At 35.0% G+C, this 72,089-nt stretch overlaps 1 pseudogene; it reads left to right on the top strand.

Moving 5' to 3' along the window:
- The first annotated feature begins 25,891 nt into the window (after positions 1-25,891).
- LOC149157937 (cytochrome P450 86B1 pseudogene) lies at positions 25,892-27,744 on the top strand (annotated as a pseudogene).
- The last annotated feature ends 44,345 nt before the right edge of the window (positions 27,745-72,089 follow it).

Below are 72,089 nucleotides of genomic sequence, written 5' to 3'. Positions count from 1 at the left end.
GAAAAAATATAATCTTAGGAGGAATCTTGGTGAGGTACTAGTAGCAGGAACAAAGACTTTCTATGAGAGAAGGCTTGGTTTCATCTCACAGTGGGCATGGAGAAGCTAACAGAAGAGAACATGAAGATGACTACAAATCATCAAAAAAAAAAATTCACGTGGAAGAAAAAATAAGAAGAAAGAGGATGCCATGATAGTTGGCAAGAAAGAGAAGAAAATGAGTGATGTAGAGTTTGAAAAGAATATGGTGTAGATAAAGGTAGAAATTAACAACCTAAAGAAGCTTATACATAAAAGAATCAGAGAAAGATTGAGATAAGGATTGTATGTAGGGAAAAATGTCAAGTGGCGTGTCAAGGAGTTATTTGTTGACAAGTTAACGCAAAATATGAGGATAGAGAAAGCACTTAGGGTAGTTGAGTACAAGATGACAGAATCCATTTTTGAACTAGAGAAAGGACCAATTCATGGAGAAGAAGATGGTGATGATGAAATAACGAGAAGGGTGCTAGAGTCATCTTCAAGGAATCAAAGGTCCCACGATTTTAATTTCAATTATTTGTGTGAGTGTGTATTTGAAAATACTAAATATGATGGAGTTAAGAAAATGTCAAAGATGGTGGAAAGAATTTCCACGAAGGCATAATTGTGCTTATGGAGAACAACCAGAGTTAGCAGAGTTTGAAGATGAACAACCTCGAAGAATAATATATGGAGACAGTATTGAAGAGTCATGGATAATTTCAGGATGGAATTCTTCAAGCTTGTAAAGGGAAACTCAGAGGTATACTTAACTGGTTTCATTTTCTTTTTCTAAGTGTATATTTAATCATTTTTTAGGGAGTTTTGTCAATTTTTGGAAACAATTGGAGATTGGGAAGAGAGGAGAAGACATATGTTTTACAAAATTATGAATCAGGACAATGGAAAGATAAAAGAGGAGATAGTAAGAAGACGTTAGCTCAAGGTATTTCAAAAATCTCAAAGGAAGCTATAATAAGTCAAAGACGAGAAGTTAGTCAAGAAGTTGTTATGGAAGAAGAGGCAGCAGTGTCTCGTACAAACCAAGAAAAAAGGAGGATAACTTGTGAAGACAATTACGAAGAAAGCATAATATACCAAAGTGGTGATGATAATAATGTAGAACATGAATTTGTTTTGTGGAATAATAGTGATGATGTCCAACATAGCAAAAAAAATACATAAGATGGAGAAGGAACTCATGTGTATGAAGAAACAGGGAATTGTGCATTTCTTGAGAATGATCGGAAAAGAGAATAAGACATACTTGAAGTTGAGGAAACAATGACTAAGGACAAGAAGTTGTACTCAGATGCACTGTTCAAGGATTTTAATGAAGAACAAGATTTTATAGAATGTTTGTTTCCACAATCTAAAGATGGAATTAAAGGAATTGAGGTAATGGATTTACCTTTTGAAAATTCCATTTTTTTAAATGAATGTGAATATGTGTTAACATAAGGTAGGAAAAATATTATTTTTTAAGACAACAATAATGTTTTAAGGGAGGATACTTTCCAAAAGAACAAATGGAAACTAAATTTTCAGGATTGGTTGATTTTGGAGAAACATTAAATCAGCGTAAGTATTTTGTAAACATAGGATGGAGTAATCCTTTGAAGAAAATATAACAGTAGATAGACCCTTGTGGTGGAGTTTTCTAGTAGTCACATAACTTGAATATTTGTAAGAGGGAGTGGAGAGGACTCTTGTAACTCTCGCACATCCTGAATTGACAATTGAATGGAATAAATTGCTTCAATGTGACAAGAGGTGTGATAATCAATATAATTTATAGTTTGATGAAGAAAAAAATATTTTATCAAGTGAAAAATATCAAACGAGCATGTTGAAGGTAGTAGAGGGGCAAGGATAAAATGTTGAAGACACCCATACGAAATCTAACAAAAGTTAAATCATGGAGGAAGTCATTTGGCTTGAAAATGACTTAGATTGCATAAATATGAGGTGGCTAATAGAGGAGTGCACCAATGCAATTATGGAGGAAAATATATAAGTGGAAGGACATGACAATTTTATTGTGTCATGTGCATATCAGTAACATAAACATATAAAGAACTTGAAGGAGGAGATAAATGCAAAGTACAATTTGATTCAGAATTTAAAAATTTAAATTTTTTTTTGGAGATGTGTTTACTTGTGCAGATGAAGACAATCCAAGAGGTCTTAGAGATGCAGACAATCCAAAATATGAGGCTTGGAATGGAAGAATAATAATTCCTACAACTCTTACATTTGTTGTTGTTGAAGGAGAGAAATATTACCAAAAAGGTAAAATTGCAATGTGCATACAAGACTTGTTGTCGAGTTCAAAAGGAAGTGAAAGCCAAAGAATTGCTTGGGGAAGTGTAACTAAAGACAACCCAAATGTAATAAATTATTGGAAAATTTTAGAGATTTAGGAGAAAATTTTTGCAACATCGAGGTAACATATGAGAGATTTCTTTTATCATTTTAATTGTGAAGACAAAAGGAGTCCAATTGAGATAGTGGATATGTGGATAGTGGAAGCAACAAAGGTGTGTTGTAATATAACTTCTATAAACCAACAAGATAAGGAGATATGTATTGTTGCACCTAAAGAACTAAAGGAAGCATTTTGGAGACAACAGATGATAATGATGGAATAACCACAAGAAAGAACAACTAATAGAGGATGCATGGAGGAGGATTTTAAATATTTTAGAATCTTAAGAAACCATTGGTGTAGGTTCCAAATGTTTTGTTAAGGAGTGATGTGTCCAATTCAAAGAGGTAGAAGTCAAAAACAAGCACAAGTGAAAGGAATGGGATTGAGATAAAGACTCTCGAGTGGATGAGAAGCAACAACCACTAAAGTTATAGGCAGATGATTGATAATGAAAGATGGAGCAGAGAGACAACACAAAGATACTAGATGGTTGTAGGAAGTAACAAAGCAACAATAGAATAGTAAAACAAATGGAAACCTATAACATAAAATTTTGGATCCTGGAGGACTTCAACAACAAAAGATTCATGACCAAGACATCATGAAAATTTTGTTCCTTGTGAGTATGATGGAGGAGCATTATAAAACTCAATTGACCTAGAAGGTCAACCTTTGTTTATCAGAGGATTTGGTTCCTCAAAGTGTGGATTTATTTATTTTAGGAGAATTCTTTGTTTTCCGTGTAAATTATTTATTATTAGATATTTGTTAAGAGAGGTTCAGAAGGTTTTGTTTGAAGCCAATTTGGGCTATTCAATCCATTATTCATGGATCTGTAAGGATTACCACTCATGTATTTATTTATGCTTTGAATCTAATAAAATAAGTACTATGAAGAAAGTGGAATTGAATTAATTGATGCCAAACCAGTGCTTCTCCAATCTCATATATACATTTTTTTGAATGCATGACTATGTATTATAAATATTGCTAAGTATTGTGTGACTCTCAATATTTATCTGTATCAAAATTGAATACATTATTTCAATAGAGGATGAACATGAAAGTTGTGACTCAACATCCTACTAAGTAGGTAAATACATGCCAATGAATAAGACCTCAAAAATCCATTACAATTTCGATAAAAAAATTCCTCTTACAAAATCAGCCTAGATCCATCTTAACCTCTGATCTATCAAGTGTTGAGAGGGATCAAATCGCTCGAGGTGCAAACCTCCTTTTTGAGTGCAAAACTTGAGGAAAGGTTTGCACCTAGAGAGATTTTATCCCTCTTGACACTTTATAGATCTAGGTTTAAGATGGATCTAGGTTGATTATAGTTATGTGCGGGGATGGAAAATTTGTTGAACATCTAATTATTATGATAGTTTTAAATATGCTAAATATGTCTCAGATTAATCTGGTCATTTTAATTTTAAGTTTTCTCCATTACCTCATTTTGTTGAGATGATAATTAATGTTAATAACTTGAAAGATGAAAAATGATGAAATAAAAGTTTTGAATGCAAAGTGATGATGTAATAGTGTTGAATGACAGAAAATGTGAATAATAAGAATGTAATCACTTACAAATAGTCTTCATTTTGATCAATCTCAGTTTATTTTATTTAACTGTTCTTATTTTCATAACTATTAATTTTGCATCTTTTAATATAGATCATATGAAAATGGTGGTTGAAATCCAATACAACTCAAATCTTTAACTCGAGCTATTGCAGTAAACATCATACCTTGTCTCTCTTGATTTCCAATATTAATAGAAGCTTTCTCCAAAGTCTATCATTGTGACTTATGGAGTGTTAAATCCCAAGTAAGTTTCAATGGTAGTTGTTTTCTACTACCTCATTTGAATTCAAAGTGACTAACAATGTCGAATGATGGAAAATGGGAATAATAAGAATGTATTCAATTACAAATAGTTTACAGTTTCAGGAAGCAAACATTTCGAGTAAATGAAAATTTTATTTAAGATGAAAATTCAAGTATTTTATTTATGGTCGAATTAATATAACAAAAAAAATCAATACACATCATAATTTTTTTTGCTTACACTAAAATCAATGCACACTCTTAATCTAATTACTTTAAAATTAATGTACATCATACATAGAGTTACATTAAATCAAGAATCAACATCTACACTTAAATCAATGCATCTAGTGCATGCATTCAAATAGAAGTAGAAATCAATATCTACATTGAAATCAATGCATCTAGTGCAGGCAATCAAATAGGATAAGGAATCAACATCTACATTGAAATCAATGCATCTAATGCAAGTAATCAAATAGGATTAGGAATCAACAACTACATTGAAATCAATGCACACTATTAATCTAATTACTTTGAAACTAATGTACATCATACATATAATTACATCAAATCAGGATCAACATCTACACTTAAATCAATGCATCTACTGCAAGCATTCAAATAGGATTAGAAATCAATATCTATAACAAAATCAATGCATCTAATGCAGGAAATCAAATAGGATTAGGAATCAACAACTAGACTGGAATTAATGCATTGAGTGCAATCAATCAAATAGGATTAGGAATCAACATCTACATTGATATCAATGCATCTAGTGTAATCAATCACACAGAATTAGGAATCAATATATACACTAAAATTAATGCATTTATTTCAATTAATAACATTTTATCTCCCCCTCCCTCTCTCCCCCATCTCTCTAGCCCCTCCTTCCTCTCTCCCCCATCTCTCTCTCTCTCTCTCTCTCTCTCTCTCTCTCTCTCTCTCTCTCTCACACACACACACACACACACGCACACACACACACACATCTATGTCTATATCTCCTTCTTTGTCTCTCTATCTCACCCCCCCCCCCAAACAAATGCACACATTATATATATATGTATGTATGTATGTATCACTCTCTCTTTGTCTTATATCCCCCCCTCTCTTTGTATCTCTCTTCTTCCATATCTCCCCCTCCATCTATATATATGTCTCCTTCTTTCTCTCCTTTGTCTCTCTATCCCACTCCCCAAATGTACACACTCTCTCTCCATATCTATATATCTCTCTCTCCCTCTCTCTACCTCTTCTCTTCCGCTTCTCTCCCCCTCTCTCTTTCCTCCTCTCTCTATGCCCTCCAACTCTCCTTTCTCCTACACTCTTTCCTTATCTCTCTCTTCCCTCCCGCTCTCTTTTCTCCTTCACACTCTCTCAACATCACCCTTTTCATTCCCTCTCTCTCTCTCCCTCCTTCTCTGCTTCTATCTCTCTCTTCTTTCCTCTCTTTATATTTATATTTATATAAATATTAATTTTATTAATATAATATAATATTTAATATTAACATTCTATCATATATTAATAAATATTTAATATAAATATAAATATATATTTTTAATGTGGTTCACAGAGACTGAGTGGTTGCTACATCCATGAGAAAATCTAGGTATATCAACCCGAAGGGATCTACCCACCGACCAAACTAGTAGGGCCTAACCCCAAGGGCATCAAGGAGATTTGACCCCGTGACCTTCCGATTGGCGAGGTACTTAGCAACGGGAACTTGACCAACTGAGTTATCCCTTGGGGCTAATATTAATATAAATATAAATATTATTAGTATAAATTTAATATTGATATTATATTATATACTAATTAATATTTAATATTAAAATAAATATTAATATAATATAATATAATATAACATTTAGTATTAACATAATTATTATTAATGTCTCATCATTAATGAGTATTAATATTCTTTTTCTCTGGAAAAAAATATTAATATTAATGGACTTTAAAGATTGAAATAGATCTATTAATTTTTGTATATAACCTAAGTTGTGAAATAGGGAAATTCAAAGACATTCTAGTTGAATAACTTTAAAGCATTGCAATTGAATAACCTTAAATATTTGTAATATCATAATGATATTATAAGCCATGTTAAGCTTGACTTTAATAGAACAAAGAGAAAAGGAAATCAATTGTACATACTATAACCATGAAATTTAAATTGTCTGTAATAGCCCCAGGTTGATTTTCTATGCAAATAAAATAAAACCAAGGTCATGGGTCGCGTATTCCAAGTTGAATGGTGGGTAAACATTGTAGTGGTAATCACTTGTGGTTCATTAATGGCTATGGAAATTGGAAAATGAATTGGAAAAGGCAAAGAGACAATAAATGGCATTTAATTATGGAAATAAAGGAAAATAAGAGAAAAGGAAGATGAAGAGACACAAATGTGCATGCAAGGGAAATTAGTGAGAAATTAGAGGAAAATGAAGAAATTGAAAAAGGAAAGGAAGAGACTAGACATCAATGATAAAAATGCATCATAATAACAATTCACAACTTTTTTAATTCAGTTTTTGGTTGAGCCCTTGTTCATTCTATCTATTTTACACTTTTGCACACTTAGAGCATTCTTGGAGCATCCTAGAATTCACTTGGACTTGGCGAGAAGCAAGAAAAGGATGAACAAAGGAATTGTGGGTAGTGGAAAAGAAGGTTGGATCAACAGCTACAGTTTGAGTCCATTGCAGGAAACAGGTTGCATGTGTGATTTCCTTGTTGAGATTTGGATGCATGGTATATGCATGTGGTTCTTTGGTTATTTTGTTGTCATTGGCATGGTATTTTCCTATATTGACAATGGTTCCAGCCTTGCCTTGTCATTTCCTTGATATCCATGATGATACTAGTGGGTTCACTATTTTGATTAAGATTTGGATGGTTGATAGGATTGGATCCTGATTAAGATGATCTCAGGAAAACTCCCAAGGGTCAAGGGTGGAGATGTGATTTCTCCTAGAACTCTTGACGGATGGTTGGAGACAAGAAAATTCCTCTGGAACTGGTGAAGGAAGTTGGAGGCATCCAAACCTGTTTTTAGGTTAGTGATTTTTGGAGCAATTTAGGTTAAATCATTGTGGTTGAGGGTTGAGGTAGTTTGGCCTCTAGAAGCCCTAGATGCTTCTATTTTGCTTCAACACATATGATCCCAAAATCTTGCTTGGAATATGGCACAGGGGTGATTGTTTGAAAGAGATATTTGGTTCAGGAGGATGGTACATGGAATTCCCTGACTTGGTTGGATTTTTCTTGTGTTAATATGAGTTATTTTACTATTGTGATTAATGAACACATGTATTGGTTATTATGTTGACTTTATGACTGATTTTTCATGGACTCATTCGAGTCATATTCTGGTTATAGGCATGGTTAAATGGTGTACTCTTGTTATGGATCTTGTTCATGATTTGATAAGTTATTGAATGCTTATGTGAATTCATTCGCTAACTAGTGTTGTTGTAGTTAGCTTGACAAGGAATTGAGCCTTCTTGATGATTCTTTGATGAAGTTAAGCAGATCAAGATCATATATGCATCCATGACCTGTAGCTACTATGCTTACCACATGTTTGACGAAATGTTTATCATGTGACTGGCATGTTTGAGCAAGTTATACCCTTGATATTCATTGTAAACACTTGTTTCCATTCTATAATGAGTTCTACAAAGTTATGGGTGGTATTGGCCAATGCCATGTAGGAAAGAACTGAAAAAGTGGCACAGATCTCACAATTGCATCCTTTGAACTAGATAATTTTGGTTATAACCACATGCAAGAAGGCTAATGAGTGCGGTTAGGGCCTTCCAACTGCATGCGCAACATGTCAAGCTTGCAATTAGGGTGTAAAATCTAAGAAGTGAAGGTTCTAGCTCATAGATTGATAACCAGTGGTTGTTGTGAGTCATGTGGGTGATCTAGTGTCCCTAAGGGATGACAGTAGGTTTCCTATTAGTAGACCCCACTTCCATGACTAGAAATTGGAGGTTGGAACATGTCATAGTAATACTCAACTCATGTTTACCCTAGAGAGCTTGTAAAATAGGGTAAATGTGGGATGAGATGATTACAGGGTGGTATCATACCAAGGTTGCAACACTGGACCTCGGGGTAAATACAAATTGTTATGCACACATGTTAGTTGTTTATATGTTTACCATACATGCATGTTAGCTACTTATTATTATGGTTATGATATCCATGTAGTATCTAGTATGCTTGTGATGTTGTATCATGCTAATCTGGATTGGTTTGTGCAGATGCAATAGCCTCCCCTGAGATACATTGAGGTATGATTTTGATTATGTCTTCTATTTGGTTTATCTAACATGGTATGCTTTAGGACAATAGAAGACTAGAGATGAAGAGAAAAATAGTTGAGTACAATTCATATGACTCTTTGTATAGGCTGGAAGAGACATTGTTTGGATGAGAGAGACCAGTTGAGTAGCAAGGAGAGGGATATTCTCCTAGTTTAGCAGATACATTGAGAAGTTTGAAGGTTGAAATTGTGGGTTGCAAGGAAGATAATAACTGGTTGATTGAAGCACAAGAAAGGCTTGTGAAATCTCATGAAAAGAAATTCAAGGATAATGCAAAGTCTTTCAAATTTGTAGAAGCATGGATAGCTAGGGATGAGTTATGGACAAGAAGAAAAGACTAATGGTGCATATGGAATCAAGTCTTGGAAAAGGCACAGGTTGGATAGGGATGATATAGTGAGAGGTGGCATATCCTTGGATACACTTGATAGGAGAGATAGCACTCATGGACATTTTTCTAGCTATGGTTCCAATAGACATCATCTCCAACATCCTTACAGGAGTTGTGAGAAGTGATATTTCCCAAAAGAGTTCGAGAAAGCCAAGCCTCCTACTTTTGATGGTGAGATGACCAAATTAGAAGATGTAGAAGCATGGCTACTTGGGAAAAATACATTCTTCAGATTGCATGATTATTCACAGAATATGAAAGCTAAGATAACTACTTTTAGTCTTAAGGGAAAAGCAAATATCTGGTGGGAAGATGTTAAGCATCTCAGGGGAATCAAGAAGAGAAGTTGACATGGGATGAGTTGAAAGACTCTTCAGGAAGAAGTACATGTCTGATAGATATTATGATGGAAATATTAGATTGAGTTTGATTAGACTTAGTCATGGGAGGAAGCCATTAGGAAGTTGAAGCATTGTTATGAACATAAAAGAACAAGCCTCAGTGCAGGTGTGACTGGAAGGGTAATGAGAAGAATAAAGGAAAATGTGGCACCTTATAAGAAGTTCAATGCAGCTAAGAAATGACAAGGGTCTCAGCCTGTGGAGCAACAGAATAAAGGAAATGGTAGAGAACCATTGCGGTGTTGAACTTGTGGTGGAGATCATCACAAGAAGGATTGTCCTTTATATCAGAATAGTGTTGTGGAAGCATGGTAGGAGGCGTGGACAATTGGGGATGTAGGCAGAGCATTCCCCGAATCTATGTAGCAGTGGATAACAGGAAAGAAGATCATCAAACATTCATTATCGAGATGGAAGGTGGAACTAGAGGGATATTTCTAGGCAGAGCCTCAATGCATTTTGCAGCGGAAGGATATCATGCTCTGAGACTGAGAAATAGAGCAAGTTAAAGTGCATGGAAGAAGTTTGGGGCTAAGGAACCTACATGGAAGATGATTGATAAATGCAGGCATAGTATCTAGTTTCCAATGATAGTTGAATTCATCAAGGGAATTGGAATCCCTTTGGAGATGATATGTGCAGATGTTTAGTTGTGGGGCAACGTGTTGGGTACAATAATGTAAGGCAATTGGTATATTTTTATATTTATTTATGCACTAACATTTGTGTGTTTATAACAATATGATGCAGGGAATTATATGGCAAAAGAGAATGTCATAGATCTTGAAGAAGGCTCCAGCTAAGATTTCACTGATGAATCCTTGCAAGAACTAGGAACCATGGGGGTTGAGTCATGGTGTTCGTTGAAATTTTTGTGCTTTCGACGCTTTGTGATTTGTTTGTGCTTGATTTTTGGTTTTGACTATGACCGGTGCATGGCCATGCCATTTTGTTTGTGGTGTTGTACTTTTTTTTATTTTCTATGTTTTCTTTATCCTTTCTTCTCATTCTTTCCTTTTATGTTTTGATGGTCTTGGAATTTGGTTGAGTGTTACGCCCCTATAATACTAGTGATTCCCCCATTACTATTGTCACTGTATCCCTTATGGTTATTATTGTGCCCATATTGTCCCCATATTGTTATTAGTATGCCCCATAGAAACCCACTATTGTTACTTTTTTGCCCTTATGATATTACTGTTATGTCGGCTTGATTATATTGTGACCCCTTAGACTCCTATATATAGAAGGGAGATTTAGTCATTTGTATGATCCAAGAATTGTTCATTTGTGTAATTTAAAGGAGGTTTCCCCCTCAAAGAGGCTAAATTCTAAGGCGTTGATCTATCTTTTCTATCTTTTTGTGAGCTGGTTTCCTAACATTTGGTATCAGAGCTTTGGATTCTAGGGTTTCGCTACTCTAAACAGGGCATCAGAGCTTTGGATTCTAGGGTTTCGCTACTCCAAACAGGTATCAGAGCTTTGGATTCTAGGGTTTCGCTGCTTTGGATTCTAGGGTATCGTGGAATTTTCGCTATAACTATTTTTTGCGACGTTTTAGAATCTAAAAAAAACCCATTTGAGCCGAAATCATTCTGAACTTCGGGTCCAAAGTTCAAAGCTTGTCTCGCTATATTTGCGGAGATAGGATCTGTGGAAGTTAGGGTTTTTGTAGACTCCCGAATTACATTCCAAACAGGTGACCTGGGGAAAATCTCCATAACTTTTGTTTTGAGCATCAAATTGAAATTTCATAAGAAGTTTCAAAAATAGGACAACCTGTAGTTTTCTGCGTATCAGTTTCGGGTACTAAGGTTGAAACAGTGACACGTGGCATGTCGTACAAATTCGCTCTATTGAAGTAGTTTATAATCATGTCAACGTGGGAGATTTGGCATAACTCTTCCTTGGAGAATCCAATATTGATCAGAATTGCAGGGTTAGAAAGAGGACTCAAAGGGCTACCGCAGGACGATATTTCAAATATTCGAGATCCGCAGTTATAGAGATACAACATATTCAATATCGAGCTCTTACAAAGTGAAAAAAAAGGTGTGTAGTTTTTTTAACTTTTGCATAAGATTGGTTTGAAAAAATAGTTTGAAGGAATTCAAAGGGAATAGTGAAGAACTATTAGCATTAATTAATTCCTCGAAGAAAGAAAATGGAAACACCTAGTAAGCAACCTGAAAGCTCTAGCATGACTCGTGAAGAAGAGGAAGAAATGCAACATGATATATCAAAATTACAAGACCAAGTACAACAAATTTCACTCTCACTAAATGTAAATGAAGCCAAGATGAATGGCGGGGAAGCTAATATGAATGTCATGCAAGTTAATATGGATGGAGTGGAAGCTAAGATGAATGGCATGGACGCTAAGATGAATGGAATGGATGATAAGATGGAAGAATTGAAGATAAATTTGAATAATTTGCTACACGAAATTGTCACTAATGGTGAAAGGGTAGTAAAGGAAACTCATGATGAGAAAAAAAGAAATGTTAATCATGATTTCATAGACTCTAATATTGGATTGAAGACCCACCATGTTCCAAAATTTGATATGAGGAAGTTTGATGGCAAGGATCCCGGAACATGGATACTACAGATGGAGCAATTATTCGATCTCCATAATGTGCAAAACATACAAAAGGTACATATTGTAACTTTATATTTGGAACCAAATCAGTTTGTATGGTATCAATGGCTTTGATCTCGTAAACAAATTGTCACTTGGGAAATTTTTATGGAAGAAATGATAACACATTATGAGGATACAAAAAGCAACACCTTTTTTAGTCAATTGATAAATCTCAAACAAAACGGTTCAATGATGGAGCACATTGAGGACTTCCAAAAATTGAACATAAGGGTAAAAGATATTCCAGAGGAGGATAGGATTGATGTGTTGATAGGGAATTTAAAGGATAATATCCAACATGAGGTTCGACTTTGGGAACCTAATTCATTAGAGAAGGCATCCAGGTTAGCAAGAAAAATGGAAAGCAAAATTATGGCAATCAGGAAGCCTACCACTCACAACTATAAAGATGGAAGTGTTGTTGCCCCTAGACTTCCACAACCTACAAGGTTTACACCACAACAATTGGAAGAAAAAACAGCAAAAGGGCTTTGTTACAGTTGTGATAACAAATACACTAAAGGTCATAAGTTTGCTGAGAAGAAATTATTCTACATAAATTGTGAAGAGGAGGAAGAAAAGGAACAAGAAATGTCAAAAGAAGAGGATATACTCCAGGAACAAACCCTAGATAAAGAAGAAATGAATCCAACCATATCTTGTAATGCATTGGCTGGAATTGCCACTCCTCAAACTATCAAGATAGAAGGACATGTCAAGAAGAAAAAGGTAATAGTGTTGATTGATTCGGGAAGTACCCATAATTTTATTCATTGTAATATAGAAAAGGAATTGAATTGCTTCCTATATCCAGCATCAGAGTGTCAAGTGATGGTTGCAAGTGGAGGAACCATAAATTTACTCTGGAGAGTGCCATAATATCAAGCTATCCATGGGAGAATATGTATTGAATAGCCCAATGCTTTCCATTCCAATGGGTGGTGTTGATGTTGTACTAGGAGTTCAATGGCTATAATCCTTGGGTACGATAGCTTTTAATTTTCAAGAACTTTTCATGAAATTTTGTGCGGAAGGAAAGGAAGTTGAATTAAGGGGGTATTGTAGGGAAACCAAGAAAGATAATCATCTCTAACGATATGGCAAAGCTTCTAAGGAAGGAACAATGAGGTGTAATTGCACAATTATGTTCGCTAGAGGTTCCCACATCAAAATCAGCTATTTCTCCAGATCTCCAAAAAGCCTTGGACAATCATTCCAAGGTATTTGAGACTCCCAAAGGTCTCCCACCTATTCGTGATCATGATCATGCTATTCATTTGATTCCATGAAGTGTTCCTCCAAACATCAGGCCATACAGATATCCCTATACCCAAAAGAGTGAAATTGAACGTATGGTTGCAGAAATGCTAGAGGTTGGTATAATTCAACCTAGTCAAAGTTCCTTCTTTGCTCCAGTAGTACTGGTGCACAAAAAGGATGGATCATGGTGCATGTGTCCAAATTATAGGGAGCTCAACAAGCTCACTATTAAAGATAAATTTCCCATTCCTGTCATTGATGAATTACATGGATCAATTAACTTCACCAAGTTATATCTTTGTTTAGGATATCATCAAATCAGAATGAAGACTGAAGACATTCCGAAAACAACATTTAGAACTCATGAGGGTCATTATGAATTTTTGGTCATGCCTTTTGGCCTTACCAATGCACCTTCTACATTTCAAGGTTCGATGAATTCCATTTTCAAACCCTTCCTTAGAAGATTTGTGTTAGTATTTTTGATGATATTCTAATCTACAACAAGTCTTGGAAGGATCATGTTGAACATGTTGACAAGGTGCTCAAACTATTGGAGGAGAAACAATTATATGCAAAAAGATCCAAACGTTTCTTTGGAGTACAAGAGGTGGAATATCTGGGTCATATTGTATCTCATGAAGGTGTTAAGGTAGACCCTAGCAAAATTAAAGCCATTAAGGAATGGTAAATCCCCACATCCATAAAGCATCTGCGAAAAGTTCTCGGGTTGACAGAATATTATCGCAATTTTGTTAAGAATTATGGGAGAATAGCAGCACCTCTAACAACATTATTGAAGAAAGATGCATTTTCATGGACTCTAGAAGCAACAAAGGCCTTCGAACATCTTAAAGAGGCAATGTGCCAAGCATCGGTCTTAGCTACGCTGGACTTCACAAAAACCTTTATTGTGGAATGTGATGCTTCAGGAAATGGAATTGGTGTTTTTTTAATGCAAGATGAAAGACCCATTACTTTCGAAAGTCGTCCAATCAAGGGAAAGTATTTACACAAAGCTATTTATGAGAAGGAAATTTTGGCAATACTACATGCACTTAAGAAATGGCGACCCTACCTAATGGGAATACACTTCAAGGTAAAAACAGATCATGATAGTCTTAAATACTTTTTAGAACAAAGATTATCCTATGAAGAGCAACAAAAGTGGGTCACAAGGATGTTGGGTTATGACTTTGAAATCATCTACAAAAAAGGGAAGAAAAATGTTGTGGCAAATGCACTCTCAAGAAAGGATGAGGATGTGGAAGCATTGTTGTGCGCCATTTCTATTATCCAACCAGTTTGGATAAACGAAGCAAGGGAGGAATGGAAGAATGACGAAGAAGTGTGGGCACTCATTCGAAAGTTACAACACGATCCCAGTACATCTGACACATTTAGCTGGAAAAATGATTCATTATGGTACAAATATTGCTTATACCTATGTAAGAATTCCCAACTCAAACAAAATATTCTTATGGAATTGCACACTTCTCCCTTAGGAGGGCACTCAGGATTTTTAAAAACTTACCACATGGTTAAGAAGGAACTTTTTTGGGATGGCCTTAAATCAGATATTCAAAAGTTTGTGGTGGAATGTTTGGTTTTCCAACAAAATAAAGTTGAAACAATTAATACCCCAGGTCTATTACGACCTTTATCCATTCCAAACCAACGTTGGGAGGAGGTTTCAATGGATTTTATCATAGGTTTACCCAAGTCCGAAGGAAAGAGTGTCATCATGGTGGTAATTGACAAACTTACCAAGTATGCACACTTTTGTGCATTATCACATCCATTTAAAGCCAGTACAGTTTCTACTTCATTTATGGAAACAATTCAAAAGCTACATGGAAACCCAAATATTATTGTAAGCGATAGAGATCCCATTTTCACTGGTAATTGTTGGACAAAATTATTTTCTTGTCTTGGTACTCAGTTAGCTCATAAATCATCTTATCATCCTCAATGTAATGGGCGAACTGAGATAGTAAACAAATGTTTGGAAGGATATCTTCGTTACTTTGTATTTGATAAACAAACACAAGGGGTCAAATGGTTGCCTCTGGCTGAATGCTGGTATAAAACTTCCTTCCATACTGCAACAAAAATGACCCCATTTATGGCACTTTATGAATATCATCCACCATCCATCACATCATATTTAAGAGAAAAATCTAAGGTTCAAGCAATGGAACATCACATCGAGCATCAAGAACAAGTTCTCCAACTCTTAAAGGATAACCTCACGTTGGTGCAGAATAGAATGAAACAACAGGCAGATTAACATCGTAGCGAAAGAAGTTTTTATGTAGGTGACTAGGTATTCCTATGACTACAACCATATAAACAAATTTCCCTCAAGCAAGCTAAGAAGGATAATAAATTATCGCCAAAGTATTATGGTCCATACAAGGTGTTGCAAAAGATTGGTACTATGGCATACAAATTGGAGCTTCCTGCAGCTTCTTGAGTGCACCTAGTTTTCCATGTTTCATGTTTAAAGAAGGTTATAGGTGACAAGCTCCCAGTTCAAGCAATATTGGTAGAACTTGACGAGGAAGGAAAAATCATATTGGAACCGGAAGCAGTCACACAAACAAGAACTCGACAGCTACAAAATCGATCAATTTTGGAGTATCTCATCAAGTGGAAGAACTTATCCGTTGAAGATTCCACATGGGAGGATGATAATTTTATACAAAAGCATCGAGAACTACTCAAGCATTGAGGACAACGCTTTTCGGAAGGAGAGGGGCATGTTAGGCCCCTATAATACTAGTGATTCCCCCATTACTATTGTCATTGTATCCCTTATTGTTATTATTGTGCCCCTTTTGTCCCCATATTGTTATTAGTATGCAGCCCCATAGAAACCCACTATTGTTATTTTTGTGCCCTTATGTTATTAATGTTATGTTGGCTTGATTATATTGTGACCCCTTAGACTCCTAGAGATAGAAGGGAGGTTTAGTCATTTCTATGATCAAAGAATTGTTCATTTGTGTAATGTAAAGCTGAATTCTAAGGCGTTGATCTATCTTTTCTATCTTTTCGTGAGCTGGTTTCCTAACATTGAAGAAAGAGGAAAATAATGGAGCTTGAGAGAGCTGAGTGAAACCCAACACGTAATATAAGACCTGAATGAAGCTCTGTGCATGAATAAACGGAAACTAAAGGCAAGAATATGACAACTAACTAGGTTGGTTGGGTCCATTGGGGTAAATGGACAGTGGCATGACAGTCATGAGAAAGGTAGCAAAAAAGGTAAAGTGAATGAGCTTGAGGTAACAGATTCCTTAGCTGAGTTGGGAACTGTTGTTCTCAATGTCATCCATGTGTTGTACAGATAAAGGAAGTTCTCTTAACCTCGATCTTATGAGCACTCATAATTGTGTTGTCATCATGATATATATATATATATATATATATATATATATATATATATATATATATATATATATATATAGCTATCTGATGGTGTACTTTACTTTATGTCACCTACTCCCTTCTTACATGTTCAAGTCACACTTACCTTTCCACTTCCTTTCCTTCTTGGTGTAAGGAATTGTGTTCCTCAATATCTACCTTCTTCTAATTTAGTCACCTTTCCATGTGTCTACCTATAAGTAATCCTTGAAAAATCCCAAAATGGGTGTCACAGTCTACTACATCTTATGTTGAATTGGTGTTTCCCTACTAGTGAGGCACTACCATGACCTTCACTCTAAAATGAAGGGGCGAGTAGGAAGTCTTCTCCCATTAACAACATTGTAATCAATCTTGGAATCTTGGTTACCAATTTTCCTTGAAACCCTTCCCTAAACTGTACTTTTACCTTATAATAAAATTGATATAATTCCACTACAAACTAAACTATAGACCCCTCCATAATGCTTTTAACATATAATGCTATAACCTGACTAAGAAGGTTACCACAATGCTACATAGATATGATACTTTATACATATTAATTTATCATCTTCCTTTCTCCCATGAATATTACGAAGCTTCGTCAAGTTTGTATAACCACTCATGTAGATTCATTAGAAATTAAACTAGAAAATAGTGTAAACTTCTTCAGACAACATTTATTCTTTCAACTAATCCATAGTCCATCTTAAAAGCATTATTTCTTTTCTAGCAAAATGATCACTCTTTACATCAAATCAATCTTGGACTTTTGCCTTCAGAAGCCTCTACTTCATTTTTTTGAGATCTCATGCATAACATGATTTAGTCTCAAAAATATAGCCTTTTGTTGGCTTAGGTTCCAAACAAAGGTCCACAAGAGTGTTCAACAAATGTTGATGTTGTTTGGTGCTAACATTTTCAATCCTTGAAATAGTGGTGTGTTGTATATTTACTTAATAAGTAAAAGGTATAGTAGAACACAAAGTTAATCTTATTTACACATTTCCATAATTTACTATTAATTTCTCTTTAAATTATTATGATATATATTAACAAGAACATTGATCACCATAATAAATAAAAAATGAATCATTCCACATAATAAAAGATGAATAAACAAAACATACACATTATCCATATAAACAATAAACCATAATATAAAAATAATAAAAAAGTATTTACCATTATATTCAATTGTAAATATAAAATACATTATAGTCATCTATTTATATATTAAAAAAATTAAAAAACTTAACGAAAATCAACCATATCCGTAACTCATCTATACTTAATAACAAAATCATGATCAACCATTCTCAATCAACTCACAAAACTATACAAAATCACCTGATTAATAACCCTAACCCTATGACCCAAAATAGAAAAATATGCAAAGACACTGGAAAAATAACTCTTTACGCAACCCACACAACTTGATTTATACATTAAACACCAAATGCACAAAGACTTCCCCAAAACCCTAAGATAACTACCGAAGACGATTAAATAAATACATATCATTCATAGAGATAACTCTATAATTATATTTATCGATGAATACTAGGGATGACACCCTAGAAATTGACTACTTTATTTTTTCTTAACCACCTTTCAATTTCACTACATTACATAGTCAACTTTTCGTATTATCCAAAATATACGCTACCACTTCAATTCCGCATGTGTATCACCAATGAGCCCTCTCATTGTTAAAAATAAAGTGGCCAATAATGGCGTGAGCCAGTTGAGTCTCATAAGAGTTGGTGTTGTGTAAGTTAAGCTACTAAATGAATGGCACTCGACTAGAGGAGTCATCAAACATGTTGCACCAACAATATGAGACAGTACAAGAAAAACTTAATTCCTATTGAACCATACACCACTTGTCATTATAATGTATTTCACGATATTAAAATTTATTTTTTGCAGTTGTTATTAGTACATATATGACTTTTTTAAATTAATAATGTATGTAAGTTTCGTTAAATTATTTCAAAATTTTATAAATATTAAAATTTAAACTTGTTATCAGAATAATGAAACATATAGGCCACTCAAACTTAATGTTCTTATCAGATTCTCTTTAATTTTGAACCGAGTTTGATTTATTGAATAGCGAGAACTTTTTTTCAGTATTGAAAAGCCCCGGTATATTGAATAGAGAGAACTTTTTTCCCAGTATTGAAAAAAGCTCCAACATAGAATTTATTTTTCGAGATTTTTTCAACATAATCATTATGTTTGGTTGTACATACATTTATAATCGTGTGGGAAAATTATCATTAAATCTACCCAACCACTTCACTGCCCAGACTATACATGTCGAGAACTATCCATGCATCTGGGGTTGATGCACTAAATCTAGACACCGTGTGAACCTTCATTAAACCCACCCAACCACCCCACCGCCCAGGCTATACATGTCGAGAACTATCCATGCATCTGGGGTTGATGCACAAAATCTAGACACCGTGTGAACCTTTACGGGCAGATGGAATCTAGATACCCTATGAACCTTTAGGGAAGACAATAGTTCGACTCATTGAAAAGACAAACTACAACATTTGAAAAAGACACGTTAAACCTATGCATGAAGTTTTAGACACGCTTCTTATTTATTTATGAGGTGTCTATCACGGTTACTACCAATTTAGTGTTTCTTCACTAAAATCGGTAGGTGGTGATTATGAATATGAGGCAAAGTTGTGAGCCCTATTAAAATAGAAACATTGACCTTTCAATGACAGAATTCACTAATTAAAATGCAAAAAAATTGTTTTTTAGTGTTGTAAATATATTAGGTGATTAAAAAAAAAAATCTAATTAAAATGAAAAATTATTTGTATAAGTTTACTTTTGATCACAACAAATATATCAAGTAGTATATAGCTATATCTCGAAAAATCAAATTGAACTATACTATTTGATAAAACAAATTGAGCTCTTTTATTCATCAAAACTACATTTTTTTTCCCATAGGGACTCCAAACTAGATAACAAAAAATGGGGTTTTATAGGTATATACCTTACAACACCCACCGACCAAAAAATAAAAATTACATTTCATATTATCACTGGTTGATAATGCAATCATTCATAACTGTGCAATGTCAATCAACCCCAAGTGTTAGCTCAATTGGTCAAGTCCTCGTTGTTAAAGCACCTTTGTTATTGAGAAGTCATGGGTTTAATTCTCTCAACACTATTGGGGTCAGACTCCATGGTTGAGCCAATAGGAAGTGGTCCCTTGTGGTTGATCTTCCTAGTACAAATATTTCGTGGATGTAGCGATTACTGATCTCCAGGATTCGTGAACAACATAGAAAAAAACTACAAATGTCAATCCATCTAGCTGTAAGGAATACGAGAGGGCCTGTTTTGGCCATTGATTTTTAAATCTCCCAATCTTAATTTGCTCCCTTCATTAACACATAAGCTCGCATCTTTGTTGAGATCACGAAGAACATGGAAATATGCTATTGAAGAGAACCCTTTCATTGTTTTCCTAATTCTTTTCATAAGAATTTCTAATGTTTTGCCCATTGTTGAGTATCCCTTCACCAAATGTTGAATAATAACTTGGAGGGAGTCTTCCAAAACAACAAGAGTAGCTACCTAATTTTATTTGGCCAATTCAATCCCTTGGTATAGGGCATAAGCTTTAGCTTGGTTTTTTTTCATGCATCCTCAGCCTCATGAATACTCTGCAATTTTAACCTCCTTGGGTCCATAAAGCACCCCTCTCCCTCTTGCCACCATTGGATTCCTTTTCAAAACCCCGCCAAAATTGAGGAACAATCCTTCTTACTTTCACTTCCAAGATCACAATTCCACCTCTGTCAATATTAGATTCCAAAATGCTTAAGAACTTATGTTATTTCATTCCATAGCTGGTGGCAGTTTATCCAAATTAGCAAATTTTGAACACCATTACCTTTCAAGTGTGTCTAATCCCTACTAAGAGGAGTCATTAAGAAACTTTAAAACCCCAAACTTGGAGCACAAAACAATAGCTTTAATGGTTGTGGAGTGTGGAAAAAATTCTAAATTATTGAAGGCTGCATTATTTCTAGCTATCCATACCTTCCAACAAATGAATTTTGGAAGTGCTTCCCAGTGATTTTTAAAATAGATTTTTGAGAGATACTCCTAGAATATTTTTTTGACCATAATTTAGAATACTCTGAAACAGAAGTTGGCCATTTTAAATGATTTGAAAATGGAGTAGACACTTCCAACCAAGCCACTTTTGTATACGAACACTCTAGAAAAATATGTTGGATAGATTACTCTTGTTGCTTGCAAAGTGGACACCTCAAAGGACCTTGCATGCCCCCTTTTCTCAAATTCTTAACATTCAAAAAAAAATTATGCGCAAGGAGCGAGCAAAAGGAATTAACATTTGGATTGGCATTGGCTTTCCTTATCTTTGTTTGTGTACTCAATTTGGGGGGAACTCGTTGAGGGAAGATCAAGGATGTGTAACCTTCCTCACCGAGTACAAATAATGCTTCCATCTAATCCGATATGCCTCCTCTAGCCACCACCAAGCACAACCAACTAGATCGTCTCGAAGTTTGTAAGACAAATGGTACAAGTTCATTGGAACTCCTCTGAGGTTCTAGCCTATCTAATTTCCTTCATTTTCACAATCTAAAATGTCTACTAGTGTTGATTTTACTTAAGCACAAAATAATTCCCTTAGAGCTAGCAACTCATAATTGTGTTCCAAGGGTTGTTTATCCATTATCTTTTCCCTCTATAAATTAATATCTCTTCCATTTCCAAGTTTCCAAAAGACATTTGAGCTAATCAGAGAGGTTTTCAAAGTGATTAGTTTCCAAACTGTGGAGCCTCCTTTAGGGGCTTGAATTGACTCTAAGCATCAAAGTCATTCTATTTGAAGATATTTTTCCTTAAGGATTTCCTTGCACCAATCTTCTTCCTGAGTGATAAACCTCCATACTAACTTTTCTCCTATTGCTTTCTTAATGAGCATATGGTCTCTAATGCCAAGGCCCCTGTGGGTTTTTAGATACTTAACTATTGCCCATTTTATCAAATGATTTTTTTTTGTGTTAGAGCACCCCCCTTCCTAAAGAAACTTCTTGATTTCCCTAGCCATCAAGAAGTATTTCTTTCATAACATAGTGTGTCTAGCTAAGTCTAGCTAGCGGGCTCCCTAGGCAAAAAAATTCATTTTAAATTTAACGATGACATTGTCCTGTGCTTACAAGAAAGTGGTTTCAAACAAATAGGAATCCCTAAATATTTATATTCTTTCTAAGATTCCAAAGGGTGGAATCCCATAATACTTCATATTTGTCTTTGCTTATGAGTGGAGACATTCTAGAAATAAATATGTGATTTTCTTGAGTTTGTTAGACCTTTAGAGGCGTCCAAAAAACTATCAAGGACCAATTTAAATCTATGTCAAATTATTTTAGAATTCGTTCCTAAAAGGACGGTATCATCAACAAATTGAAAGTGATTCATATTATTTATTCCATGAACAAACCGAAGACTAGATAGATGCTCACAACTTCTTTCAAATTCCAACCATATGCTAAAAGACTTATCCATTATGATATATAAAAATGGGGACAAAGGGAAGCCTTCATGGAGGGCATGAGAAGCATGAAAGAATCCTACTAACCTTCCATTTACTAATGGCGATATCCAAGGAAATTTAATGTAGAAGGAAATCCAATGTATAAACCTTTCATCAAAGCTAAATTTTGACATAACCTTGAATAAATATTCATGTCTAACCCTATTTTGGTCTCCTCTTTCTTGTCTAGAGTGAATTTCTTCTTGGACTAGGATACCATTATCAAATATTTGTCTTTTATGCATGAATCCATGTTGGTTCTCATATATTAATTTTAGGAGAAATTTTTTTAATCTTGAGGCCAAAATATTTGAAATGAATTTATAAGAGACATTACACAATGAGATTGGTCAAAACCTAGCAAAAGAACATGGATGGTCTTCCTTTGGGACCAATGCTAGGAAAGAAGTATTCGTTCCTCCACCCATGCAATTGTGTTTAAATGCGTAGTCAATCATTTTACAAAAATCATATTGTATTACTTCCGAGAACTGATGATAAAAGTGAGCACAAACCTTGTCTAATCCATGTGCTTTATCCAGTTTATATGAGAATACCAACTTTTGGATTTCTTCCTCTAAAATTTCCTTCACGAACATTAAATTGTCTTCATGAGAAATCATTTTAGGGATTTTCTTGCACGCATTATTCTTCCTTAAGGCTATTAAGATCGGCGACATTGTACAACTTAGCATAGTGGTGGACTGCCTACTCTTTGATTCGCTAAAGCACTAAAATTTTGCTATCATTGATCACTAATTCCCTATTGTTGTTTTTCCATATCCTATATCTTGCTTGATTATGAAAAAAATATTAATTCATATCTCCTACTTGGAGTCACAGACTCCTGGATTCTAATCTCCATTCCTCTTCCTCTTATCTCAGAGCCTTATGAAAGGCTCCAAATCCTTTCTTTTCCTTAGTTAGAATCTCATAAGTAACATGAACTTCCTCTATTTTGGACTGAAGAGACTCCATTCTTATGTGATGTGCTTGTATAACATATTTCCTATCCATCCTCTGCTCGCAGGCCCGCTGCTTCAAGGCTTCCTTGGGGCGATTTACCTTCTTCTCACATATTGAAATCAAACTTTTTGGGACCCACACTCTCTAAAATTATTTTACTAGGGTGCCAAAACCTTATTTTTTATGCCAAAGTGGATTATAGTGAAACGAAATAGGGCCATAATCATCATCTTTTGAGATTTCTAGTTCACTGGGGAAGTGGTTAGAATTGTTCAAAGGAAGAATGTGTGAGGATACCAATATATTTTTTTCAAAAATGAATCAACAATTCGAAAGTGGTCTAGTCTAGTGGCTATATTTCCTGAGCCATATCTCTTATTATTCCAAGTATACTTTTTGGAGGTTGGTTTAACATCCAACAAGTTTAGGCTTTGCATGAAGTCTTCAATAACTTCTTGAAATTGATCTTTTACTAAAGATCCACCTTCTTATCCCATTGATGTTGAGTAGTGTTAAAATCCCCTCCAAAGATACATTATGAAGCAAAAGGAGAGTCTCTAAGATCTAATAAAGAAGCCCAACAATTTGATTTTTCTCAAAAATATACCAGAATATATAGATTAACAATAGAACATACCCGATTTCAAGGGATATATAGGAACTTTGCTGCAAACCAATGAGTGCATGGTTGATAGTCCAATAGTTTGAGCGAATATTGAGCCCACAATGTGTAAACTCCACCAAAGGTCCCACGAGAGCTCAATAATAGGATCTTGCCACCATACCATATTTTATGTTATTTTTCAAGGATCTCTTTATCCCCCATTTTAGGCTCCTGAAGTGGGAGGACTAAGGGTTTTTCCTTATTTATTAAGGATTTTACTTCTTCCATTATTTTTTTCGACCCTAATCCCCTGCAAGTCCAGGAGATAACCTTCATTATTTACTACTGGTGTGAGTAGCCCCTTGTGAAGGGGTTGAATTTCCTTATTCCTTGGTGTTCCAATACCCTTTGAGTTTTGGGTCCAAAATTGATTAGGTTCCCATTTCTTTGTATTTTTCTTCTTTCACGATTTGGATCTCTCGATTAGTCTTCCTTCCAGCCTTTTTATGAAGTGGATTCTACTATTTTTCCTTCTCTTCTTCCTATTTCTCATCAGAAATGCAAGCCCCAATTTAATATTTCTAGGAGAGAGTGACTCTTCACATATGAGGAAGAATATTTCGGCACTGGGTCATCCTCCAATGTGGCATGTTCTCATTAGTCGACTCCACAATTGGATCCATTGTGATTTGGGGTTGATTCATTGTGGGCATGGAGGATTATTTTGCGGGATTTCCCCGTCTTCATTCACCATATTCAACACCTCATAATTGTTACTTCTCGCTTTCTTCCCATTTATTTTGCTAGTCCCTTCTTTGTTTAGTGGGCCAATTTTTTTTGGTAAGCTAGCCCTTTTCCTTTGTTGTCATTCGGATGAGGTTGCCTAGGTTAGTTATTGTTTTGCCTTGTTAAGCCTCTTCTTCTTTTGGCTTGCTGCTAATGGTCCCCTCCTTCACTGTTTATGTTGCTCCTCCTTTTTCTTTTTACAACTTTGTAAAAAAAAATTTATATATATATATATATATATATAATTATAATATTTATTTTATATTTGATCATTCAAAATTAAACCATAAAAAATATAATCTAATCTTTGAACTAGTAAAAAAAAATTGAGATTTCCCATTTCAAAAAAATAATATTTTATCCAATGCATTTTAATATAATAATTTCCGTAAACTTTATAATAATAAAAATTGCCCCCTTGTCCTCAAGTATAAGAGATATACCTGTAAATTAAGAACATATGCTTTTTATGCTTTCTAGCCAAATGTCACCAAGTTCAAATCTTCTATAACAGTAACCATAAATATTTCCATAATTTTGAGCTAACAAGTTCAAGTAGACAATGAATTTGAAAGCCTCTAATTAAGGAAAGGTCACAAGTTCGAAATCTTTCGCCAGATTATCAGAAAGTAGGACAGAAACCCACGATTAATAGGTGATTCTTATTTCCGCCACAATTCTTTAATTAATGCCCCCTGACATGCGGGGGCATTAGGGAAATATAACGCGAGCTGAAAAAACTGGAGGTGAAAAAAACAGCTCGTTAATGCCCCGCATGTCGGGGGCATTAATTAAAGAATTGTGGCGGAAATAGGAATCGCCCGATTAATAAACCAAAAATGCGGGGGCATTAGGGAAATATAACGCGAGCTGAAAAAACTGGAGGTGAAAAAAACAGCTGGTTAATGCCCCGCATGTCGAGGGCATTAATTAAAGAATTGTGGCGGAAATAGGAATCGCCCGATTAATAAACCAAAAATTTTGACACTCCGAAGCATTCATGAATCCAACAACTGAAATTTATTGATGGCCCACTGTTACCAGTCACATTTAATTGGTTGCCCTGCTCGTTGACATGTAACTATCTACCTCAATTAAAAGCAAAGCAACAGTGACAACTATAACTATCTACCTCAATTAATACAGCGGTTTTCTCGCTTTCTTATACACAGCGGGGGCAACCCTATACGCTGCTCTCAAGGATGGATAGCTCTCTGCAGCTGATTCCACAAGCACTGGCAATTTCCGTGATAAGCTTATTTGCAGCACTATTATGGCACCATAGGGTGCTGCAGAGGAAGATGAAGGGTCCTCCAATCTGGCCAGTGCTGGGTATGCTTCCCTCTGTGTTTCTTCATACAAGCGACATATATGACTGGGCTACCCAGATGCTCAGAGAGTGTGGGGGATCGTTGGAATTCATACCTCCTTGGCTGGCAAACATGCTTTCCTTCGTTACTACAGATCCCAAAAGTATAGAGTACATTGTTAAGACCAAGTTTAGGAGCTTCCCCAAGGGAAGTTATTATAAATGTATTTTCGACGATCTACTGGGCGACGGGATCCTCAACATAGATGGCCAACAGTGGGCTTGGAGGAGGAAGACAATGAGTTCGTTCTTGCACTCGCCGGCCTATAAAAATTACATGATTGACACTATCGATAAATCCATTCACTGCAAACTGCTGGTACAGCTCGAAGACGCAGGCCGGACCGGCGCTGCTGTGGATCTTCAAGAGATTCTAATTCGTTTTGCTTTGGACAACATGTGTGCTATTGGTCTTGGAGTGGATTTGGGTTCTCTCAGTCCTCCTGGGCGAGACGTTGAGATAGCGAAAGCTTTTGAAGAGGCCATGGATGCAACCATCAGGCGGTTCATCATTCCTTATAGTATATGGAAAACAATGAGGTTTTTGGGCATTGGCAGCGAAGGAAAGCTCAAGGCCTCTCTGCAAATTATTGATGAATTCGCTGCCGAGATGATAAGGACTAGACGGAAAGAATTGCTCGACAATCACATAAATGTGGAACAATGTGACATGTTGTCTAATCTCATGATGCTGCGTGGTGGTGATGGTCGTTTGTTGTGTGATAAAGTGATCCGAGACATGTGCATCAACTTCGTTCTAGCCGGCCGTGACACAACTGCCATTGCGCTCTCCTGGTTTTTTTGGCTGCTTATTCAACATCCAGCCGTTGAACAAAACATTTTGTCAGAATTACGCCGGATCTTGGTCACCCGACCAGGATCGAATCCCGGCGGCTTTACGGTGGAGGAGGCGAACCAGATGCAGTACTTGCACGCTGCGCTCTCCGAAACGTTAAGGCTCTATCCCCCGCTCCCTATAAACTATAAGGAAGTGATAGAGGATGAGGTGTTGCCGGACGGGGCACGGTTGAAAAGGGGAACAAATCTCATATTCCCGATATATTCCATGGGGAGGACGGAGAGCATATGGGGAGCAGACTGCACGGAGTTTAAGCCGGAGAGATGGCTGAAAGAAGGCGTGTTTGTGCCGGAAGGGAGCTGTAAATACCCAGTGTTCAATGCAGGCCCCAGAGTTTGCCTTGGCAAGGATTTTGCTCTTTTGCTCATGAAATGGGTGGCGGCATCTCTGATTTACAGATATCGTCTGAAAATGGCAAAGGATGTGATGGTTGAGCCAAAGTTGGGAATTACCCTGTGTCTGAAGAACGGCCTAGTAGTGACCCTGCAACCGCGATCAGAAATATTAAAGAAGTTTTGAAAACCTCTGGTATGTTATTATTATTAAATATTATGTACCATCAGACGTGTCGTCGGAATAAAAGGGACAGGTTGCATGTCGTCTGCACTGGATCAGATACAATCATAATTAATTTATATGCGATCCATTGCGGAGAGGTGCACCGCCTAGATTTAGGGCTCCCATATAAAGAGCAAAGTATATTCAATTTTATAAAAGATAAATTCGTAGGTTTTAAGAAAATGTATGGTACAAGCGCAATAATTTTATTTATCGTAAAATAATATTATTTATTTAATCTGTATGTTTTTTTGCTTAATGCATTGGACATCATTCCTTAGCTTGCATATTTTGTATTGCATTGGATAACCTTGATTTTTATGATATGCATTAATTTTCGGAATCGTCTATAGAGCTGTCGAGGAATTGTGTTAAAAGCGGTGGGAATCTGGACAATTTTTTTTCAATATATTTGGTAATTTAAAAAAAAAAAACCATGGCGTAGTAGTGATTGAATATGGTTTTGATAGTGGGAATGTATTAGTTACCATCAAAATTTTTGAAGGTACTTAAAATATTGAAGATTGATAACTATAATTAAGATTTAAAAAAAATTTGGCCAGATTTTATCAAAATATGACCAGAATTTTCCTGAATTTCGAAGAAAAAACAGTTTAATTAAACTATAGCTTAATTCTCAACATTTTTATCAAATATTTATAATCCACATTGAAAAAAAATTGCTTAATTTATAAAATAATAAATTAAAAAAATATTGATTAACCTTTCTCATCAATTTGTAAAATAGTAAAAATTATTTTAAAAATTTGTAAAATAGTAATTTTTTTCCTTTAATGAGTTGTTGCTGATATTTATAATAACTCTATGTTAGTTATACGTAATTGTTTTTTTCATTAATGTGCATAATGAGTTGTTGCCCATATTTATAATGAGTTATTATGAAAGAGAAAAAAAATGAGTTGTTGCTGATATTTATAATAACTCTATGTTAGTTATAAGTAATTATTTTTTTCATTAATGTGTATAATGAGTTATTGCGAATATTTATAGTGAGCTATTATGAGAGAGGAAAAAAAATTATTAATAAAGATTACAATGTAATTATACTTTATTATTATTATTTTTTTATAATTTTAAAGATTTAAAAAATAAACATGGTAAATTGTTGAATTTTAAAATTATTATAAAGGTAGTGTAATTAATAGATGTTTTAGTTTATTTCAAAGAATTATTTTTTCAGATTTTTAAAATTTAATAGAGATTTATATATTCAAAAGTATATTTTAAACAATAAGAAATTATAATCTCATCAAAATTGTATCACTTTAACATCTATTAGTATATTTATGAAAAAATTTCAAATTTATTAGGTTATTGGTTATTTTGCCTTTGGCTGTCACCCTTTTGGAGGTTCATTTCCTTGCTTGTCACTTCATGGTGTTCACACTCTAAGGTTCCCTATCCCATTTCCTCTACCATGATGTCTAGAGAGAGAGAGCATGCTCCCTTTGACGAGTTGGTGATATAGCGACACATGGTTGATCAAGAGCTTGAGCAAGAACCTAATGTTTAGTTTATCTATACCACATTCAAAACCCTCTTGAAGTGCCAGAGGAAATCATGGAGGGAAAATAAGTGATCATTAATGACAGAGAATATCATCCAGATATCAAGAGTTTTGCTACTATCATGGAATGCACTCCTGATATAGGACACACCAAAAGTCGCCAAAATCAATACTTACATAAAATAGACCTCAACGAATAGATAAAATCACCTCTTGGCAAAGTCCTCCTTGAGAGGAATGATCCCAAAGCTGAAAATTTTATATAGTTGCATGAAATCTAGAGCGAACACTCGGAAATGGACAACGTAGCTTGCATTGAAGCCTTCCTCTCACGTGGGAAAGGGTTAACACCCTCAGACAACCCTATAAATCTAATATTGATTGCTTTGCCCACCTTCTTTTGATGGTGTTGAAAATAGCAATAAGAAATGATAAAAATAGAATCCAAAAATTCCAGTTTAATTTGTCCTTGAATTAAACTGTGAATTCAAATCGAATTTTATTCTCATAGCAACTTGTAATAGTTAACTAGAGTGACTTGACTTTGTTAACTTAGAAATTTCGAGTTGGAAGTATTTCTGAAGTCATGTATATGTTTTCCCTATATTATAGGGGTCTAGGATGAGTTAAGTATGAGTGGTAATTAGTTCACTCAGTTTATTGAGTTAAGTCCAGTTAAATTAGTTCCAAACTATTTGAGGAACTAATAGTGAGTTAATAGTGACTTGATGCATTAGTGCACTCAACTAGTGCTACTCCAGTTAACTGAATATTCTTTCATTAGAAACTCATGCATGTCAATTCTGAGAAAGACCCAGTTGAGACTAGTGCAAGGACGATGTACTATTTGTTTTAGATTTTTATGAGTTGCATTGATAGTGGATGCATTCATGAACTAAGGAATTTCCCTTTACATATGGGCTAATTCTCTCATGAATTGTGCAAAAGAATTAGAAACTGGGAGACTTGAAAATTTGGCTAAGTATTGGCCAAAGGAAGTCATCAGGCGGAGGATAGGAAATACTTGTGCAGGTTAAGCTCAAGGTTGAGCAGAGCATATCGTATTTATTCAAATTCTTTGACCAAGGGCGCAAGGAAATAGAGAGCTTGGAGAGCATAGAAGAGGCGTGGATTTGACTTGAACTTGCTAGTGAGCTCGGAGATTGAATTTGTTGAGTGTTGGGATTGTTCTAGAGAGAACAAGCATTGTAATTTGATTTTGATTTTTTGGATTAATGTAATACAGATAGTGGGTTTTTGAGTTGTGGCTTTCCCCGGATATTTATTATGTTATGTGCCATTGATGTTCTTCCTCTTGTCGATTATTGTTTTGCTCGACCTTTATGTGCTTCTGCTGTAAAGAGTAGAAGTAGATTCTTGTCTCTTGTTTAGTAAATTACATGAATTTGTGAATCTACAAGAAAATATACAAATGGTTTCACTTACGGTTGTCATTATTTTTATGTTTTTAATAGTTTATATAGATAAGAACATTGTTTTTTTTTAATGGTGATTGAACTACTTAAACTAGATTTTTATCAGTTTCTACAAATAAACAAGCTCAAACAAATGTTTAGTCAATCTTGTTTGTATAAACCTTACTATTATGATGTTTTCTTTTTGATATTTTGGACAAGATACACTTTGTTTCCACCATTACTATGGTTTTCCATGTGGTGTGCCACAACATGAGGACTATAGTAATGATGTACATATATTGATGATCTAATATCTATATCTCTATCTATATATATCTATATATTCTCAAATTTATTGACAAGGTTCAAATTTTATGATAAATTTAATATAAATAAAGAAATTCAAATTTAATAATAATGTTTGAATTTAATTAACACAATCATATTAAAGATGGTTGATATATGTCATCAATGTTATATTGTACTTGAAACACATTGTACATATCCTTCCACAAAAAACATAATCTTTAATTTAATTAAATATCTTTAATTTGAGGAAGTCTAAAATTCTTTAAGATTAATCCATTATATGTCCATCATAATTTTCATATTTGAAATGTGTTATGTATTGATTTTGAAGTCTCTAATGAAGCAATTTAATGATATCATAGACACTGAGAAACTAAAAACTACAATATTATTTATTACTCATCCATACTCTCATATGGGGAAAATATTGCATGTCTATAATTAATAAAAACATGAAAAGAAAAAAAAAGAATTGGGAAGTTAAGGAGACTTAAGAAAGTGAGTTGGGCAAAGGTAGCATCCAATGATGGCTACTGCAATACCCACGAGCACCCTCAAACACAAATCTAGTCCAAATAAATACTAAACAAAGATTTGACTAGCTTAACTTCTACTTCCACAAAACATTAAATTGAAATTATACCCAAAAAAACATCCCCATCCATTCATCTCATGTGAGCTTGCACATAAGACCATTTGCGTGTCCACCTTTTTGGATTTCCCCAAAGTACCTAAAAATAGAAAACTAGTTTGATTAAATTGTTCAAGAATAAAATCAAATAAATTACAAAGATAACACCATCTTTCCTTGTTGATATTAACTACATCATAATACATCATACACTTTTCTAAATCAGACTAGGGTTTCCTCCTCATGGTTGAAACTCATCACCTTATGCTATGAACACTAAGAATGATTGGACTATATCCCTCGACTTAGTCTTATTTGTGAATATTGTATATGTCAAGTGTGTTGATGTTGTGACTTTAATACTTAAACGAAATTGTTTTGTCAATATTTGTTATTGTTAGTTACTTTATGTAAATATGTTTTATTAAGTTATTAATAAAAATATGGAAAATAATATTGAGGTTTCAAATGGCTAAAAATAAGTTATGGACAAGTTAGTGATTGGATTTATTTACCCTTGGATGATGTAAGACCTAGGCATTTAATCTGATGATTGAATTATTAAGTTATGAAAATTTTATTAATCAATAATTATCCCAGAAGGATAGGACATTGTCTTAGGAGTTGAGGGGAGTGGATCTCATTAATGATCAAAGTAATTATTTGCCACCTAACTGATAAAGGAGGAGGTATTTAATAACTACCAACTGAATCCTTAAAAGGGATATTTTCCCTATATAGCAGTTAGACTCAAACAATGTGGAGCTAGAGTGAGGATGTATAGTAGAAAGGAAGGCTAAGGAATAGAGTTTATGTTAGCTTGCAATCCATTAACGCTCAATCCAAGAGGAATAGTGATCTAGGTGGCTCCGGTAACGTTCAGAAATCAAATAGGGCTCAAGTTTAAATATATATTCTCAAATTCATCGATAAGGTTAAGATTTTATGATAATTTAAATATAAATAATGTTCAAATTTAATTAACATGATCACATTAAATATGGTTGATATATGTCATCAATGTCATTCAATACATTGTACATATCCTTCGACAGAAAATAAAATATTTGATTTAATTAAATATCTTCAATTTGAATGAAGGCTAAAATTCTTTAAGATTAATCCATTATATGTCCATTGTAATTTTCATATTGGAAATGTGTTATATTGATTTTGAAGTCTCTTATGAAGCAATTTAACGATATCATTGACACTAAGAAACTAAAAACTACAATATTATTTATTACTCATCTGCACTCTCATAGGGGAGGAATAATCTATATATTGCATGTCTATAATTGATAAAAACATGAAAAGAAAAGAAAAAACAATTGGGAAGTTAAGGAGACTCAACAATGTGAGTTGGGAAACGGTAGCATCCAACCATGGGCTACGACAATAGCCATAGGCACCATCAAACACAAATCTAGGCCAAATAAATACTAAAAAAAGATTTGACTAGCTTAGCTTCTACTTCTACAAACCAATAAATTGAAATTGTCCCTAGAAAAAACATTCCCATCCATTCATCTCATGCGAGTTCACACATAAGACCATCTTTGTGTCCACCTTTTTGGATTTCCCCAAAGTACCTAAAAATAGAAAAACTAGTTTGATTAAATTGTTCAAGAATAAAATCAAATAAATTACAAAGATAACACCATCTTTCCTTGTTGATATTAACTACATCATAATACATCATGCACTTTTCTAAATCACTAGGGTCTCCTCCTCATGGTTGAACCTCGTCACCTTATGCTATGAACACTAAGAATGATTGGACATTTGTGATGTCCCTCGACTTAGTCTTATTTGTGAATATTGTATATGTCAAGTGTGTTGATGTTGTGACTTTGATACTTAAATGAAATTGTTTTATCAATATTTTGTTACTATTAATTACTTTATGTAAATATTTTTTATTAAGATATTAATAAAAATATGGAAAATAATATTTAGGATGCAAATGGCTAAAGAGAAGTTATGGACAAGCTAGTGGTTGTATTTATTTACCCTTTGATGATGTAAGACCTAGGCATCTAATTTGATGATTGAATTGTTAAATTATGAAAATTTTATTAATCAATAATTATTCCAAAAGGATAGAACATTGTCTTAAGAGCTGAGGAGAGTGGAGGCCATTAATGAGCAAAGTAATTGTTTGCCACCTACCTGATAAGGGAAGAGGTAGTTACTAATTGCCAACTGAATCCTTAAAAAGGGACTTTTTTTCCCATATAGAAATTATACTCAAACAATGTGGAGTTGGAGTGAGGATGTATAGTAGAATGAAAGGCTAGGGAATATAGTTTATGCTAGATTGCAATCCATTAACGCTCATAGGTACTCATGCAGGAGGAAGAGTGATCTAGGTGGCTCCAGAAATATTCAGAAATCAAAGAGTGCTTAGGAAAAGCTCAAAAAAAAAGTTATTGGATTGCAGAAAAACTAGGATCATATCGAAGAGTTCTTCACAATATTTCCAATGACACAAGTGACACCTCAATCAGAGTTCGTATGCGAAAGTTATGCTTAGTCAAAGTTTCAATCAAATTGGGAAAAAGTCAAAGTCAAAGTCAACATTCTACCACTTGGGCAGAACATATAGATGACACATGGAAAAAAAGTTAGTAGGCATAGTGGGAGCCATAGAGCTAATGTGGCAGCGCAATCAACAAACTAGGTGGACCCACAAGCAGGTGGCATGGCAGCACCACAAGTCGACACATGACAAGTAGGTGGCAGATGATGTGGACCAATGAGAGCCTGCCACATGGCCCAATCACATGGTGCCACATGGAACCTCAAATTAGGCCCAAGTGGCCTTCGCATGGTGCAACCTAAATTTTTGTCTTATTTTCATGGTTTTGGGAGTCGTTACAATAAGGAAATAGGATTTCCATATATTATATGGTTTGAAAACTATATTAAAACAAAAATTGGGCTTTAAAACCATATTAAAGAAAAATTGGCAGTCCATGGGTTTTGAACCCAAAACCACCCTAACAATAAATAACTTAATAGCATTATGCCAACCATTGTGCCAATCATACACTTTGCCTTATTTACCTTCACACTTTATTATAAAATGTCATTCAAATGGTTCAAAGGGAACCATGGAGAATACATGAGAGGTGAGGGTGCAAGTAGGTCAATGAAGTCATTAATATAAATAATATTATAGGAATATTGTCAGAGCATATGTTAGGGAATATTTCAAAGAATATTCTCTATGAGGAATCTTTTAGATTTCCAAGGGAAATTTTTGAAGGTGTCAAAAGTAAGCCAACTTTATACTAATTTTTCTCGGTTTTTCGCAAGGAACGAAATGGTGAGATTAATTTCTTCATATGAGTAGCGTAATTTTAGTCAGCCCACATAAGAGAATCTTTGAGATCCCTGGGGAGCTCAAATTTGATCAAGTGAGACAAGGGTCAAGTTTACAATCAGATTTCATGATTTTTCACAAGGAATTCAACCGTGTAGTTCATTTTTTCAGTAGAGGTGTCAATTTATTGGCCATCCCCTGGAAGTGGAGGTATAAGATGCACTGATTCCATGTCTTATTTTGATTTTTGCTGAGATTATGATTTTCATTTGAGATCCTTGCTTGCCACTTTGTTGAAGGGTCCTTGTATACCACTTCATGTGAGAGTTTTATATTTTGTCATGCTAATGGAGAGATTTTATGAGTGAGACTTCCTATAGGAGAACGTCTCATTGAGAGACATGCCACTCTCGTTAAGGGAGTTATTCCTTGTATTGACAACAAACACATCATGTATTCATTATCATCTTGCAAAATTTAATGAAGCGACCTTCCTAGTCTTAACACTGGACCCGGAGCCGTAAACCACACTAGGTGAACTCTGTTATCAACTTGTGTGTGTTCTTTGATTCGATGGTTGTCTTTATGTTTCCTATTCTTTAAAGTATGCACATGTTGTTTTTTATACTTTTTCACATGCAATTCTTCTAACATCACATAAATAAAATATCTTGGTTAATTCCAATAGCTAAGAGAATCCGGATCAAGTTTGGTATCATAACGGTCTTCTTGCTTATGCGAATTGTGAGTGTGAATGATAACCAGAGATTGAATTTGCAATAAGAAAAGAAAATGGAGGATCACAGAGATCTCTATGAGGCCTTCTATAGGATGGTAAGCATGGTATATACAATGTATGCAAGTTATGAGGAGAGAATTGAAAAAGAGGAGCAAGAAAAAGAGAGAGTAGAGGATGATGCTCCATCTCCATCTTTGAGTGAATATACTTCTTCTTCATCTCCTTCTCATTATTCAAATGGAGAGATCAATCAAAGCCTTCGAGCAAAGAATGTTGAATTGAATAGACTTCTACAAGAAGTTGAAGAGGAGAAGCAAAGATTGTAGTTTCAATTACGAGCCATGGAAGATGCCTTGGAAAAGTTGAAGTGCAATGCAGGCTTAACGAAACCATCATCACCTGCTTTAGAATCAACAACTGAGGTAAACAATGTTGGTAGTTCTTCAGTTTCATTTTCACATGATGCTGTTTCTGTTGGAATCATGGAGGTACCCATTTCAGGAACAAACATGAGACTCCTTACCAATATGGGGTATAAAGGAGGAGGACTTGGTGTTAATGGCCACAAAATGACTCAACCATTGGAGGTTGTATAAAGACCTTGATTTGCAATATTGAGATACACTAAAGGAGAGTGTTCAAAGGTAGAAGAAGCTTCCAAAACATTGCTGAAACCATCAAGGAAAGAGGTTGATGGGAACACATCACAATCCTCCCATGACAATGCACACTACAGAGGAACAGATAAGGAAAGCTCTCATCACCAACATTTCACTAGGGACAACCATGAGAGGTATTAGGAGTCTCATTATGCTAATGCTATTTTTTATTATAAGCATGGTTAAGTATGAACAAAATTTGTGGCATAAAAAACCATGTAGGTATTTTGGCTGGTATAGCCATGTTGTTTCGAAGTGTTGGAAGAGGATGGAATAAAGAAAGAGGATGAGACATGAAAGACCCTCTCCACATCAGGGAAGGAAGAAGGTTAAGCAAGTCTGGAGGAAGAAGATTTTTTGTAGTCATTGCAATAGAAGTGGAGATCAGAGAGCCACATGTTGGGAGCTCCATCCATATAAACGTCTCAATAAGGACAAAGCACCCATGTAGGAACTAGTTGGTAAAGTTGTTCAACAAGAGAAACAACTACAGAAAGAGGACCCATTCAATTTTTTGAGTAACAGAGAGTTTTATTAGATATAGTAACTTGTCATGGCCATCTTATTGTAAATCATATGTTGCGAAATGATTGTAAAAGTGATGATGTGTTTTCCATCACTTATGGAAGTAACATGATGATGTTTTTGTCCCTTTGTTGATAGTTGGGGTATTGGTTTATATTATGATTCTAATGTAAACTTGACCAACAAGTGTGTTATAAACTCTTGGCATGTATGGGGATTGCTTGGGACATGATGGATCATGTAATTGAACATGTATTTTGCAAGATGTACTACAAGTTTGCATAGGATATAGGTGTCGGTTCATCACATGGCTCTGAAGGAAAAAGGTGAAGGAGAGGGAAGTGTGGCCTGTTATGGAACTTGTTGTGCAAATGTGGAAGTATAGTAGATTGCAGATAATGTTCATTCTTTTGGAAGAGTAAAATCTCCTCAATGGGGAGGAATGATTTAGGTGGATCCAGAAACATCTAGAAGTCAAAGAGGGCTCAGGAAAAACTCAAAAATAAAAGTTATTGGATCGCAGCAAAAATAGGAAAATATCGAAGAGATCATCACAAGATTTACAATGATGCAAACAACACCTCAATCCAAGTTTGTATGTGAAAGTTATAGTTTGTCAAACTTTTAGTCAAATTGGGAAAAATTCAAATTCAAAATCAACATTTTTCCACTTGGAAGAATGTACAGTTGACATGTGGCAGTAAAGTCAATACATAAAGTAGGTGGCAGATGATGTGGACCAATGAGAACCTACCACATGGCCCAATCACATGGTGTCACATGGAAACTAAAATTCGGCCCAAGTGGCCTTGGCATGGTGCAACCTACATTTTTGTCTTATTCTCATGGTTTTGGGAGTCGTTACAATATGGGCATACAATTTCCATATATTATATGGTTTGAAAACTACATTAAAACCAAAATTGGGCTTTAAAACCACATTAAAGAAAAATTGGGAGTCCATGGGTTTTGAACCCAAAACCACCCCAACAACAAGTAACTTAATAGGACTATAACAACCATTGTGCAAACCACACTTTGTCTTATTTACCCTCACACTTTATTATAAAATGTCATTCAAATGGTTCAAAAGGAACCATGGAAAATACATGAGATTTGAAGGTGCAAATAGGCCAATGAAGTCATGAATATAAAGAAGATTCTGGAAATATTGTTAGAGAATATGTTACGGAATATTTCAAAGAATATTCTCTATGAGGGATCTTTAAGTTTCCCTGGGGGGAATTTTTGAAGGTGTTATGCCGACTTTATACTCATTTTTCTCAGTTTTTCACAAGGAACGCATTGGTGAGATTAGTTTCTTCATTTGAGCAGTTGAATTTCAGTCAACCCATAGAAGAGAATCTTTGAGGAATCTTTGAGATTCCCAGGGAGCCCAAATTTGATTGATTCATAAAGGGGTCATGTTTACAATCAAATTTCACGATTTTTCGCTAGGAATTCAATCATGTAGTCTATTTCTTCAATAGAGGTGTGAATTTAGTGGCCATACCCTGGAAGTGGATGTATAAGATGCATTGATTCCATGTCTTCTTTTGATTTTTACTGAGATGATGATTTTCATTTTAGATCCTCGTTTGCCACTTTGTTGGAGGATCCTTGTATGCCACTTCATGTGAGAGTTTGATATTTTTTCATGCTGATGGAGAGATTTTATGAGTGAGAGTTCTTATAGGAGAACATCTCATGGAGAGACATGTCACTCTAGTTAAGGGAGTTCTTCCTTGTATTGACAAATAACAGGTCATGTATTCATCATCATCTTGAAACATTTAATGAAGCAACCTCCCCACTCTTGACACTAGGCCCGAAGACATAACCGACACTAGGTGAACTTCATTACTGACTTGTGTGTGTTCTTTGATTTGATGGTTTTATTTATGTTTCATGTTCTTTAAAGTATGCACATGTAGTTTTTCATACTCTTTCACATGCAATTCTTCTAACATCACAAAAGTAAAATATCTTGGTTAATTCCGATAGCTGAGAGAATCCAGATCAAAGAGTCAAGGTCGAGAGGAGCATTGCAACTCCAACATTATTTTCCGGAATAAATTGACAAGTCGGTATACTTATTATTTTGTACTTTTTTTCTTTTAGTTGGTATATGCTAAGTGCTTTATTATTGAAGATATGTGTAGGAGTAGTGTTGTCATTATTTATAAGTTCTTTGAGTACACAAGTGAATGAAAAAGGAAATAGAATTGCATTACACAAGATTTTTTTAAAATGTTCAGGTACTTTGTGTAAACATGGAATAATATATAATATCAAAATGAAATCTGAGAAATAAATATATATTTTCGTTTACTGTGTAAATACTTTCTAGATTAAAATGTGAAAAACATTTATTTCGGAATGCATTGAGAGTTCAATGTATGTGTAAACATGAAGAAAAAGAATTACACTAGAGATTGATATGTCTAAATAAAAAAATTGATATAGTTTGTATAGAGAATGATGGTAGCATCCCTTTTCTGTATGAAAGCCTACTTTAGACAATAATATAAAAATAAAATAAATGAATACCAAATATGTGGCAAAGATAGCCATATACATCAGAGAACAATAGAATTCTCTACAAGGAACCTCAGGAAAAAACGGGTATAATAAAGTTAGTGAGAAAATGAGGAGCTATAACAAACCTCTATAGTTTTAGATATAATAGAAAATAACCCATTAGCAGGTATAATTATATAAAACTTTTATTCTAACATTACATCAAAGCATGCAATCCTATAAGCTATCAAGAACATATGATGACAATTTTTGAAATAACAGAAAAAGAAAAGAATTATAGTTCATATAAACTAAGGGAAAATTCATTTTGAGTTATCAACAAAGGAATTGTTGCAAACCTTGAGCACTACTGAGAAGGGTTAGGGGGGGGGGGGGTGTGGGTGATGGTGAAACATTAGTGTGTCTTATTACTAATATTACCTTTTATTTCTTTTACCGAATCACAATTATTAGCAGCTTAACATGATTTATAAGAAAATATTTGATTAACATATAAACATATAAGTAGCAAGAACTAAATGCAAACAGTGAAAGCACAACCACGAAAACATCACACAGTAAGACACAAGATTTTTGGTGGAAACCCTTATGGGAGAAAAACCACCCTCTTTTTTGCTGCACTACTCTAAATATTCTATTATATCAAGCAAATTTTCCTTTACATAGATGGTTGAATCCCATTATCTAGGAGAATTGATCTCATATACTATTGGCCAACACCCATCATGAAGGAGACTCAATTCTATTGATCAAATCGAAAGACAATGTTCTCACATGGATCTATGGACAACCATCCACTGAAAGCCACCACAATCAACGATCCTAGCCCAACTTTGATTGGACTATCTAACATTGATTGGATGGAGAAACAATTCCTTTCATTGAAACTTAGAAATCACTGCTCCACTCTCATGAAGCCAATGCTCCTCTACTTCTATGAGGAATTCATTTCATATATTTTCAGACTGGATCCAAGACGTTATGATCAACTCCATTTCATCTCCGCAATCATAATCTCAACAACAAATAAAATAAGACATTGCAAACATATGCTCTCCACACCAAAAAATAATGGCCACAATATAATGTCAAATCACCAACAAAATATACTCCAACATCATATAAAACTCTCCAGATAATCTCTACTCTAACAACCACAAATTTGATCTAAAAACAGAAGCTCTGCTACAATATTCTACTTCAACACATCTTTCTTCTCACCTTGCAATTATCTACACTCATACACTAAAGTATCTCTACTCATTACTAGGTATGAAGCATATTATCTCTTCTGCAACCCTCTGACTCTCTATAACATTGAACCAACCTTGCACTAGGTCATAACATGAACATAAACACCACTAGAACATGAAGAACCATCAACCACACGAATACCATATTTCCATCATTCAATCATCAATGCATCACAAGGTTGACATCATAAGGACATGAACATAAACACCACTACCACATGAGGAACCATCAACCACATCACTTCCATCATCCTACATCAAGGTTGGAATTATAAGGTTGACATGATTTCCAAATAGCCATCTCAATGCCAACACAACCAATAGGGTTGACATCAATGCTAACACAAGCTAGCTGTCATCATGAGACAAATGCCAACATTATCTAGCTGGAACCATGAACACCATAATGCTAGCAGTCTTCTCCTTTGGCATTGATGGAAACAACACACAATCTCCATACCATCATCCTCTACCACTCCCCCTTTGACGTCAATGACAAAAGGTCAACTCCATCTGATAAGGCAACAAGAACGAAAGCACAAATAATGGAGAAACTAATATCTATATGGCTGAAAAATGATACACATCAACCAACATACATGCTTCTCACATCAACAACAAGCAACAAATAGACTAATCATCACTCAGAGTAACATGTCAAACCAAACAACCTCTAACAAAAACAACAATTATGTGCCAACAACCAGACAAGCATCAATATGAAACATCATATGAACAATAATATGCACATGAGAATCAACCAACAATAATATGCAGATGAGAATCAACCAAAACTTTCCATAGAAACCACATAGCAAGAACACCAAAGGCTATCATCAATGGTCAATCACATCCTCTCTGCTCATATAATGAGGTCAAGACCCCAACAGTCAAAGAATAGCATAAGGCACACCATGAACACCTCCAAGTGGATCATAATGCCAAAAATGGATGGCTGAAATAAATAGGAACATGTAATTCCCCCCTTGAAGATATGGCATTTCCAAAATTAGCTCCATCTTGCAATGAACCACTTCAGTTGCAAACAATGCTTTCTTTCCACAAATAGAAGCACCATATGGACATAGACTCCACATGACCATGATTGAATGGCATATACATTGACAAATACATGGATGTCACAATGACATAATACCTCATACATGATTCGCATAAGACCTCATGACTCATGACTATATGCCCAATGATACATACAATACAAGTACATGGCTTCATGAGCATTTTAGATGGATATATCAATAAATACATGAATTATATAATCATCTCCTATGGACCAATGTCTCAAATACATGACATATCATGATTGTTACAATATCATTAGCCCATACATATGACTACAAGAAGAACTCTTTAGACTCCTCCAAAATATGTCTATCAACATAATGACTCAAACCACTAATGACTGGACCCTATAGTAACATAAAATGATGAATCAATGAGAAGAATATGGTTGTAATAAGTTGTATATAACAACCCACATGGCTAGTCCATGTCTCATGTCACGTATACATCTCATTTCCACATATCTTCATGCTAGGCTAGATGAAATATGATCAACAAATTCTACAACAAGGTTGATATACATATATTTCCACTCATAAATAGTAAATACATCAACTGCAAAAAGAATTGAGTGAAAATAAATATAAAACATAAAGAGAAAGCCTTGAATACATAGCTCCCTCTGAGCATAATATACTGCATGAGTAAATTGATCCTACTGATATGAAGATGCATGGCCGAACTAGATCAAAAATCATTATTGCTGGTACTCCTCTAGTTACCAATGCTCCCCCTGAGACCATGCTAGCCTTATATATATCTCCACATTCAAGTAGATATAATGTGCAAGAATATACTATAGTAGGAACTGATCCCTTCTATTCTAAATCTAATGAGTAATATCACTGTCTTGGTCACTTCTTTCTACTTACTCTTCCCTTCAACATATACACATTATCTAGTGTCTTGACTCTCTTGGCAATAACTCTCCCAAATCCTTTTTTCTGGATGACGCAACCTTGGAATTGAAATCACTTCATTTCCTCCATCAACCATTTGGCTCACACTCAAAATATCATGCTTTAGACCTTCAGTGAAGCAAACATCATCTACATTAGTACTTTTCTCACCAAGATTGACTTTACTGCTTCCTAGTACTCTTGCTGATTCATTACCTTCAAACAAAGCACATCCACTCTTGGTTCTATCGAGAAAGTGAAATTTTATCCTATCTCTTGATGTATGGTGTGAACATACACTATCAATATACCACATATCATCCTCATCATGTGAACAAAGTGAAATGCCACAAATTCCTGGTTGCTCATCCTTCTTTTTCCACGTATTCCATGGCTGTACATTCTCTTGTGTCTACTTCTTTTGAATAGAAGGCCTCAAGAATCTAGGCATCTTACAATCCTTGGCCATTTGCCCAAAATTACGACACACATAAAACTCTATATGAATAAGATAGGAAGCCAGTGGATCTTATCTATGGCTTCTCATTTTGGATCTCCAACTCCTTGTGCTAGATTTGCAATCAATGGCCTTGTGTCCAAATAGGTTACACATAAAAATATATCCATTAAATGAACTTATATACCTGAAATTGGATCTTCTGCTTGGATGATCATACTATGGCATGGATGTGTGCATTCTCCTCCTACAAGCAACTTCCACATGTCCAAAATTGTGGCAATTGAAGCACTCAATCTCATCCATCAAGGGGAAAATGAGTTTTGACTCCTCTGATAACTAGTGCTCTCAACCCTAGGAATGAATGGTCTTCTAGATGTGAAATCTCCTCTTAGTTCTCTTCTTTTTTGTTGCTTGTGGTTGGTCACATTCTATACTATAGACTTCTTTGGTTTTTCTTTGTTATTCTTTCTTGCATGAAAAATTGTATCTCCCTTTTGAATATTTCTTCCAGATATGTTCACCACTATGGTGCTCTTTATTTTCTCCAATTGTTGGTCCTCTTCTTCAAGTTTCTTTCTCAATTTTTCAATCACACCATAAAGCTCTTCAACATAATACTTCCTATATTTTTTCTTGCTACAATTGACCTCCTCTATTCTTTTCTATTCTTCCAGCTATGTCCTTAAGGTAGTGATCTCTTCCTTGAGGTCTTTCTCATTTTCATCACAAATTTGCAATTTATTCTCATGCTCCTTTCATACATCTGTTTGTCTACCAATTTCACTTGAAAAATATTCAATAAAAACCATGGAAGATTCATATTCAATCTTAAGGAGAATGAAACTATGAACATCATATATTTCACTAACTTGATATAAATTATTATCACCACCGCTATTAAAAATATAACTCAAAAGTAAATCAATGTGGCTTATACCTTCATATCTGTTGTCCTCTTATACAGTTGGTTCAACTGGAGCTTTGTTCTTCTTGGATCTCTTCTTATTCTTCTTATTTTTGCTTCTCTTCTCAAACTCTTCATCATTATTATTGCAACTTGCTGCAAATAACATATGAAATCTCTCCCAAATCTCCTTGGCAGATTTTAAATCTCCAACTTTCTCTAAGTCTACATTATGGAGATTCTCAAGAATGTTTCTCCTTGCATGAGCATTTTTCTTTATTTCTTCAGATGAAGGAAAATATTCATCATATCCTTCATAAACAAATATCCACAAGTTATATCTATAAGAAAATAATTTATATTTCACACTTTCTTGCCATACCTTGAAATTTGCAGAAGTGAGCACAAGTATTCCTTGAGAAGTCATTCTAAAAAGAAAAGAAAATCAAATTTTCTTCCAACGAACCCCATATCAAGCTACAATTGAGAGCCCCACTCTGATACCAATTGTTGGAAACCTTGATCACTACTAAACGGGGGCGGTGAATCAGTAGTGTATCTTATTACCAATTTTACCGTTTATTTATTTTACTGAATCACACACTTGTTAGAAGCTTAACATGATTCATAAGCAAATATGTGATAAAAATATAAACATATAAGAAACAAGTACTAAATGCAAACCATCAAAACACAACCACAGAAACCATGGCATAAGAAGACACAAGATTTCTAGTGGAAAGCCTTCCAGGAGAAAAACCACCCTTCTTTCTATTGTGCTACTTTGAATCTTCTATTATGTCAAGAAAATTGTCTTTTACATAGATGGCTGACTACCATCAACTAGGATATGGCCTCATATACTATTGGGAAACACTCATTAGCTAGGAGACTCAATTATACTGATCAACTGGAAGATTATGTTTTCACACATATAAACACACAACCATCCATTGAAATCCACCACGATCAACTATCCAACACCGATTGGATGGATAAACTGTTCATTTCATTGAAGCTTCAAAATCACTTCTCTACGCTAATGAAGTCACTGCTTGTCTACTTATATGTAGACCTCATTTCATATATTTTCATACTGCATCCAAGATGTTATGCTCAACTCTGATTCAACTCTGCAATCATAATCTCAGCAAAAAGATAATCTTTGTAGCAAATAAAATAATACACCACAAACATATTCTCTCCAAAACAGAAAATAATGGCCACAATATAGTGTCAAATCACCAATAGAATATAATCCAGCAGTATACACAACTCTCCAAATAATATCTACTCCAACAACCACAAATGTGATATGAAAACTGAAACTCTACTACAATATTCTGCTTCAACACATCTTTCTGCTCACCCTGCATTTATCTGCACTCATACACTGAAGTATCTTTGCTCATAACTAGGTATGAAGCATCCTATCTCTTCTGCAACCCTCTCACTCTCTATAACACTGAACTAGCCATCACTCAACTCCAAAATGGAGTACATAAAACAATAGGGGAAAAAATCACTTTTGGCCTATGATTAAGAGTGCACAAATTTGACGAAATCCAACCACTATCACCGTGACTACTTGTGCACTAAAGGTTTTCACACCCACTTGAGGATTTTTTCAACCAATTTCGACCTTTTTCAATTAGCCATTAGAGCAAATTTGAGGTCTAAAATGGGCCTTTTAAGGAATATTATGAAATAATATTGGAAATAATAAAACAAGATTAGATTACATCATCAAATTAAAAAACAACTTTTTTCAACTTGTATTTTCAACTTATCTCCCTATGGTTTCACTCATATTTCGAGTGAGAGCACTTGTTCAATGCATAATTTAATTCCTCATCTAAGGATTACCCATGTTTCATACTTGTGATAGACCTTGCTACATGAAAAATGAGAAATAAAATAAATAATGCGATTGCAATCAAATTTTTCATGTAGTATGGTCCATCGAAAGTATGAAATATTGGTACTCCTTGGATTAGGAATTAAATTCTGCTTCCAATGAGTGCTCCCACTCGAAATTTGAGTAAAACAATAAAAAGATAAGTTGAAAATAAAAGTTGAAAAAGTAGTTTTTTTTAATGAGTGGTTGCTGATATTTATAATGAGTTATTGTGAAAGAGAAAAAAAAATATTAATAAACAAATTTTATAAATTAATTACAATTTAGGTTTTCTTTTTTTGGTAATTTTAAAGACTTTTAAAAAATAGTGGAAGTGGTTGAATTTTAAAATTATTATATAGGTAGTGTAATTAATAGATGTTTTTTTTTTTCAAAGAATTATTTTGTCAATTTTTCTCAAAATATAATAAAGATTTATACATTCAAAAGCACATTTTAAACAATAACAAATTACAATCTCATCAAAATTGTATCACCTTAACATCTATTAGTATATTTATGGAAACTTTTCAAATTTACTCAGGTATTGATTATTTTTCCTCTAGTTGTCACCCTTTTGGAGGTTCATTTCCTTGCTTTTCATCTCATGGTGTTCACACTCTAAGGTTCCCTAATCCATTTCCTCTACCTTTATGCCTATAGATATACAGCATGCTCCCTTCGAGGAGTTGGTGATATAATGACACATGGTTGATCGAGAGATCGAGTAAGAGCTTATTCTTTGGCATGTCTATACCACATTCAAAACCCTCTTGAAGTGTAGGAGGAAATTCAAGGAGGAAAATAAGTGATCATTCATGACAGAGAATGTTATTTAGATACCAAGATTTTTGCTACTGTCACAGACTAGACTCCTAATATAGGACACACCAAAAGTTTCCAAAATGAATACTTACATAAAATAGACGTCTAATGATAGATAAAGTCCCTACTTGGCAAATTCCTCCTTGAGAGGAATGATCCCAAAGGTGAAATTTTTCTAAATTTGGATGAAATCTAAAGATTAGGAAATGGACAACTACCTAGCTTGTGTTGAAGCCTTCCTCCCATGTGGGAAAGGCCCAGTGCCCTCAGACAACTTGATAGATCTAATGCAGATTGCTATGACCACCTCCTTTTGATGGTTTCGCTCATGGTTGTCATTGTTTTTATGTTTTTAATAATTTATATAGATAAGAACATTGTTTATGTTTTGTTAATGGATATTGAGCTACTTAGACTAGTTTTTTACCAATTTCGACAAACAAACAAGGTCAAACAAATGTTTAGTCAATTATGTTTGCATAAACCCTGCTATTATGATGTTTTCTTTTTAATATTTTGGACAAAAACACTTTATTTCTACCATTACTATGGTTTTCCATGTGGTAAGCCACAACATGAGGAGTTTAGTGATGATGTGCATATTTCAATAATCATATTTAAATGTAAGGTTCAAATTTCATGATAAATTTAATATAAATAAAGAAACTCAAATTTAATAACAATGTTTGAATTTAATTAACATAATCACATTAATGATAGTTGATATATGTTATCAATGTCATTCAATACATTTTACATAGCCTTCTACAAAAGGCATACTCCTTAATTTAAATATCTCATTTATTCTTATTAACATAGTGTTGAGTGATGAGCTTAGTGTCATGTAAGGCATTTTAATGTTGTTATAAACATTGAATGAAGGCTAAAATTATTTAAGATTAATCCATTATATGTCCATCATAATTTTCATATTGGAAATGTGCTATATATTGAATTTGAAGTCTCTCGTGAAGCAATTTAATTATATCATAGACACTAAGAAACTAAAAACTGCATTATTATTCATTACTCATCCACACTCTCATAGGGGAGGAATAGTCTATACATTGCATTTCTATAATTAATAAAAACATGAAAAGAAAAAAGAAAAATTGGAAAGTTAAGGAGTTCAAGAAAGTGAGTTGGGCAAAGGTAGCATCCAACCATGGGCTACCACAATACCCACGGGAAACACCAAACACAAATCTAGTCCAAATAAATACCAAACAAAGATTTGATTAGCTTAGTTTCTACTTCCACATAACAATAAATTGAAATTGTACCTAAAAAGAACATCACTACCCATTCATCCCATGTGAGTTTGCACATAAGACCATTTTCATGTCCACATTTTTGGCTTTACCCAAAGTACCTAAAAATAGAAAACCAGTTTGATTAAATTGTTCAATAATAAAATCAGATAAATTACAAATATAACACCATCTTCCTTGTTGATATTAACTACATCATAATACATCATGCACTTTTCTAAATCAACTAGGGTTTCCTCCTCATGATTGAAACTCATCACCTTATGATATGAACACTAAGAATGATTGGACATTTGTGATATCCTTTGACTTAGTCTTATTTTTGAATATTGTATATGTCAATTTTGTTGATGTTGTGGATTTAATACTTAAATGGAGCTGGTTTATCAATATTTTGTTACTAACAGTTACTTTATGTAAATATGTTTTATTAAGTTATTAATAAAAGTATGGAAAAAAATATCGAGGCTGAAAATGGTTAGAGAGAAGTTATGGACTACTAGAAAGTGGTTGGATTTATTTATCCTTGGATGATGTAAGACATAGGTATCTAATCTAAGGATTAGATTATTAAATTATGAAAAAAATATTAATCAATAATTATCCGAGAAGGATAGGACATTTTCTCAGGAGATAAGGAGAGTGGAGCTTATTAATGGGAAAAGTAATTCACCTAATGGATAAGGGAGGAGGTAGTTTCTAATTGCCAACTAAATCCTTAAAATGGGACTTTTTGTCTTATACAACAACTAGACTCACACAATATGGAGTAGGAGTGAGGATGTATAGTCGAAAGAAAGGATAAGGAATTGAGTTTATGTTTCCTTGCAATCCATTAAAGCTTAGGGGGACTCATCCAAGAGGAAAAGTCAAGGTCGGGAAGAGCATTGCAACTCTGACATTATTTTCCAGATTAAATTGACAAGTCAATATACTTATTAGTTTGTACTTGTTTTCTTTTAGTTGGTAAATACTAAGTAATTTATTATTGAATATGTGTGTAGTAGTAGTGTTGTCACTATTTATAATTTATTTGACTACACAAGTGAATGAAAAAGGAAATATAATTATAATACACAAGCATTTTTTAAATGTTCAAGTACTTCGTGCAAACATGGAATATTATAGAATATGAAAAAATATCTCAAAAATAAATATGTATTTTCGTTCACTGTGTAAAGACTTTCTGGATTGATCTATGAGAAACATTTATTTTTGAATGCATTCAGAGTTTAGTGTATATATAAACATGAACAAAAATAATTATTCTCGAGTTTAATATGTTTGAGTAAAAAAATGATATAACTTGTATAGAATATGTTGGTAGCATCCCTTTTCTATATGCAAACAATAATATGAACATAAAATAAACAAATACCAAAGACGTGGCCAAGTTTGCCTAATACATTAGAGAAAAATAGAATTCTCTATAGGCAAATTCATGAAAAATCGAGTAATAATAAAGTTAGTAAGAAAATGACGGGTTATAACAAACTTCTATAGTTTTAGATATAGTAGAAAAGAACCCATTAGCGGGTATAATTATATAAAACATTTGTTCTATCATTACATCAAAGAATGCAATCCTAAAATCTATCAAGAACATATGATGGCAATTTTTGAAATAACAAAAAAACAAATGAATTATAATTCATATAAACTAAGGGAAAAATCCCTTTGAGTTATCAACAAAGGAACTCAATATACAATGTTATTTATGATGAAAATAGGTGTTAACCAGAATTGTCGATTGAGATCTCTTTTGTAATTCATGGAAGAACAATGTTCAATGATTGAAGAATACCAACCTCGACCATGTTAATAATATAAGAAAGGAATAAATCCCTTGAATATTAAAAAAAATACCCTCATGGTAAAAACCTAGAATATCTTCCATTAAAATTAATTCAGATTAAAACACTTTGGTGTCTCAGCCTTGAACAACAAAATTAACGATTACATAAGAAGTGACTAGAGAGTGAAAGTTATGCTAACTCATAAAGAAGAAAGTCGATATCGTTAAGGGATTGGAGAAATTTCCATAATGAATATAAATAAGAGCAATCTAAGTGCCAAGTGTTGGTGTACTTGAAAATGTCCGACATCACAAAGTGTGCATTGGTGCATATTAAAAGAAAATGTTGTCAAGGAGAAAAATCAGAAGGAAAATTGAGTAAGAATTAGACATGAGAAAAGGAAAAAAGGAACATTTCTTAAAAAACCCATATTATCTACTTGCAATAGAGGCAAACTCTATCAAAAACATTTGCAAAAACATATCCAATTAATAAATTTGGGAAAGGCTAAAACCCTATGAAAAGAGTAAAAGTTCCACATTTAGAAGTTTAGCCATGTCCCAATATTTACATACGTGGTTATGGCGAAAAGAACTATGTCAAGATTTAACCATAACCATACAAAGACTATGGTGTGTTAGGGTTTTAACCTATAAACCCCAAATTCATAAATAAACGAAGAAATAAACCAAGAATTCAAGTGAAGTAATGGGGGTTTTAACTACTTTGAAGGAATAGTACTATATTACATTTTGGAAATGAACCCTTGCCAAGAGGAGGTTGTAAACAATTTAACCTGTAAATAGAAATGGAAAAGGGTATTTCAAGACCCTTCTTTGTCTAACATATATAAAAAAAATGTTGTTTACAAAGAAGAATGGAAAACATGGTTTTACCTAGAAAGAGAAGGCAACAAAAACAATTTCCTGTAACAAGTTTAATTAAAACACAAACTAGATGAAGAAATTTTCTCACTTGTCATAGAGACCGAGAAGAATCTTGCTATCCTAGATTAAAACTCGAAGACAAACAAATAAATGATTAAATTAAACCATATGAGAAAGTAGTGGAACAAATGTATACATCTCAAAAGATATAAATGACTTTGTTTGTACTTGCTCAGCCAAGTTGAACCACGATGTATCCCCATTGAAGGTGAAGGGTTTAAGCCCATAGGAGAATGAGAATTACCATTATTCATAACCTAGTGGAGATCAAAGAGTTGAATAACCTTGTTGCATAGTAGATTAGGGATTTGTCAGAAAAAACAAAAGGAAATGACCAAATGAATTGACAAAGAGAAGGTTGATAATGCAAAATCCTAAACCCTAACATTGATCATCATTTGAACGTGGAGATTAAATCACAATCGTCAATTGAAATTCCACATTTTACCAATTGAACCTGCATGAGTCCAAGTGGGGGGGGGGGGGGGGGGGGGGGAGATTGACGGGATCATTAGAAATGATACATGTGGATAAAAAGGGTCCACACAATTGAATTCATATGTCATTTGTAGAGTGCAGTTCTCGTAATTGAATTTGTATGCAAATTGTAGAGTGTATAAAATCTTGGTGCAATGGTGTGTTATTTATATTTTAATGTGAAGGTTGAAAGATTGAATCCCATGGTAGCCATTGGTAGGGCACATCAAACCACATAATTTTTGAATGATTAAAAGATATAACACTTCAAACCACACCATATACCTTCGCATAACATTTAAAGTAAAGTGACTTAGAACTTTATCATAAAGGAACGAAGAGGAGGGTGAAAACCCATAAGTTTTATAATAATACTTTTACAAAACAAGCTAAGGATAAAACCTTGCAATGATTCATTAAAGGGGCGCTTATTTTTGTATGAAAATTCTACCTTGGCCATAAAAGTAAGTTTAAGCGTACTATATTTGTAAAAGTAAGGATGTAGTTGATTAAAAGTCCCCATATCTAGTATTGGGAAAGGTTAAAGGTAGGTTAAATGAAATTGTAATGAGATGAACATAGCCGGAGGATAAACTTAAAATTAACTTGTATTCAAATGTTATGAAGGAAACAATTGGCCAATAAATAAGTCAATATCATAGTGTTGAGTCATAATCATGTGGAGTATTGTTTGAGAATTGTAATTTAGTTAGTAAGAACCTTTTTTTGGGTGTGTTTTTGGAGATTCATTACATGTGGTATGATAGCTATAGGTTACAACACCGAGCGTTTACGGGTCCTAACTAAAAGTATGGTTTTTTTGTGTATCATAGAGGAATAAAATTACTGCTAGAAAGAGAACTAAGGAATGATTGAAGATAATAATATACTTACTTTTATAGGATCACCTAAAGGGGGTAGAGAGCATGATTTTGAGCAAGGAATGATGAATGGAGAAACTATAAATCAAAATAACCATGAATCTAAGATTTTACAAGTGGTTTATATTCTAAAATTATACCTAAATAGTGTAAGAACTAGTCAGGAGAAATTTTTTAAGGAAATAGATGAATGAGAAGACATAAATGGGTATATAGTCAAGAGGTTAGAGAAAAAAAAAAAAGGCAGTATGAAAAATAAAATAACTCATAAGGAAAAGTTAAGAAGTGTCTCCAAACAAAATTGAACCAATAACTTCTAGTGAGAGAAAAACACCCAAGTTTAATGATGACTTAGAAGAACAAATTTTAGGGAGCAGTTCTTCCATGTCTAGGAAGAAAAGAATTGTAACCCAATTACAAGGTGAGTTTAAAATGACCAGAACTCTGAATTTTGATGGAGAATCTAAAGAACTCTAAACATGTCAAAATACTTTGAAGTCTATAATTACCCTAGTAACTTGAAAGCCAGATTGGTTACATATCAGTTGACTAACAAAGCAACTTTGTGGTGGGAGGAAAACAAAGAAATAAAGAAAATTAGAGGCATAAATTTGACTTGGAAATTATTCAAGAATGAATTCAAGGAGAAGTACTTAATAGAGAGGTACTACAATGAGAAATCTAGTGAGTTCCATGAATTAATATTGGGTCAGTTAAAAATGGATGAATTTGTGAATAAATTTATGAGCCTATTATAGTATGTGCCATATCTTAAAGAAGAAAAGGAAAAAATACAAAGTTTCATTATTTGTTTACATTTTTCCTACAATGAGAGCATTGAATTTTATAATCCAAAAATAATGGATGATACAATGAGAAAAGAAAAACTGTGCTACACACTCAATGAGCAAAATAGTGATAACTCTAAGAATTGGTTGGCAAAGAAGAATGAAAAAATTAATGCTAAAAAGAAAGGATTTAAGAAACCTACATTTGCTAATACTTCTAAAATTGTTTTTTTTTTTTTGGGGGGGGGGGGGGGGGGTGGAAATTACAGTAGGAATGTGAATTAGAAAAGAAATATGAATCATGGAAGTGGGCAGGTAAAAAGAACAAGAAACCAAAAAATTGATGAATCTACTAGGCCGCTAATTAAGTGTTGGGGTTGTAATGAAAATCATTTGTGGAGGAATTGTCCACAAAATCCTTTGAATAAGAAGGAAACAATGCATAATGTATAGGAGGCATCTATAGTAAATGATTTTACTCATAATATTCCAAAGATTAATGCAACACTGGATGACAGACAGGCTGACAATCAATCCACCATGGTGGAGATTCAAGGTAAAATATTTGGAAAAAAAATTATATGTTTTAATTGATCGTGACTCTAGTTTGAGTTATATTTCTCCTTTTGTGATTGAAAAATGTGGTCTTAACAAATAAAAAAAGACTAAACCTAGGTTAGTGCGATTAGCTATAGGAAACAAAAGAAGGGTTACTGCAATTAGTAAACATTATTCAATAGTAAATGGATTTTACACTAATGTGAATTTAAATATTCCTCCTTTAGGATCATATGATATCCTTATTGGCATGGATTGGATAGAAAAACATAGGGTAGTCTTAAACTGTTTCGAAAAATATTTTACGTGTTGATGATGAAGGAGTAACTTGTATAGTAAAAGGGATACCAAGGCTATTTCATTAAGGTAAATATTTGGCTTATAGTTAAAGAAATGCGCCCAAAAGGGATGTAAACTATATGTAGTTAATATTGAATATCATTCCAAAAGTAATAAAAAATCTTCAATAGAAGATTATCCCATTCTAGAGAAGTATGAAGATGTTTTTCTTCAGGAAATCCTAGGACTACCTCCACGAACGGAAATAGGTTTCACTACAGATCTCATCCCTAGAGCAGTCTCGACATCTAAACCTCCATACAGAATTGGTGTTTCAGAATTGATGGAACTAAAAATGTAGCTACAAGAGCTCTTAGACAATAAATACATTAGACCAAGTGTGTCACCTTGGGGTGCACTAGTCTTATTTGTGAAGAACAAGGTTGGAACCATTAGGCTTTGCATAGACTACCGATATCTCAAAAATATGAAAATCAAGGATAAGTATCCATTAACCATGACTGATGACTTATTTGATCAAGTAAAAGGGGCTACTATCTTCTCAAATATTGACTTAAGATTTGGTTATCATAAAATCAGGATCAAAGATGAAGACATTAATAAGACAACTTTCAGGACATTGTATAGCCATTATGAGTTCGTCATACTTCCTTCAGACTCACCAATGCACCAACCAATTTTATGTGTCTGATGCATAGTGTACTCAAGCCTTATTTAGAAAAATTTGTCATTGTATTTATTGATGGCATCTTAGTCTATTCTAAGAACAAAGAGGAACATGATCAACATTTGAAAAGGGTTCTTCAAACACTTAGAGAAAATGAACTATATGCCAAGTTTAACAAATGTGTGTTTTATTGATCACAGATTCATTATTTGAGGCATGTTATATCTGAAGAGCGGATTGTTGTAGGTCTAGAGAAGATAAAGGAAATTATGGAATGGTGAGTGCCTAAGGATGTGCTTGACATCAGGTATTTCATGGGGATCATGGGTTATTATAGGAGGTTCATATAAGGGTTTTCCTTATTAGCTTACCCAATTAATTCCTTATAAAAGAAGGGAACTAAATTTGATTGGAATAAAAAATGTCACGACAATGTTGAAAAACTGAAGCAATTATTTACTACTGCCCCAATCTTAAAGATAGTTGACCCTAACAAATACTTTTTAGTCTTTACTAATGTTTGTAGAGAAGGTTTAGGGGCGGGGGTTATTAATGAAAAAGGGTCATGTGGTAAGCTATGAATCTTGAAAACTTAAATACCATAATAAAAAATTGTGCAACCCATGATTTGGAATTAGCAACTATTATTCATGCCTTGAAAATGTGGAGGCACTACCTTATAGGGAGGAGATTTTAGCTAAAAACTGATACTATCAACCTTAAATATATCTTTGAATATCCAAATGTAAATGTTAGGCAATCTCGATGGTTGACATTCCTTAGTGAGTATGATTTCAAGATAATACGCATAAAGGAAAAAGAAAATAAAATAATAGATGCTCTTAGCAGGAAATTAAATCAATTTTTTTCTATTTTTGCAAGCAGTTTGAAAATATATTTGACTAGAAAACTGAGCACAATTGCATATTTTGATGAGGAATGTGTGAAAGTCAAGGAAAAAAAAAAAAAATTAGATCCTCACGATGAGGAAGGAAATGATTTTTTAGCTAATGAAGAGAGTTTGAAGATGTATAGAAACAAAAATTATATACCCAATAATCAAACCATAAAATTGTTTATCCTTGATGAATTACATAAAAATCCTACAGTTGGACATCCTGGCTATCAAAAACTAATAACCATGTTAAGAAAGGACTTCTATTAGCCTAATATGAAGTCATAAACAACAAAATATTTAGAAAAATGTTTAGAATGTCAGCAGGTTAAAGCTTCCCAACAACATTTTTCTGGATTATTACATCCTATAACGATTCTAGAGTGGAAATGGGATGTAATAGTTGTAGATTTTATCACCGTTTTTCCAAAATCTAGAAAACAACATGAAACTATAATGGTTTTAGTGGAAAAACGTAGTAATGAACCACATTTCATAAATGTAAAGTCTACTTTCAAAGCCATTAATATAATAGAGATACTCATGAGGGATATATTTAGATTACATGGTATGCCTACGACTATAATTTTAGGCTGTGATGTGAAATTTATTTCTAAGTTTTGGAAAGGTTTATTTGAAGGCATGGGTATGAAATTGAACTTTATGGCAACTTATCATCCCCAGAATATTGTTCAAACAAAAAAGACCAATCAAATCCTTGAGGACATGACGTGAATGTATGTTATGGATAGGCCCACTAAGTGGGAATATTATTTGCATTTAACAAAATTTTCCTACAATAATGGTTATCAGACTTCCCTAAAGATGATGCCTTTTGAAGTAATGTATGGGAGACAATGTAAAGTTCCTTTAATTTGGGATCATTATAAATATTGGTTGTTTTTAGGCCCAGATATGCTGAAAGAAATGGAGGAAATAGTCAAACATGTGAAACTAAATCTAAAAATAGCTCATGACTGACAAAAACCTTGCGTTGACTTAAATAGAGTACAAAAAGAGTTTAATGTTGGTGACCATGTTTATTTGAAAGTGAAACCTAAGAAAATTAATCTTAGACTTAGTAGTTGTGCCAAGTTGTCACTAAGATTTTGTGGACCTTTTGAAGTGTTAGTAGGGATAGGTTCAGTTTCCTATCATCTTGTTCTTCCAGCAAACATAAAATTTCATGATGTGTTTCATGTGTCTTTATTAAAAAAATTATGTACATGATCCAAATTAGATTATTAATTGGAATGTGGTATAGGTAGATCTAGAGGGAGAGTTTCTAGAAAAACCTTTATGCATACTAGACCAAAGGGAAGTCATGCTCCAGAAAGAGTTATAGCCCAAGTCAAATTTTAGTGGAAACACTTCAGCCCGGAGGAGGAAACTTGGTAATTAGAAGATGCTTTTAAATAAGAATATCCTTATTTATTTTGAGATTGGGTTGAAGTCCAAATCAGACACTAAGATGGTGTCAAACTCAATTAGGGGAGGATGTGATATCCCCTGACTTTGTCTTATTTGTGAATATTATATATGTCAAGTGTGTTGATGTTATGACTTTAAGACTTAAATGGATCTGATTTATCAATATTTTTTTAAAGATAGTTAATTTATGTAAATATGTTTTATTAAGTTATTAATAAAAATATGGAAAACAATATTGAGGCTACAAATGGCTAAAGAGAAGTTATGGACTGCAAGCTAGTGGTTGGATTTATTTACCCTTGGATGATGTAAGACCTAGGCATCTAATCTGAGGATTAGATTATTAAATTATGAAAAAATTATTGATTAATAATTCTCCTAGAAAGACTAGATGTTGTCTTAGGATCTACGGAGAGTGGAGCATATTAATGAGAAAAATAACTTCCTTCCACCTAATGAATAAGAGACTTATAGGTCGTTACTAATTTCCAACATAATGTCGATAAAGGGACTTTTGTCCTATATTTCAATTGGACTCACGCATTGTCGAGATGGAGTGAGGAAGTATGGTGGATATAAAGGATAAGGAAAAAAAATTATGCTAGCTTGCAGTCCATTGAAGGTTAGGGGGATTCATCTAGGAGGAAGAGTCAAGTTTTGGAGGAACATTGCAACTTCAACATTATTTTATAGAATAAATTGACAAGTCGATAAACTTATTAGTTTGTACTTGTTTTCTTTTAGTTGATATATTCCAAGTAATTTATTATTTAAGACATGTGTAGTAGTAATGTTGTCATAGTTTATAAGTTCACTTAGTACACAAGCAAATGAAAAAGGAAATAGAATTGTATAACACAATTATTTTTTAAAATGTTAAGGTACTTCGTGTAAACATAGAGCAATATAGAATATGAAATAAATATATGAGAAAGAAATATGTATTTTCATTTACTATGTAAAAAATTTCTAGATTAATTTGGGAGAAATTTTTTTTTATGAATTCATTCGGAGTTGAGTGTATGTGTAAAATGAGCCTCCTAAGAAAAATGTACAACCAAAATAATCTTTCTAAGAACCAATAAGATTCAAGATGATGTTGTCAACCATGGGGGATGATTCACCATTTTTGGAGTAAAAAAGTAAAAATATTAAAAAGTAATAAAATAAGAAAACTACTTTTTCAACTCTTATTTTTAACTTATCTCCCTAAGTTTTTACTCAAAGTTTGAACAGGAGTACTTTTTGGATGCAAAATTTAATTCCTCATCCAAGGAGTACCCATGTTTCATACTTTTAGATGGACCCTGCTACACAAAAAATGAGAAATACATGAAAAAGCGTGATTGCAATCACGTTTTTCATGTATTTCTTCCTTTTTGTGTAGTAGAGTCCATCGAAAGTATATAGCATGGGTAATCCTTGGATGAGGAATCAAATTTTGCATACAACGAGTGTTTCCGCTTGAAATTTGAGTAAACCCATATGGAGATAAGTTGCAAATACGAGTTGAAAAAATAGTTTTTTCTTTTTTTTTTCCTCTAAAATTTGATGATGTAATCTAATCTTATTTTATTATTTCCATTATTACTTTATAATTTCCTTAGGAGGCCCATTTTAGATCTCAAAATTCCCCTAATGTTTTGTATGCAACCCTAGTTTAGAAAAGAATATAAACACAAAATAAAGGAGTACCAAAAGATGCGGCCAAGATGGCCTAATATATTCGAGAACAATATAATTCTCTACCTGAAAATTGAGGAAAAATAGATTATAATAACGTCAGTGAGTAAATGAGGGGTTGCATCTAAATTCTATAGTTTTATATATAATAGAAAAGAACCCATTAGTGGGTAAAATTATAATAAAATGTTTATTATAACATTACACCAATGCATACAACCTTGAAAGATATCAAGAACATACGATGGCAATTTCTGAAATAGGAGAGAAAAAGAAAAAAAAATACAGGTTATATAAACTAAGGGAAAAATCCCTTTGAGTTATGGCAACAAAAGAATTCAACATATAATGTTATTTACAATGAAAATAGGTTTTAACTAGAATTGTCGATTGAGGCCTCTTTTATAATTCATGGTAGAATAGTGTTCAATGACTAAAGGTTTCCAACCTTGGTCATGTTATTAATACAAGTAGGATAAATGCCTTGAATATTAAAAAAAATCACCCTTAGGGTAAAAACCCATAATAACTTCTGTGAAAAATAACTTAGAATTAAAAACTCTGGTGTCTCAGTGTCCAATGAGAGAATTAAAAATTACACAAGAAGTTACTAGAAAGTACAAGTTTTGTTGACTTGTAAGGAAGAAAGTTGAGTTCATTAAGGGATTAGAAAATTTTCCATAATTAATATAAAGAAGAACACTTGAAGTGCCAAGAGTCGGTGTACTTGAAAATTTCCAAAAACACAAAGTATGATCTAGGTGTATATTGGTGGCCACCCGCCTATTCCACTTGGACCCCCAACATTATTTGTTTCTGTTTCATTAATTGTAGCCCAATTTTCTATTTTTGGAAATTTTTCGAGTCTTCAACTTCCAAAGTCATTTTGAGGCCCAAAAAAACGTTTTTTTCAAGAAATTAGATAAACCTAAAATTTTTGGTAGGGATTTTCATTTGAAAGTTGTAGTCTCAGATAGATTTTCCTAACGCGGCATTGTATGCATCAAACAAAAATCATATGCCAAAGTTACAACCCCGAAAAGTTGATGTACCAATTTACCCCAACAAGGCCCACTGACTTTTGGTACTTCATCTCTTAGGGTTAGGTTTTTGGATCTTTAGGGTTTTCAATTGTTTCTCTATAATAAATAGGCCTTCAAACCCCACTGTAACACATTTTAGAAGGAATGTAGCCACAGCATCTCTTCTCATAGATAAGCTACCATCGTTTGACCTAGTTTATTTCCATTCTGCATGTAAACAGTTTTTAGTAATTTGTTATTAATGAATTGAAGTTATGTTTTCGTTGTATCTTTGTGTTTATGTTTATATTTGTATCTCATTTCGTTCCTTCATAAATCTGTATCAGTGGTATCAAAGCGGTCTGCTCTTTCTCTTTTTTGTTGTGCATGTCCTCGACAAGGTTAAGGCATAAGGAGTTGGGACTTGAATTGGTTGATCCTTTGTAAGACCATCCACGCCAACCTTAATGGCCTCCAGTAGTGAAAGAAAACAAATATGAGGGAATAAGAGATGCTATCAAACTATTTCTCAAAGAAGCTCTTGCGGAAAAGGAACAACATGATGGACAACTTTTCTCAAATCATCTAGAAGATTCCCGCCGATGACGCATCTTCATCCAACAATCACTTGAGAGGTGTTTCCCCCTTAAAAGTACTAGTGAACTTTGATATACCTATCTGCGAAGGTCAAAAAGATATATACGTTGTAGACAAATGTTTGAATCTTTTGGGAGGTTATTTTTTGTTCCATAGTTTCTCCAACAGGGAGAAGATTACTTTTGCATTGCTTAAGGTTACCCCCATGTCAAGGGCTGGTGGGAAACTTACTATGAGAAAAGGGTCGAGGAATCCTCTCTGTTTATAGTCACCTCCTCTTGGAACTCTTTATGAGATGCTGTCAAGGAACAATATTACCCCGCGGGAGCTATGAGGACAAGTACATTCACTAGACCACATTACGAGAGCCAAGGGACCAAGATATGCATGAGCTCACAAATATTTTTCATACTGTATGCCAAAGTTGGGTATTAAAGACTTTGGGAGACATATGGTGTTCAAGTACTGTGATTATATACACAAATACATTAAGGAAGAAACAGAGTTCTTGGACATCTCCTCACTTGGTGCAACATACCGATAAACTAAAAATTTAAACAAAAGAAGCGCGACTTTGGATCTGCAAATCAGAAGCACGGAAAGAGAGCCCCCAAACTGCAAAATAAAGGATAGAGCCAAGGTGGAGTGACCTAGGACAACCCATCTAAGCCGCAATCAAATAATGACACCACAAAGATGAAGAAGGACACAAGAAAGTGGAATGAATGGGAATGACACAAGGAAGCAGATTATTAGCATAGAACCTGTTATCACTCCAAGAAACTCTCCTAAGTTGTAGATCGGAGATGCCTGGTAACATATAATCTTCAATATTTTTCTCTGAACTATTGGAATAAATGATGGTTTGGATCAAGTTAGATAACCATTTCAACTATGTTTCTACTCAAGACATGAATGAACACCCTCAAATTACAATGCTTTAGAACACTAATTCTCGATAGTTTGTAGATTCATTGAATGGATGGAGAATACTGACCATACCGGCAGATGCATACATAAACATAAATGAATGGCTAGCTACATGCAGAAAAATAGAATACATACTATACTAGCAGATGCATATAGGACGACATATGAATGGCTAGTTACAGGCAGCAAAGAAGCTTGCAAATCTAATTCATCAATGTAGAGATAAGATGATAGTTATCTGGCATTAGACACAAAAGAAACATGAACAAACAGTTCAAGTGCAAGCTTATAGCAGAAGAGAAAATAAACAATGAACATATAATAGCAAAAGAAGCTTGTATTACTAATGAATGAAAATGAGAAGCTTGAGTAGCAAAGTCTCATTAGTCTCCAGAAGTTGAACCCTTGTTACATTTAGTTTTCAGCCTTTTATAGGCCTTTTACAATGCTCCTGAGCTCTCAAAGGCTCGGGGTCTTAATATGTCTGATCTGTCTTGTTAACTAATTGATTCCCTCAATAGGTAAGCAGGGCTCAGAGGTTTTCTCCTTCTAACAGAGGAATAACCACCTTCAGGTAGTTTTATGCGCTGTCTGGGAGCTCTCTTGTGCCAAAGATGCCCCATGATGTTTGTTTTGATGAGTTGCACTGTGGCCTTTGATATTTCTGTTTGTTTTGGATAGTCGTGCGTGTTGTGTTGCGCTGTGTTTCTTCTTGGCCTCTTTGTCAGTTTGGGGATGAGCTATGCGTGCTATGGCCCTTTCAAATGTTTAGTAAATGCATGCCTTCTGTTAACATAGAACAACACTGCCATATTGTGGACTTTTGCCGAAAACAATGATCGTTTCTATTTTAAATAGAAAACAAAACAACACTGAGAAATCCTGGTCCTCTCTGTCCTTTTCGAACTTCAAAAGTCCTCAAAAATGGTTTATTCTTCTATCGGGTCCGCCCTTTGGGTCGCTGTCGCATATCGCAGATGGTCGGGTCCCTTTGTTCCTTTGTATTTTGAAATATGCTTGAAAACACTAAAAACATGGGAAAATGGCCTTCGGCAGACTTTAAGTATTATATATTTCACTTCCCGAACCCTTTCGGGTCTGGGCTTCATCGCAATTGGCACTGCCTTGTGCTCCCTTTGCATTTCGTTATATAACAAATACAAAAAAATTCATTAAAACTGTCCTTTCCCGCAGACCTGAAATAGTATTTTATATTATCTATATGACCGTCGGGTCTGGTCATCTGGTTGCACCAGGCCTATGTTTAGTGCTCCTTAATGTTTTCGCTATTTGTGATTGGTGATTAAACGTGGGCTATGGGCATTGTGATTGTGATAAGTGATTAAACATGGGCCGTCGATCTGCGCGCGCGATCGAAAATCCACATTTAATCGCTGATCACAATCACAATGCCCATATTGTAATTGTTGATACCTCTGCCAATGCGACCCACTGATAGTGATCTGTCGATCTGATTAGTGGCGATCGCTGTTCGACGATGTCTTGCGTTGATTGCAGTTGCCTACTTGTGCCGATTGCGATTTTCTACTTAGATCTGGGCCGTTGATCGGTTAGATCTAACGGCTACTATGCATTTGGACTATTAAGCCTTCAATACATGGTTTTTTTTATGGTTTTCAAGTGTCTTTGCCTCCCGATAGTGTATTTCCGCCCTTCCAAGGGCTCTCCTCTTGCCTTATTTCAATCTTTGGATGATCTTAAGCAATATTTGAAGACTTCAAGAGCATATATGGATCCATTGGCATGATTTAAAGCAAATTTGGAGACTTTGGGGCATTTTTGGATCCATTTTTGGGCCATTTGCCAACAAGGCTAACACTGGCTCCTTGTAGGGACAAAATCCTCCTTATGAGCTTTCAAGAATTACAGAACAATGCCTTTCCTGTAAAAAACGAGATCAAATCTTCCTCCTAGTGTTGCATTGGGCATGAATTCTATTTAGCATGAAATAAAAACTTGAAAAAACGTATTTACAATACCAAGGCTTGAAAGCCTTAACTGAAATAAAGTTTGAAGAACAACCCATTGACTGGGCCATCAAAAACATCTCCTCCTTCCTTTAATGCATCCCTTTTGAGAAAACAGTTGCCAAATTGAAAATTGACCCTTTTTACCTTTCTATCAAAGGTTTCTTTCTCTTGGTCAATGTGCATATCAGAAAAATCATCAAAGACTTGCAAAAGCCTATTAATTTGATCATCTACTTCAAAAAATTTCCAGCATTTGACATTATCAGGTAGAGATGGTCTATATTTCACCTCATCTCTGTATGCTTTCAGCCTTGGATGTTTTTCTTGGAAGGTTTTGTACACCTGCTGAATGATAAGGTCTACTTCATACTTTGCTGTGTCATTTGTGACCTGAAAAGTTAATATAAAAGATGAATCAATGTATTCCTTTATGATCTCACAAACTGGTTTCTTAAGTTGAGTAGAGGCCAACTGAGATTCTTCAATCTCTATGGCTGGAGATTTGAGGATGATAGGATCAACTATTGGTTGCTTCTACTTATTATCTTGTTGTTATACAAGGACAACAACTTTATGAACAGGAGTTTCCTTGACATTTTTCATCTTCGACCTCAGATTATATCTTTGCTGATCTTCAGTTTATAGAACAGCTTCACTGTCCCACTCTTGGCTGATCTATTCATTGAATAATGACTTCTCATAGGCAGCTTTGGTTAAAAAGGGGGCACTTCCTTTGTCTTCCATACAATGGATCGCATCCTCTACTTCAAACTGCTCTTCTTACATGACTGCATTATGGAAAGGGGTCTTCACCCTTTGGTCTTCATTGGCATCTTTGTTTCTTTGCAAAGTCTGCAACTGGTCATTTTCTCTTCTATATGGATTTGGATTTGGAGGAGCAAAGGTGTTAGGAACTCTTCCTTTCCCAAAGTGCTGCTCAACCTTTAATTTGGAAACCTCAGAGGCTAATGGCTCTATCATCTTAGCCATTTTATCTATCTTGCGATCAGAGGATGATGAAGACTCGCCCCTTTATCTCCTTCTATCAACATTTCCCTTGAGCTTCTCAACAGCCATGATGTTTTATTCTACTTCCAAGGTTGCATCTTGCATATCAGCCAAAGAAGCACATCACCTCTCCCTCAACAGTAAAAAGAAGTCAGAATCAAAAGCACTGGCATAGATGAGTTTAGCAGAGGTAGTGGTGGGTTTTACTTAAGCTGGTATCTTGCTGTAGATGTGGTTAAATCTCTTATTAAAATCAGACAACAGCTCACCATTTTCCCTCTTTAAGTTCCCAAACTCAGTGTGGTAGTAGAGGAGATCCTTCATATCCCCCCAATGCTTTAGAAATGCATCATCTAAAGCCTCAATATCTACTATAGAACTTGGGGTTAGTTCTCTTAACCATTTTCTAGCCTCTCCATCTAGGCTTTGGACAAAGCCTCTCATCCAAACATCATCTTCACTAATGTCCAGGTTATCAGCATAGCTATAGAATGACTCAAGATGTTCCTTAGCTGTAACACCTTCAGTCCCAATGAACTTAGGCATATACTTCTGATATTCTCCAGTAGGCATGGCATTCGAAGGAGTGGGCAGCATTAGAGGTCCATACCTAGCAGCTATGATTCTTTCCATTTTGGTGGGTGCTTGTGGACCTGCCATAGCTGTTGTGGCTAAAAGGGTACTGGCAGTCTGAATAATAGAGCACTGAGGAGTGATTGATAGGACTGAAGGAGTATGATGGATAGGAGGTGAGGTTTCCTTTGTGCTTACAACAAAAGGAGAACCTAAAGAATAAGGAGCTTTATGAATCTCTTGAGAGTTTTTATTCACTGCTAGTATTAGATGCTATACTCTCAACATGTATTTGTTTTATTACAGGATTTTCTTGAAGAGATATAGGAGATTGTTTAGGTTTACCTAAACCTGATGCTCCTTTCTACAATACCTTTCTTTCTTTGATGGTTTTTTTAGGGTTAGGTACTGGGTCAGCTTGTGGCTTCTGAGGATTTCTCCGAGTATGCCTCACAAACTGAGCCAGAACTATGAAGTGGAGTCGCCAAGAGGTCTATCCTTTAGTAGAGTCGTCAGATAGATGATTACAACCAAAAAAGTGCCTAGAATTTGTTTATCATCAAAGTTGGATCTCTGTCATTTCCCATGGAAGTTGAGCTTCTATTTCCTGTCCCTAGCAATGGCGCTAATTATGTTATCACTCCAAGAAACTATCCTAGGTTGTAGATCGGAGATGCCTGATAACATATAATCGTCAATATTGTTCTCTGAACTATTGGAATAAATGATGGTTTGGATCAAGCTAGATAACCATTTCAACTATGTTTTTAATCAAGACATGAATGAACACTCTCAACTTACAAGGCTTGAGACCACTAATGCTCAATAGTTTGTAGATTCAATGAATGGATGTAGAATACTGACCATACTGGTAGATGCATACACAAACATAAATGAATTGCTACCTACAGGCAACAAAAGAGAATACTGCCTCCCTCGGATGCGGGTGACACGACCGAGGACATCGGAATGACACCTGGTCACCATGAGCGATCCCGAGCATAAGAAAGGCATTTACTGCAATCCACCGTCGGGGATTGCAAGCGTGAGTGCTGGAGCGAGAAAGGACGGCACTTTACTGCCTTGTCCGGGTTTCAATTTCATTTGCAGTGTGCAGTTATGGAATACAAGAATCGAGACAAGGCAGAGGAGCATAACAATGTTGGGGGTATGGAAAATAATGCATTGGGTCGAACTCAGATTTTTGAATTGGGAGTATGGTTGTTGGCTCTTAGAGCAAAGGTTCAAGGCGCCCCTCTGGCAATTGAGGGTGGTATCAAGTCTGCAAGGGTGGGCGACAGTTGTTTCACGCATTCCCTCTCATCTTACCCGGCTTTGTTCTGCTTTCCTGCCTTCAGCGACATCATGGTCAAGCAACGACAACGCCTCATCAGCTGCCGAGGCTCTGGCAGAGGCGGATCCTCTCGTCCCTCAGTCGCTAATGTACCCTCTCGCTGCTGCCGCTGTCTCTGCCACCAAGTTGCAGAGGCTCATCCCATTTAGGCGAGCCAGTTCATGGATTCGGGCAATCCTGATTCGGGCTCTAATCCACTTCCTGCGTTTGGAACGGCGGTCTTCTCTTTCTGCAATGCCCAGGGCAATTCTCGTATTAACGCCCATGTGTCTGTCCTTTTTTTGGAAGAACCGACGGAGGAAGGCGGGGAGCCACCCCGCTCACAGTTTCATCAGGCTGAAAGCTCAAGGGCCGCTGAGGGTATGCCAGAGGATCGCCCAGAGCCGAACATCGACCCACCTACGACTCAGGAAGCGCCTTCGTCAGAGAAAGCCAAGGTCGATTGGGGCCCCCCCCAGAAGGTATGTGCTGGATTTATGAAGAGGAGCCGGACGAATAGTCGTCCGCTCGCTCAGTCTCTTCCCTTCAGACGATGCTCTGGTTTTGCCATGAATCGCCATAACGGAATACTGTATGTCTTGAATGTCTTTGTTTGGTTCTCGAATTATATATTTCAAAGTCTGTCTAAGCCCCTGCGAGGGATATGGTTGAAGGTTTGCTTTTTCTCGTCTATGCCCCGGAATGGGATGACTATTTTTGCTCTCAATGTTCCTCAATGGTTTAAAGCCCCTGCGTGGGCAATCAGTCACAGTGGTAGCGCCCCTGCGAGGGTGACTTGTCTCCAGGATAGGGCCCCTGCGCGGGTTTTCAGTCTTAGTGGTGTGGACCCTGTATGGGTGGTATTTTTGAGCACTGTAAGTCCAGAGTGCCATCCTCGGCCTCTGGCAATATGAACTCTTGGCTGTAACTGTTTTCCTTTTATTGTATATAATAGAATAGCGTAGTCTTAACGAGAAAAAAAAAAAAAAAAGAGAATACTGACTGTACCGGCAGATGAATATATGAACACATATGAATGGCTAGCTACAGGCAGCAAAGAAGCTTGCAAATCTAATTCATCAACGTAGAGTTAAGATGACAATTATTTGGCATTAGACACAAAAGAAACATGAACAACTTGTTCAAGTGCAAGCTTAGAGCAGAAGAGAAAATTGACATTGAACATATAACAACAAAAGAAGCTTGTATTACTAATGAATGAAGATGAGAAGCTTGGGTAGCAAAGTCTCATTAGTCTCTAGAATTTGAACCCTCGTTACATTTAGTTTTCAGTCTTTTATATGCATTTTACAATGCTCTTGAGATCTCAAAGACTCGGAGTCTTAATCTGCCTGATCTGTCTTGTTAACTGATTGATTCCCTCAACAGGCAAGCATCACTTGGAGGTTTTCTCCTTCTGAAAGAGAAATAACCACCTTCAGGTAGTTTTATGCACTGTCTGGGAGCTCTCTCGTGCCAGAGATGCCCCATGATGTTTGTTTTGATGATCTGCGCTATGGCCTTTGATATTTCTGTTTTTTTGGACAGTTGTGCATGCTGTGTTGCGTTGTGCTGCTTCTCGGCCTCTTTGTCGGTTTGGGGATGAGTTGTGCATGCTGTGGCCCTTTCAAATGTTTAGCAAATGCATGCCTTCTATTAACACAGAAAAGCACTAACATATTGTAGACTTCTGCCGAAAACAATGATTGTTTCTGTTTTAAAGAGAAAACACAACAACACTGAGAAATCCCACCTCTCTTTGTCCTTTTCGGACTTCAAAAGTCCTCAAAAATGGTTTATTATTCTATCGGGTCTACCCTTTGGGTCACTGTCGCCTATTTTAGACAGCCAGGTCCCTTTGTTCCTTTGTATTTTGAAATATGCTTGAAAAACACTGAAAACACGGGAAAATGGCCTTCGGCGGACTTTAAGTATTATATATTTCACTTCTCGGACCCTTTCGGGTCTGGGCTTCATCGCAATCAGCACTGCCCTGTGCTCCCTTTGTATTTCGTTATATAACAAATACAAAAATGCATTAAAACTTTCCTTTCCCGCAGACTTGAAATATTATGTTATATTATCTATATAACCGTCAGGTCTGGTCATTGGGTCACACTGGGCCCATGTTTAGTGCTCCTTAATGTTTCTGTCAATTGCGATTCACCGATGTGACGTGGGCCGTCGATCTGTGTGCGTGATCAATGGTCCACATTTAATCACCGATTGCAATCACAATGCCCATATTGTAATTGTCGATACCTCCGCTGATGTGACCCACTGATCCGATCATCGGCTACCGCTGATCAGTAGTGCCTTGTGCCGATTGTGATTTTCCGCTTAGATCTGGGTCATTGATCAACCAGATCTAATGGCTACTATGTTGAACTGTTAAGCCTTCAATAGATGGTTTTTTTTATGGTTTTCAAGTGTTTTTGCCTCCCGATAATGTATTTCCGCCCTTCCAAGGGCTCTCCTCTTGCGCTTATTTCGATCTTCGAATGATCTTAAGCAATAGTTGAAGAATTCAAGAGCATATATGGATCCATTAGCATGATTTTAAGCAAATTTGGAGACTTTGGGGCATTTGTGGATCCATTTTTGGGCCATTTTCCAACAAGGCTAATATAACCTAATGACCTTTTGTACCAACTCAAGGGGGCCAAGTGTTTCAGTGAGATCGATCTAAAGTATGCTTATCACTAGGTTCCAATAGAGCCCATAGATGTATGGAATACCACCTTCAAATCTAAGGAGGGATTTTTGAATGGATGGTCATGCCATTTGCATTAACAAATGACCCTGCTACTTTTATGAGGATGATGGATGACATCGCATGACCCTTCATTGACTCGTTCATGTTTTTTTATATGGGCGACATACTCATCTTTAGAAAGAGTTTGGAAGAGCACTTGCAACACATTCAATAGGTCCTTCAAGCACTCTTGGAGGGTGTGGCATACTTGGATTTTTGGAGCAAGAAGGAAAAGGAATAGTAGGAAAGCGTGAGAGGGCATCGAGATTAGCATCTACATCTTATTTTCTTGCAGGTACCGAGTTGCATGTATATTTCCTTCACTAATTTTGGCATGCATGGAACATTGTAGGTGGTTTCTTGGCTATATATGTCATTAGCATGGAGGATTTCCTGTATTGACAGTTTATTACCTAGCCTTGCCATTTCCTGGATAGCCATGGTGATTGTGGGTTTACTTTCATTGTTTGTTTTTGGTTGGTTATTATGCTTCCTTAGCTTGGGTTGAGTTACTATTTCCTGGAGCCTTGGTTGGATAAACGTTGTAGAGCCCTGTAACAACTTGGGTTGAGTTACTAGTCCTGTAGCCTTGGTTGGAAAAATGCTCTGGAGCCCCTTGGTGGGTTGAGTTACTAGTCCTAGAGCCTTGGTTGGATAAATGCCCTGGAGCCCGACGACAAATGTGGGTTGAGTTATTAGTCTTGAAGCTTTGGTTGGAACAAACGCTATCGAGCCATGAATGGCTAGGATAGAGATCGATCGGATGATGGTTTTGTGATGTCCGATTGTGAGGTGGAATCACTATTTTATGGGTTGAGGTGGATGGCCTCTAGAAGCCCTGGATGAGTTTTGATTGACGTATTCTATGAGATCCAAAATTCATGCTTGGAATATGGCACAGGGGTGAATGGATGAAAAGATATTTGGCTCAGCCATTCTACAATTGGGTGGAATGTGAAAGTCCCATCCTGGGTCTGGATTTTACATCATTAATGAAAGGTTATTTCTCCTTGTATTCATATGATAATTTTCATGGATTGTATGTGGTCTATATGGTTGTAATTTCATGAATATTTCTGTCCCGACTATGCTGGTTATGTATGTGTTTTATGACAACAACCATTTATGGCTTTCCTCATGTTTTTACTTGTAATTGAATGATCAATGTATCTATGAACTAATGGATGGAATGGAAGTTGATGTGTTGAGGTATCAATGGTTCTTAGTGATTTTCAACTAAGTATGAGATCCCTACGTGTAGAACTGTTAATTACACCAATAGATTACACATTTGCAATATGTTTGATGAAATTCCTATCATGGCTAGTTGGGGTCCAGTCAAGGTCTTGAATAAGTATTTTCTTTAATACTGTCATTTCCATGTTAATTTACTGATGTGAAGAGATGGTTCAATTTTGGGCAGTGACCTCGGCTTTGGGCCTGAAAAAGTGTCTCAAATCCCATAGTTGCTAGCTTAGCACTGATAATTTTGGTCTCTAGTTGCTGGCAAGCAAGTCTGTGAGAGAGAATTTGGGTTGTTGGTCGCGATCATGCCTATAGCATGGGAGCAACTAAGACTTAAATTGTCCAAAAGCTAAGTGGGACCCTAAGGAAAGCTGTCTAGAGTATTGGATTGGTTCCTGAGGGTCTTGTAGCTAATAATTAATGTCTATATGGTTTGTTTCTATTGGTTCCACTTGCTTAACATGACTTAGGAGGTCAAATCATATCATAGTGGCCTCTCATTGCATGTTTACCCCAGTTGGCCGATTGCTTGGGTAGATGTGGGAGGATGGTGTTATAGAGTGGTACCAGAGCATGGTTCACTCGTCAAACTAGAAGGGCTATGTTTTGGTCATGCATGCATGTCAATTGCATGTGTGTCTCTCACTCTTGCATTCCATGTGCTTGTTGAATTTGCATGATTTTGATCATGGTTGTAGTGATGTCGCCATGTGGAATTTGAGGTGTTATTGTGGAATTCATCGCTATGAGTGTATGAATGGTTACATGTTGATTTATGCTGCTTACATGTATCGTTGTAGTATGCTTAATTACATTCTTGCATGTGGGTCATATTCTTTTATGCTTGGTTGCGTGTATCATTTTTATAGGTTTGATTTCAAGTATTGTTCATCCATGCTTGGTAATATGTGTTTATTCATATCTGTGGATAGTTATGCATTGGTTATGCATGTTCATGTTTTCATGTGGTCAAGTGTATAGTGACGTAACAATGGTGGTTGTCATGCATGAGGTTATGGTGTGTGCTTTTGTTGAGGTTATGCATTAATGACTGGACCCTAGCTAGAATGACGGTTGCATGGTCATATGCTTATGCTTTATATTTCTATATGATGTCATGACTATTGTATACATATCACATTGATTTTTTGATCTTGTAGACAAGGTATACTCCTTGAGCTATACTAAAGTACATTGGTTTATTGTGGTTTGGTTTCGATGAAATGATATACCTTGTAGGAAGAAATATCAAATGGCTAGCAAGATGGTTGACTACAAAGACTCTCCCTATGAATCCGAAGAGTTATATGGTGTTAGGAACCCTTCCGATTTGATAGTTACATTAAGAATATTAAAGGAATAAACAAGGAGTTGTAAGATAGATAATGACAGAATCATACAGGCACATGAGAAATAAGCAGAGGTAAATGTAGTAATACTTTAGAGTTTGTTAGATTTGCGGTGACAGGGACCACATCGAATCAAATATGAGAAGGAGGATAGAACTAATGGGGCATATGGTAGTCAGTCGCATGGTGGTCATAGATCAGATAAAGATCACACAATAAGAGACAGAAGATTGTTGGATACTCCAGATAGGAGAGGGAATAGACAAATGTATGATTGTAGTTCTGATTCAGATAAACACTATGATAGTCATTGGTATCATCCTTACAAGAGTAGTAATAGGGGATATTTTACAGATGAATTTAAGATATAAAATCCACCAATGTTTGATGGAGAGATGAATAAACCACAAGATGCAGAGGCATGGTTTCTTGGCATGAGGAAATTCTTCAGGTTGCATGACTATTCAGAGAACATGAAAGCTAGAGTGGCTACATTCAGTCTCAAGGGAAAAGCAGACATTTGGTGGGAAGATGTGAAGAATGTCAGATGTATTCATGAGGAATATTTGACTTGGAGTGAGTTTGAGTGTTGGAGGCATTGACTGTTGGAGATGTTGGTCAGAGTATTCCACGTATCTATGCAACATTGGATAATAAACAGGCAGAGCATCAAGTATCTATCATTGAAATGGATGGTAATCTTTGTGATCAAATTATTTCTATTTTGATTGACCCTAGATCTAATTATAGCTATGTTGTCCTGACTTGGTGGAAAAGTGTGGTTTGAGTAGGGAATTTCATGCAGAGTGTTGGTTAGTGAAGTTGCCTACACGTACAAAGAAACTAGTTCATCATTAGGTAAGAGCTTGTGTATTTGATTTGAATGGTATGCCTACTGCAACACACTTGAATGTATTACTATTGGGTTCATACAATATGTTGTTGGGCTTGGAATGGTTGTATCTTCATAGAACCAAGGTAGATTGTTATGATAAATCCATTGAGTGTGTTGATGATAATGGAGAACCAAGAGTGTTATAGGGTAATACGAAATCCACATCAGTTAGGATGGTGGAAACTATGCAAGAAAAAT

Source organism: Pinus tabuliformis, chromosome 5_2 (genome assembly GCF_031772625.1).
Source record: "Pinus tabuliformis cultivar Carrire ecotype Pingquan chromosome 5_2, CPIR1, whole genome shotgun sequence".
NCBI lineage: Eukaryota > Viridiplantae > Streptophyta > Pinopsida > Pinales > Pinaceae > Pinus > Pinus tabuliformis.
This window is presented reverse-complemented; position numbering and strand designations above follow the sequence as displayed.